The sequence below is a fragment of the Solanum lycopersicum genome, chromosome 3, assembly GCF_036512215.1.
Source record: "Solanum lycopersicum chromosome 3, SLM_r2.1".
Taxonomy (NCBI): domain Eukaryota; kingdom Viridiplantae; phylum Streptophyta; class Magnoliopsida; order Solanales; family Solanaceae; genus Solanum; species Solanum lycopersicum.
Window position 1 is genome coordinate 10,057,959 of NC_090802.1, and position 72,089 is coordinate 10,130,047.

A 72,089-nucleotide genomic window follows, 5' to 3' on the forward strand; every position below is an offset into this window, starting at 1 on the left:
TCATGATTAATTAATTACTATATCAAAGGGTATAATAGGCAAAATATAGTAATTTATGCATAAAGTTTATAAAATGACAAGTATTATGGTCCAATATGTATAGAAAGCGATGACTTATAAAATGGACAGAGGGAGTATATTTTGTATCATATTTACATATATATGTTATGAACCCATTAGGTATTATAACACCCTAAAAATTTTGAACTAGAAATGAGAAAAAGAAGAGGGTAGTCAACAAAGGGGTTCACAAGCTGCGAAGAGATCCACGACGCGTCACCTTGTCTGTGGAAGTTGCACCCAACGTTTATGAAGGACCACGATGCCTAGATGGTCTATAAAACTTCAGACGGACCGTGAAGTCGTCTGTGAAAGAGACTTATCAGGTTTTGAGTTTTGGATCAACTTTAAACGATCATATCATTTAGCACAAAATGAATTAGGTGACCCATAACGTACCAAAACAAAGGTCTTTGAGTACACTTTCCAACGCCACCAAATTTGCCTTATTCTAAACTCGAAGTAAAATTTTATGTCTGTGTTAGTGAAGTCATATCGTTCAGGGCAACATCATGACCATGATCTGTGAAGCTTTGCATGATCCGTGAAACCCTTCTTCTCAGTCGCCTCATTAGTTTTAAGTCAAGGTTATATTGGTCTTTTTCCCTATGCATTCAGTACTTAAACAATGTCGCTCTGAAGCCTAAAATACGTCATTTTGTTTCATCTAAGCCTAATTAATTATTTAATAACTACCTAAAACATTCACTCTCCTAAAATCATTAAACTTAGAAAGAAAAGAAGAGAAAGAGTTTGTAGTTTCTCTTCAGAACAAGAACAGCTCTCCTTTAAGTTCAGCTATGAAATCCACATGATTTCTTTGTAGTTTTCTTCATCAGGTATGTGGGATTTCACTAGTGGGTTCCTTTCACCCATCAGATCCCTAGAATTTAGTTAGTTATTTAGTTTTTCCATGAACTATTCAAACCTATGATTCCTAAATCTTAAGGATTCATAGTAATTTAGTTGTTATAATTTCTATGATACTAATTACATGTTTCTTTAAGAATTAATATAGTCTCATGTATAAAACTCAAAAATCCCTAATTTGTGTTAATTATTTGTAGTTCATGAATGATGACAGATTAGTCAGAAAATCATGCTTCAAAATTCGAATATGATATCCTTCGGTATATGTATGATGCATTCTCAAATAAATATTAGTACTTTGAGCTATTCAGTATTACAACTACATTTTTAGCTTTAGATTTCGTTGGTAGTAAACTTAGCACCAAGTAGATAAAAGGATGAAGGCTCACTTGTTAGTTAGGATGAGACCTTTAGTAGTAAATCCCTGAGTCCTAGAACTATGACGCTAAGTCCTAGAACTATGACGATACCGTAGGTTCTAAAGGTGTTACCCGTCAAATTAGGCTTGACGCAATTGTCCCTTGTGGACATCATTGGATCCACATCACACTTGTTTGTACCCTTGGCAAGGTATGTACACTCTTCCATAGGTTACATGTTATCCATATAGTTAGCTCAGCTTGGGGTATGTTGGTCACTAATATTCCCACAATCAGATTCATGTTGCATTGACTTCTGATCCATACTCAACATCTTCTGTGGTGAGCCCTTATAGTTCAAGCATGATAGACATGCTTTACTTTTCAATCTTTTTTCCAGTTTCAGACTTGTTAGAGTTAGCTGGGGGCATGTCCCAACAACTCAGATAAGTTAAAGGCTTTTAGATATAAATTAGATTCACCTTGAGTTGTAACTGTTGTTTTCAGTCATTACTATACTCTTCATATTTTGTTATATTCATATATTTTTGGCTTTTTCCTATTTATGATATTCAACTGTTTTAGCTTTCGCACAATGCATGTTTTAGTTGAACTTGTCTGAATATGCCATGCCATGTGTTAGTTTGGAGTAATTTGTGACACTAAGCGTTGTGTTGCATCTAGGGGATAACCTCGAAGCGTGACAATATCTTTATTTTTGCTCCTGTTTTCTCATTTAAAGTTATTTTTTGTCTTCCTCTTTTATATTTTGGGTTTTGGCCTGACAAACGGGGTGGGGTAGGGATAATAGTAGATTTTATCATAATTCGATTTTGGGTTTTGAAATTGAGCCCCTCAAACAAGTTCGAAAATATTATAACTTGTACAGAGGCCCAAATTCTAAAGTATGACGTTAAAATTTAAAATTTAAAGTCGGCTTTTAACAAACTTTAATTTGTATAATTCAAAATTTTAAAACTTGTTTGAGGAGACTAAACCTTTAACTACTAGTATTAAATAATTTTAAATCTAAAATCATATATATCGATTTAATATAAGTGAACTCGAGTTTTGTACCAAATAATTTTTTTTTATCAAACCAAACAATTACATAGGAGAAATATCATTGTAATAATTCAATCCATCACTTTGAATATTTGATTTCTAATTTATATTTTGAACAATTATAACATATATATAACTTATATGTATGATTTGGGAGGTGATATGATGGTTATGATATGACGGATTCAAGAAATTATAATATATACAATGAAACTATCAAAGTTTAAAATCTGGTGTGATCGTGGTATACTTGCGCAATGACTTGGTTAAGGAAGATTTTGTTATGCACTATAGGACCATGATATTACGATTTCTCTTCAGGTCATGTAACCTTTGATTGACATTGGAGTGACATCACGCAATCTTCTTACTTAAGAGCTTGTTTAGTGGATAAGTGCAATTGTGGTGAGTGGGGACAATTGTGCGGAAGGAAAATTTTGATATAATATTAATACTGACAATATTTTCATTAGATTTTTGCCTTTTTCTTAAAGAAGAAGAGCTCATGATATTCTCCAATACACTATGAAAAATACATTCAATTTTGATTGAATTTAAATTATGAATCCTTAGAATTTGACTTTCAAAAATTAAATAATTTTGACCTATTTTTCTAAATTATTAAATCAACATTTAGTTCATGAAGTTAGATTCGAAATAAGAAACTAATAATGAAAATGGACCACCTAATTTACTTTTGCGTGTTATTTGATATTTTTCATAAATTGAAGTCGTTGAATGCCACGTGGTTAGAGAATTGGATAGTGCTAATTGAGTTGAGGAATCTCTAGCTTCAAGCTGAGAAATATTTTTTTAAAAAATTTTTCTTGATTTTAAAAGCATTAATTTGAAACTTGGATATCTAATATATTTTGAAAAGAGTCGTGTACTATGTTATTTATGATACTTTAAGCTACCTATCATATTAACCCTCATATGATTACGATATGATATTGTAAAGACTTAATGAAGCATAATTTAAAAGTGATTCTTTTTAGGGAAAATTGTATATAATAGCAAACTAATAACCTAAATTAAATGGAATAGTTAGGGTTTGATTTAATCGTGATCCATAATAAACATTAGCTAAAATTTGCCAGCTTCTCTCTCCCAAAAATCTCGCTCGCAACTCTCCATTCTCGCTCGCCTCTCTCGCTTTATACAAAGAAGTGTATATTCTGTTTCTGTTTTGTATAAAGCGAGAGCAAATTGTATATACACATGTAAAAATGTATATCTTCATGTTATACACTTAATTATACAATTTACAAACATTTTACTTCAAATATTGCAGAGAAAAAGGCCAACGAATTATACAATTGCAGTGAAATGCAATTTTTTCTAGCTTTATACAACAGAAGTGTATATAATCTGTTTCTGTTTTTGTATAAAGTGAGAAAAACATATATCTTCTTGTTATACACTTATAATTATGCAATATACATACATTTTAATTCGATTCAACTGTATGCAAAGCAAATTATACAATTGCAGTGAAATAGGCCAGCGAATTATACAATTTAGGCCAGCGAATTATACAATTGTATATGTATAGCGAATTATACAGTTTTATGTTTGCTATGGAGCGCAATTATGCAAACTTTGCTATAACATACAAATATGAATTTTTTGTTTGCTATATGTGAAAGTTGCCCTTCTTTTTATGAACGGAAAAGGGCCTAAAATACCCTTAATGTATTGGAAATGGTACAAAATTACCCTTCATCCACTTATTGGCTCCAAAATACCCTTCCCACCCACCTATTGGGTCCAAAATACCCTTGTCATCCACCTTTTGGTTCAAAATTGACCATTAATTTAACGATTTTATATTTAAACTATTTAAATATTTTTTAAAATATGTGGCGCTCAACTATTTGTTATAATTTAACTTATTAGTATATTTTATAAATCAATCTACTACCCACCCCATTGCTAATTAAATCCCTCTAAATTAATGAACCCGTCACATTATTAATGCAAGCTACTGCCAATTAAGTGTTTTAAAAAATTATAGAAGTAAATTATCATACATTCAAGTGGCTAAATAAAAATCACCGATAAACTTAAAAGTCTGACTATGTTAATCTTAATTATTTTTACGTCTCAATTATGTGATGTTACTTCATAGGTAACTTTTTTTTTCCAAAATAATATATTAAAGTTTTTAAATAAATCATAAATATTTATAAAATTATATTTGAAAAAAGTGCATGAATTAATTCGGGATGTATTACTTCTTTGCCTTTAATCATAAATATCTAATTCAATTTTGAAAGAAAGTGTCCTCCTAAATAAGCGGCTCAACCTAAATTTAATTGGTGCTTCTATTCGGACTTGAATAATTTTGAATGTCATTTTCAGGAATCTATAATTTCATCATTGTTTAGTAGTGTTAATGACGATTTTGATATTATAATTGGATTATTAATTGGGTGAGGTTTAGTTAGTAATGAGTGGGTAGTGGGTTGATTTATAAATTATAATTATAATAAATAGTTGAACGCCAAGTATTTTAAAAAATATTTAAAGAGTTTAATTTTAAAACAATTAAAAAAGTGGTCAATTTTGAACCCAAAGATGGATGACAAGAGTATTTTGGAGTCAATAGGTGGATGAAAAAGACATTTTGGAGCCAATATATGGATGAATGATAATTTTGTACCATTTTCAATACTTTAAGGGTATTTTAGGCCCTTGACTGTTTTATAAAATTAGCATTTTATCATACTCCATTTGTTCGATTTTACTTGTCTACTTTTGAATTAATACACCTTTTAAGAAAATAATTAATGATGTAGTGAGTTTATTTTTTACCCCTATTAATTATGAAGTGGATGAAAAGTTTTATATTTTTCAAAGTAATTAGTCATTAAATTGTGGGTATAATAAGTAAAAAAATTATCCTTTTTTAATTTATCAAAATAAACAAGTAATTAGTAACATCTATAAAAGACAAAATAAACAAATAATTAGAAAGGGAGATAATATATTTATATATTATATTTTTCAATTCCACATGTTATTTCGGAAAACTTGCTTTGTGGGGGGTAAGACAGAGGAACATGCTGATGATTTCACTGTGCTTAGTGTGACATCCCGCCATCCATTCAAGCCGAACGCCACCCTACGAGGCAGCCAGCAGGCGCAGCAGGCGCAAGGGAGCAGGCTGACTACGCAGGTCAGCAGCCAAGGGGGTCAGCAACAGCTGAAGAGACAACAGTTACAACAGTTTCAGCTGTTACACTTGTTAGTGGGGCGGCTGTTACAAGAGTTACAAGTCTTTGAGAGGCTTGTGGAGATCATGGGGCAGACTAGGAGCATCTAGGAGTCCTTTTTGGAAGACTTAGAAGCTTGTCTTGTAGGCATAGTCTTAGGAACTTGTATAGTTTATTTACTAACTCTTAGGCAGCATTAGAGTAGTATAAATAGTAGATTATTTTACTTGTAAAGCATCCAATCATTTTTCAAGTAATAGAAGTTCCTTCTTCCAAAGTTCTGTCTGACTTCTTATTTTTCTTAGCGATCTGAGTTTTAGGCTTACTAGAGTTTGCAAGAACGTGCAAGAGTCGTGTGTAAATCGTCTAGTGCAGCACGGAACATTGTTCGAATCAAAAAGTCCGTGACAGTTGGTATCAGAGCAAAGGTTCATCGTAAGAAAATGACGAACGGAGGAAACGGTGGCGGCACCCCCAACGTTCAGGGAGGAAAGAAGAACAAAAAGGGAAAGAACAAGAAGGGCAACGAACCCAGTCTGCCCAACCCTCCACCAGGCGACCTGCCATTAGGTAGTGTTCTACCAGGCGGTCTGCCATCAGGCAGTTTACCATCAAGCGATCTGCCACCAAATGACCTTCCACCAGGCGACGGACAAACATCTTTCCAGGAGAATACAGATGAGGAAAGTGAAGACGACGTCAGTGAAGACGTTATAGACGTCACTGTTGGACATGAATGGATTGCCAGCGTTGAGAGGGCAAGACTTGCTGTTGAGATTTTGGGGCAGCGCTTGAATAGTTTGGGCAGCGATGTTAAAAACCTTGAAGAAAATTCCCTTGAGGAAGTTAACACCATCCGGAAGGAGTTGGATCTATGCAAGCGGACTGAATTGGAGTTGAAGGAATCCATTACTTCCTTGGAGTTCAGGTTGTTGGAAGCCACTACGACGATCCAGACACTGAAGAACAAGGTAGTAGCCCTCGAAGAAGAGAGGGAGGTTGGAGTAACAGCATCACTTGGCCAGGAAAGAGAGACCAGGGTCGAGGTTCCCAAGCCACCAACATTCAAGGGTGTCTGAGACGCCCTAGAGGTAGGCAATTTCTTATGGCACTTGGAAAATTATTTCAGGTGTAATCGGGTCAGGAGCGATGCAAGTAAGATCAAAACTGCCGTGTTGTATCTTTCCGACGTAGCCATGTTGTGGTGGAAACACAAAGATGCCGAGATCAAGAGGGGCACACGCACCATTAACACATGGGAACAATTCCTTGAGGAATTCAAGAAAGCTTTCTTCCCCAACAATGCTGTTTATGAGATGAAGCGCAAACTCCGGGAGTTGAAGCAGACGGGAAGCATTAGGGCCTATGTGAAAGAGTTCACAATCTTGACCCTCCAGATTCCCCAACTTACGGAGGATGACATGCTATTCACCTTCATGGACGGGCTGCAGAATTGGGCGAGGACCAAGTTAGAGCGGCGTCAAGTAAAAACCATCGATGAGGCCATCACTCAAGCCGAGACCTTGACAGATTTCAAACATGATCGTTTGGACAAGGCAAATGGCAAGGAAGCAAAGGGCAGTCAAGCTAAAGGCGGGGGAGACCGTGACCGAGGCAGAGAACTGTCGGCACAACCCAAGCAACAAGACACACCCAAGTCCGATGGCAGACGGTTTGAACGCCGAAAATTCTCGGAGAAGCAGACGCAGTCCAGTAGAGGAGACGGGTGCTATATATGTAGCGGACCACACGGTTACGCCAGGTGCCCAGAGATGAAGAGTCTTAGTGCCATCGTCCGTGAGCGGAAGGAAAAGGAGGCACAAGACAAGGCGAAACCGACAGACACCACTCAGTTGGGCATGGTTGGAATCTGTGGTGCCATAGCAAAGCAGGCTGATAACCCGGGGGATTTCAGCACACAATATGTGGATATCTCCATCAATGGGCAAGCAGTTCGGGCCATGGTAGATTCTGGGGCTGAGGCTAACATCATGACCAAGGCGGCGGCAGAGAAATTGGGACTGAAAATTGTTCCAAGCAACAATCGCCTCAAGACGGTCAACGCCCCACCAACTCCCGTGTGTGGAATTGCTCATGGGGTCAGCATCACTTTAGGACGGTGGAAAGGTAAGACAAACTTTACCGTAACTCCTTTGGATATATCCGACGTCATCCTTGGGCAGGAATTCTTTCAACGTTGCCACACGATGATTGATCCCTACCTTCAACAACTCATGGTGATGGAAGGGGAAGGGTCTTGTATGGTGCCTCTTATTAGGGTGCCGAAGAAAGACGGATTTGCCCAACTGTCGGCCATGCAGATTGTGAAGGGCCTGAAGAAAGGAGCGCCAACCTTTTTAGCCACCATCGCAAGTTTAAGTGAAGACCATGGTGCTATGCAGCCACTGCCACCTATCATAGAATCTGTTTTACAGGAAAACAGCGATGTGATGCCGGAGGAGCTACCGAAGACACTACCTCCAAGGCGCGAGGTAGATCATATGATTGAGTTGGAGGCGGGAGCCAAGCCACCTGCGCTTGCACCTTATCGCATGGCTCCGCCTGAATTAGAAGAACTGAGGAAGCAATTAAAAGAGCTCCTCGAAGCAGGTCATATTCGTCCATCCAAGGCACCCTATGAAGCGCCGGTGCTGTTTAAGAAGAAGAAGGACGGGTCGATGCGTCTATGCATTGATTACAGGGCGCTCAACAAGATCACAATCCGGAACAAGTATCCAATCCCGCTGATTGCAGATTTGTTCGATCGTCTTGGAGAGGCCAAATACTTCACCAAGATGGATCTTCGGAAAGGCTACTATCAAGTGCGCATTGCAGAGGGGGATGAGCCAAAGACAGCATGCGTGACCAGGTATGGAGCATTCGAATGGTTGGTGATGCCTTTCGGCTTAACCAACACACCTGCCACATTTTGCACGCTGATGAACAAGATTTTGCATCCCTACTTGGACCAGTTCGTAGTAGTGTACTTAGATGACATTGTTGTCTATAGTAGCACTTTGCAGGAGCATGTAGAGCACTTGAAGAAGGTCTTCAAAGTCTTGCGGGAAAATCAGCTCTATGTCAAGCGGGAGAAGTGCGAGTTCGCCCAACCAAAGATACATTTCTTGGGCCATGTGATCAGCCAAGGTGAGCTTTGTATGGACGAGGCAAAGGTAAAGGCGATCCAAGATTGGGAAGCGCCTACGAAAATGACCGAGCTACGTTCTTTTCTTGGACTTGCTAATTATTATCGCAGGTTCATCAGCGGGTACTCCGCTATTGCTGCACCAATGACCGAGCTGCTGAAGAAGAACAGGCCTTGGTTGTGGAGCGAGGAGTGCGAGGAAGCGTTCGAGGGTCTTAAGGCTGCGGTTACTAAAGAGCCAGTCTTAATGCTGCCTGATTTCACCAAGACCTTCGAAATCCATACGGATGCTTCTGATTTTGCCATTGGGGGAGTCTTGATGCAGAAGAAGCACCCCATAGCATTCGAAAGCCGGAAGCTGAATGAAGCGGAACGACGGTACACTGTACAGGAGAAGGAGATGACAGCCATTGTGCATTGTCTACGCACATGGAGGCATTATCTACTAGGCTCCAAATTTGTAGTAAAAACTGACAATGTTACCACTAGCTATTTTCAGTCGCAGAAGAAGATCACACCAAAGTAGGCTCGTTGGCAGGATTTCTTAGCGGAATTTGACTACAACTTGGAGTACAAACCAGGAAGGGGCAATGTGGTAGCCGATGCATTGAGCAGAAAGACTGAATTAGCAGCCATCTCCTCAGTCCTAGTGAATTCCAAGGCGCAATCAAAGACGGTATGCAACGCGATCCAGAAGCCAAGAAGATTATGGAGCTAACTGCTCAAGGCCAAACCAAACGGTTTTGGGTAGAAGATGGATTCCTGTTTACCACTGGCCGGAGGATTTATGTACCAAAGTTCGGGTTCATCAGGCGGCGTATTATCAAAGAAAGCCACGACACTCCGTGGGTTGGGCATCCGGGACAGAAGAGAACGAGGGCGTTAGTGGAGGCCTTCTATTTCTGGCCACGTATGCGAGAGGAGATTGAGCAATACGTGCAGACTTGTCTAGTGTGCCAGCAAGACAAGGTAGAGCAAAGGCAACCAGGAGGGCTGTTGGAGCCATTACCCATAGCTGATCGTCCATGGGAGAGCATATTTATGGATTTCATCACTTCTTTGCCGAAGTCAAACGGGTTTGGCACTATTATGGTCGTAGTGGATAGATTTTCCAAATATGCTACATTCATGCCTGCCACAGCCGGTTGTACTGCTAAGGAAGCTGCACAATTGTTCTTTAGAAATGTTGTGAAGTATTGGGGGCTGCCGAGGTTCATCATTAGTGATCGGGATCCGAGTTTCACAGGGAACTTTTGGAGTGAACTCTTCGAGATTCTTGGTTCAAAACTTCACTTTTACACCAGTTTCCACCCCCAAACTGATGGCCAAACTGAACGCGTCAACGCCTTGTTGGAATGCTATCTTAGGCACTATGTTAGTGCACATCAGAAAGATTGGGCTAAGCTCCTAGACATGGCGCAATTTTCTTATAATTTGCATAGGAGTGAATCTACAGGGCGCACACCGTTCGAGTTAGCAACGGGCCAGCAACCCCAAACTTCGCACTCATTGCCAACATTGTTCGAGGGGAAGAGTTTGGGCGCTTACAACCTTGCCAAGGGTTGGGAAGAGCAACTCGATCTTGCCAAATCTTATTTGAGCAAGGCGGCAAGGAGGACGAAGAAGTTCGCCGACCGCAAGCGACGTCCCACCAACTACAAAGAAGGTGATATGGTTTTGGTAAAGTTTAATCCGAGGCAGTTTAAGGCGCTTAGAGGTATGCATCACAACCTGGTGCGGAAATATGAGGGTCCGTTCAAAATTGTTGCCAAGGTGGGTAAGATTTCATACAGGTTGGAGTTACCTCCACACTTCAAAATCCACCCGGTCTTTCATGCCAGCGTCCTTAAGCCTTATCATGAGGACAAGGACGATCCCAGCCGAAACAAATCACAACGGGCCCCTATCACCGTTACTGCCTCGCATGATCGTGAAATTGAAGCTATCATAGATTACCAAGCCAAGCGGAAACGAGGCCAGCAGTCCAGCGCCATGTTTCTCGTACATTGGAAGGGACAAACTCCGGAAGAAGCCATATGGGAGAAGTACGAAGACTTGTGGCAGTTCAAAGACAAAATTCAGGAGTTCTTGCAGCAATGCGTCGCGGTCGTCGCATCATGGGGTGGGGGAGATTGTGACGTCCCGCCATCCATTCAGGCCGAACGCCACCCTACGAGGCAGCCAGCAGGCGCAGCAGGCGCAGCAGACGCAAGGGAGCAGGCTGACTACGCAGGTCAGCAGCCAAGGGGGTCAGCAGCAGCTGAAGAGACAACAGTTACAACAGTTTCAGCTGTTACACTTGTTAGTGGGGTGGCTGTTACAAGAGTTACAAGTCTTTGAGAGGCTTGTGGAGATCATGGGGCAGACTAGGAGCATCTAGGAGTCCTTTTTGGAAGACTTAGAAGCTTGTCTTGTAGGCATAGTCTTAGGAACTTGTATAGTTTATTTACTAACTCTTAGGCAGCATTAGAGTAGTATAAATAGTAGATTATTTTACTTGTAAAGCATCCAATCATTTTTCAAGTAATAGAAGTTCCTTCTTCCAAAGTTCTGTCTGACTTCTTATTTTTCTTAGCGATCTGAGTTTTAGGCTTACTAGAGTTTGCAAGAACGTGCAAGAGTCGTGTGTAAATCGTCTAGTGCCGCACGGAACATTGTCCGAATCAAAAAGTCCGTGACATTAGGCCCACAATACCCACACATTACTTTGCGTAAATCTTATAAATACTAATATTATAAATTATCTATAATTTAGTTTGATCGAGATCATATTTTAGTTTTAATTATAACTCAACTATGTATATCATGATGACAACTCACATTATCTTTCATTTATTTTTAATTTTTCTTTAAGGTCGTATTACTCATTTTTCTTGTATTTAGATTTTCATAGATGCTCCTTAATTGTTAAACAAAATTTTAGACTATAATATTTTTTATTTTATTTCTAAAATGTTATGATCCTTTTGAATTTCAAATATATGCTTCCTTTTAAAGAAAAACATTTTGTTTAAAAAATGTGACCATTCACAAAATATGATCAATTATACTTTTTTTTTCTTTTACTTATATTAATCAATTCAAATAGAAATAATTTTCACATTTTATTTGTTCAATATAGAAAAAAGCAAAGAAACATAACGTATGGAGATTCTACATTTGAAAAAATTCAAAATAGAGTAGTTGGGTAGTAAGTAATGGTGACAAAAGAGCAGTCATAAATAGGAAAACATAGAATTAAGAGCCAAACATATTTCTTTATATTTAGCAAAATCTTTCACTTTAAAATAATTTAATAAATGCACCAACTGAAAAAGAAAAGAAAAGAAAAAAAAAAGGAAGAGATATACCCAATATTTCTCTGTCGGCCCCTCCCAAACCTAGGGTTTTAACCCGCACCGTCAAAATCCGATTCCTACTGGAGCTCCGTTGCTGGATCGATCTTGACACCGGCAATGTCGCCGGCGTCGGATAACTCCCTGTCGGATTCTCAAACACAACGTTTAAATGATCTTTCGGTAAGTCCAGTACATTCTGTAGTTTAATGGTTTCTTCAGATACATTTGATTGTTTTCCAATGTTACACTGAATTTACGAAAGATCTATTAATTTATTTTGTATGATTATTGATTTTTGTAACTTTTATGGCGAATTAACACCTACATTGTATTTCTATAGATCCTTTAGCTCCAGGTTTAGTTAACTCGTATTGATGGAACATAGCTGGAATATTTTTTTTAAAAGCACAGATGGGAACATTTAATTTTTTTAGTCTTATTTGTTAATTTTCTCGAAGGAAAAATGGTGAATTTTTGCCAGCTAGGCATGAAATGAAAAAAAATGTATTGCCAGCTATGTTTTTGATCAAGTTGAAAGGTGGATTTGTTTCATATGTTGTATAAAGTTTGATGTTTTAATGGAGATACTGCTGTACTATGGAAGTTAATGGCTAATTCAGAGTTTTGGTTGTGCAGTATAATAGGAAATCTTGTACTGACAATGGCCTTTTTTTTGTTCATAGAGATAATATGAGCTTCTTTCCATGATTTCATAAATTCAATGTACATCTACCTTGTTTTTGAGAAATTAAATGTCGAAGACATCATAAATCAGTTCCAAGTAGGTAATATGAACTGTGGCGGATCCATGATTTTTACTGAGAGGGTTCAAAAAATAAATATGCAGTGTTTGAGAATTGAACTTGAACCTCAAGATTAATTTTGAACTCCTATATATATATGTATATATACATGCATACGTACGTACATATAGAATTAAAAAATTATCTTGTATAGATAGTGTAATTTTTTGCCGAGTGGGTTAGGGTGAATACCCTTGGCCCCCTCTAGACGTGCCCTTTTATTGACTATGTCACGTGTGGGAGGCTCTCACTTCAAATTTTGAGGATGGGAAAACATTTATCTAATCTACATTTGAGTATTTGTTAATTGTTAATTCTTTTTTTATGATCGTGGTGTCCGGGCTAGCTTTCGCGTACCTCGACTAATTCCATAGGATACATGGCATCTCCCTAGCAACAGGTATCATACAACTCTGTCCACCAAGTCTAGTTACATATGAGAAGAATTACTTAGTGTTTGCTGGATAGTGGACCTGAGGCCTCATGGTTCTCAATCACTTCATTGACCACTAGGCCACATCCTTGGGGGTGTCAATTGTCAATCCTCTTGCCACCAATAATTCCATTTTCCATTTTTGTGAGTATAAAATGAAAATGCCTGTGTCCAAATTAAGTGGAATAGCTATTGAGGAGTCATAGCTAGTATGCAAATGAGGCATTGTTGTTGTTGTTGTAAAATTGGAAGACTATTATTCTAAGTATTTTAAGCTGTTATTTTCTTGACAGATTGTTTCTCCTGAAGAAGCAACTGTAGAACCCGATGAAGTATTATCAGTTATTGAATCTTTGAAGAGAAAAATTGCTTCTGAACGTGCTGATTATATTAAGGTGCTCTTTCTGTATTTCAGTTTGTCCTGCATTCTGCCCAACAATTAGTCTGAATTTTGATGAAGGGTATCTTTACTGTATTTTACAACTAATGAGACCTGATTTCTTCTCCTCTCAGAAAAGGGTAGAAGGAAATACACAAAAGTTGGAGAATTTGACAAAGGATCTTTATAATTTGGCAACAGAGAGAAAATGTCTTGAAATCTTTGATGCTGGCGGAAAAATTGATCTACTATCGAAAAGACAAAAGGATGCACTTGATATGCAAAATGGCATTGATACCAGTAATGGAGACGATGATAGTAATAGCTCTGAAGATGATGGATACGCCACTTCTGCAATTCTTTTAGGATCAAGTATTGCAGTCAAGAATGCCGTACGTCCCATTAAACTTCCAGAAGTAAAACGCATCCCTCCATATACTTCATGGATATTTTTGGATAGGTATGTTATGTCTTCACAAAGTACGCATCTGCTGTTTAAGTTCAATATTTGCATCCTTAACAGCTTGTGGTTTCATACACCCCAGCTATATTAATAAAGGTTCCTCTAAAACTGTACATGTATTGAGAATAGCTATTAACCATTATTCCTTGTCTTTGATTAGTTTGTTAGCTGTTAATCTTACCAAGAATAGGGAACTTTTATCCAATGTTTGTATTCTGTAGTAACAGCAATACAGACCCCATATCCTCTTAATTTATAGTCTATAGCAGCTTTGATCTTAATATCTAGTATGATATACTTTAATACCCTATACTTCAGGACTTCTTTATAATTAATTTTACGATAGGCGTATTGATCAACTTCGATGCAGTAGTAGATTTAGTTGATTCTTGTGTTAGATTTGTTTCCTCCCTCTTCACAAAGAACTTCTCTTTTCTTACAAATAGAAGAATCATTAATGAACACTAAGTTTGGTGTCCAAAATTATTTACAAGCTTCGCAACATGCTATTTCTCTTTATTACCAAAAACGCAAGTGAAATAAAAAGGATCTTTTAATGCTTCCTACATCATTATCACAGCTAAGAAGAAATCTCCTATTCAGTTTCTTCCATATACTCCAAAAGGGACAAAGTGGCGTCGACTTCCATGTTGCCTTCCGCACATCAACTTTGTTAATATATCCTTGTTTCACATAGTAGTTTGTATAGTCCCTCTTTTCTTGAAAGTTGCCTCCCAGAAGTCAGAATGGAAAAAATGATTCTTCTCTTTATGTGGATTATTGCAATGGTTTTCGGCTTTAGGGCTGTCACGAATGTCTATATATTTTATTCTTACTTGTTTTTTAGTATGTTGTCCAGAGACAGGAAATTGACCCTAAAATATTAAATTTCCAGTGACATCACATTTTGATTGGTGTAGTGTCGAAGTGTTAATTATAGCTATTTGCAGTTGTATTCTTGTAACATAACATTTTGATTGGTGTAGTGTCGAAGTGTTAATTATAGCTATTTGCGGTTGTATTCTTGTAATTTTAATTTTCTGGTCCTACTATGAGTTTTGCAGAAATCAGAGAATGACAGAGGATCAATCTGTGGTTGGTCGTAGAAGAATTTATTATGACCAGAATGGTGGGGAAACTTTAATTTGTAGTGATAGTGATGAGGAAGTACTTGAAGAAGAAGAAGAAAAGAAGGTGTTTGCAGAGTCTGAAGATTATATGCTGCGGTTGGTATAATTAAGCTACCTGAATTCAATTTCGCCCTGTAGTAGTAGTTTTGTCTTCTGGTATAAAGAGATTTTTTCAGGGAATACTTATTTTATTTATATAGTTTCAAGAAAAACGATGGTGTCATGTTTTTCTCTGAAGGAGTAATCATTCTTTTGCTAGTCCATTGGGGTAGACCATAAAGGGGGGGGGGGGGTTAGTATTAGAGATTTGGATCAATATTTCCTCCCAATGTTGTTCGATATCCCCATAAAACGATGCATCTGTTACGTATGCCTTGGTTATTAATATGTATATGTATATTATACTTACATATACAAAACTTATACATTTGCTGCCTATTTTGTAAACTAGATCATACAAAGGCATATTGTAATTATCTCTACTTTTTTTTCCGATGTGTTGCTCTGTTCTTTAAGATGTACTTAATTCTTAAGCTAAATCTTGTTTTTCTCTGAATGTAAAACTGTTTTTATGTCACAAATACAATGGTTAAGATGATGTATCTTTGTCTGCTTATTCACAGAATGACTATCAAAGAAGTTGGCTTGTCCGATATTGTGTTGGATTTGCTAGGACATTGCTTGTCTAGAAAGCCTAGTGAAGTGAAGGTACATGCGTGGTTTTGATATTTGTTACACTTTACTATAAGTGCCCATTATCTAATAGAAAACTGGTCATAGTGTGAACTCTGGTCCAGCTGTTCCCCATTTTTTGGTTTTTGCTGACTCTACAGAGATAAAACACCACCAAACATTTATACAGGCAAGATATGAAGCTCTTGTTAAGGCAGATGATGTAGGCACTTCGAAGAATGAGTTCACGGAAAGTTCTTTAGATTTATATCTTGCCAAAGATCTTGATGCTGCTCTGGATTCTTTTGATAATCTATTTTGTCGTCGATGTCTTGTGAGTATATCTTTGGTTATTCCTCTTTACTTTTTCGCTACCAGACGACCACATTATATGTTAGATCAAATCTTCTGTCTCGCTGTTGTTTAATTTACTACTACTAACTAATAATATGTTCTCATTTTGCCCAAACTGGCAGGTCTTTGATTGTAGATTACATGGATGTTCACAGGATCTTATATTTCCTGTACGTTATTGGTCTTCCGACAGATGTTTCATTACCTTGGAACTGTGTGTACTCGAAATGGGATGCTTATGATGTCTTTTTACATTAATTAGGCGGAAAAACAATCACCATGGTACTGCTCCAATGCAGATATGGAGCCCTGTGGACCAAATTGCTTCAGCCTGGTATCTGTCTTCTCTTCTATTGTACAATGTCTGTAGATTGAGGATCAATTCAGCGTCCTGCTTTTTTTCTTAATATAAAAAATACTAGCATTTCAAATTAGGTATCTGTTCTGGTTTTTGTACCACATTTTGGACCAACTACCTCCAAATCTTATGTTTTTTTATTCACCTAGGCCAAAAAGTTCGAAAGTAATGCTACAGTGATCTCTCCTCAGTGTGCTAGTCATGGAGAAAAATCCATTCTGCCATCTGATGTTGCTAATAATACTCAGATGCCAGGTAGGAAGCATGTATCAAGAAGATCAAAGTCTTCAAAAGGTGAAGGTGCTCCAAATGCAAAAAACATCTCTGAGAGCAGTGATTCAGATATAAGACCCGTAAATGATATCACTTCTAATGAGCGTTCTTCATCTCCATCAAAAAGCAAATCTGACAATAAAGATGGCAGCAACAAAAGAAACAGCAAGCGAATAGCTGAACATTTTCTAGTTGCCATTAAGAAAAGACAGAAGAAAATGGCAGTATTAGAATCTGATACTGTTGCAAGTGAAAGTCTAGGTTTCAAAGATTTGAATCTTCACTCTATTTCACGGAAGGAAAATGAAGATGCAAGTCCATCTTCACAAAAAGCACAATGTCATAGTACTAAAAGGTCTAGGAGGAAAAACTCTCCGGTTTTGGACAGTAAAAATTCTTTGCAAGGCAAGGCTTTTGGTTGCAAAGTGATGGAAGTTAACAGTGAAAAACCTGTGGCAAATTGTGATGACACATTGGGGAAAAATGAAAAAGTGGGTGAGAATAACTGCAAACAAGAAGTAGATGGTACTAAATCTTGGAGACCCATTGAAAAGGCTCTCTTTGAAAAGGGTCTAGAAATGTTCGGCAGAAGCAGGTTGGTAAACTCCAAAACTTTGATTTACTACATCTCTGCTCTTAATTATGTGGCTTCTGTATATGTTGTGCATTTCATATTAGTTTTTGGTGTTTGGTATTATAAGGTGTGAAGTTTTCACTGGCTCATCTCTTGCCTTCTGACTAAAATGAAAATGATGCACTGCATTTTAGTTACATCCTTGTGCTAGTCTCTTGCTTTAAACAAGTTGGTCTGGATAACACCATTGTCCAATAAAGAAAAAAGACATGCTGGCTTGGATTACTTTTTTGATGCTGTGGATTCATCCCACAATGTAAATGCAGTTAACTGTTATGGATTGGTTTGATCCTGATGGTAGTCAGTAGGAAGACTTCTGCATTACTTATCATACGAGTACACCTGTCCAACTTGGCCTGTTATCAACTCACAACCTTTATAAATTTGGTTGCCACCGATGAAAGTGTGCACCAAGATTTCTATTTCAAAAAGAAAAAAAGTGTGCACCAAGATTTTCGACTGCTCAAAGCATACATAATGTAAGCTTCTTGTCACTAAATTGCAATCCTTTTTTTTTTTTGGATATGTCACTAACTTGCCATCCTTAAATGAGAGAGTATGTAAATTTATCCTAGGGTATTGTAGTTTGTGCAGGGAGTCATAGTTCATGATCTGATGTCACATGCTACTTGTTTTATTTTTAGTTTGGAATATATATCATACCTACCCATAAGGTGGCAGCTATCTTTACTCTCAGACATTAGAAACTTAGGGGCTGTCCTGTTTGATTGTCACAATGTTTGCACAATTACAATCATAAGGTTGTATTAAATTTTAAGAGTACTCTTTGGTTGCACAATTGCAATTATAAGGTTATATTAAATTTTAAGAATAAAAAATAATCATCTAAATTTAAAAATATATATTAGACAAATAAGAGACTTTATAACTGATTTTGAATTAAATATTTAAGATATATATTATCTTTTGAAAATATATTAATCAACAAACATGTTCTTAACTAATATTATAAAAAATAAATAATTTATATATTTCAAATTAGTATATTTTAATTAAATTTATAATAAAAACTAAAAGTAAAAGATTTCTATGAACATCATAAAATATATGTTTGACAAAAATTAATATTGTAAATATAATGTCATAAATTATGAAAACATTTGACAAAAAAATAATCTATCAAGTCCGACTAAAAAATAAATGACTTATCAAGTCAATAAAAATGAAGTTTGAAATAAAACATAAGTTCTAAATTCAATTTTTTATTTTTTTAGCATAACTTCCTAAAAATTGAAGTGTACTTACCACCTGCCAGTTACATCCAATTACTTGCTGACCAAATAACATGGCCCTACCAAACATGTTAGACAATGTAGTTATGCCCAATTACACCAAATTCAATTACTAGGATGACTTTCCAAACAGGCCTTTGGAAATTAGGATTGGTCCAGACGTATTAAGATGAACTAGACAGCCTTAAAGCTTTGTTATAATAAAAGTTCAAATGAGTTGTTCAAACCACTGACTAAGAAAACCTATTGAGGAACTCTTTTGTGTTTCATCGGTCACAAATTCCAAATTTTTTCCTTTGAATGATAAATTTGAGTGCCTTATGAACTTTATTTGTTATACAGCTGTTTGATTGCTCGAAACCTCATGAATGGTTTGAAGACATGCTGGGAGGTTTTCCAGTACATGAACAATTCCGGGAATAAGCTATTCTCAGGCACAGGTGATGGGATGGATGACATTCTTGAAGGTGGTTGCAATGGCGATGGTCAGGAAATCATGGTCAGTGTTTGCTTTAATATTTATATTTTGCCTGATGTTCTCTTGGTAAGGGAAGTTGAATCATAGCCCACTTAGTTAAAAACTATGGTGTTAAGGTTTCTTGATATAATTTTAGGGTGAACCTCGAAGAAGATCCAGATTTTTGCGTAGAAGAGGCAGAGTTCGCCGATTAAAATACACGTGGAAATCCACTGGATACCATGCAATTAGGAAACGGATTTCTGAGAGGAAGGATCAACCCTGTCGGCAGTTTAATCCATGTGGCTGTCAAGGCCCCTGTGGAAAGGAGTGTCCCTGTATTGTAAATGGGACCTGCTGTGAAAAATACTGTGGGTAAGCCATCATTTTTTTCTTGAAATTGTATGAGATTTTCTCATTTAACATTTGCTTTTTACATATCAAAAAAGAGATTGCTATGAGATGCCATGAAGCAAGACTCAGTTTCTTTTGCCATACACGGTGTTAATCATTGATTTAATGCTTTGGTTAGCTAATGATCCTTGAATGCTTTGCTATTCTTGTTTCCTAGATGCCCAAAAGGTTGCAAGAATAGGTTTCGTGGTTGTCATTGTGCCAAAAGTCAGTGTAGGAGCCGTCAATGCCCTTGCTTTGCTGCTGGCAGGGAATGTGATCCTGATGTTTGTCGAAATTGTTGGATCAGGTGCGCTCCATTAGTCATGCTGTTATTTTCTGTTGCTTTCTAGTTCCTGGAAGTTGTTAACTTATTAGTACTTGCTAATCATCTTGTCCTTCTAGTTGATAGTTGTCGTGGCTTTACCCCACCTCAAATCTCACCTTTACCAAAGTGAACGAACTTAATTTTAGTACTCATCTTCTTTTTTTTTTCATGTGCCTGTTATTTGGATTTCCCAGTTGTGGCGATGGTACGCTTGGGGTTCCTCCACAAAGAGGTGATAGTCATGAATGCAGGAATATGAAACTACTTCTCAAACAGCAACAGAAGGTACTTATATTTGTTATTTCTTCTTGAAATTGGTGAAGGTTTACCACATAGACAAGTAATATGTTTGTCTTACTTTCCTTTTTAGTCTGTTTAAAAAGAATGCCTCTTTCCTAATTTGGCAACTCTAGGCTTATGAGGATGCATTATGTTCGTCTACAGGTACTTCTCGGAAGATCTGATGTTTCTGGCTGGGGGGCCTTCTTGAAGGTAAGATCTGACAATTGATGGGATACATATAGCAGAAACATGTTTCTTTGCGCCTAACTTTAAGCATTATTTCAGAATACTGTTGGAAAACATGAATACCTTGGGGAGTACACAGGTGAATTAATTTCACACCGTGAAGCTGACAAGCGTGGCAAAATTTATGATCGTGAAAATTCTTCATTTCTCTTCAATCTTAATGATCAGGTATGAGACATGACTACCTCTATACTCTGCTATTTGTATTTAGTCCCAAAAACTTTCTCATTAACTATGTCATATGAATCACTTGTTTTTTTTTCCTTCTGCAAAAACGTATGATTGTGAAAAATCTACATTTCTCTTCAGTCTTAATTATCAGGCATGAGACATGACACCCTGTATACTCTGCTCTTTGTATTTAGTCCTTCAAATTAACGGTCTCATACACTGTCATATGAATCACATATCTTTTTGTCCGCTGCAGTTTGTGCTTGATGCACACCGGAAAGGTGACAAACTAAAATTTGCGAACCATTCTCCTGTTCCAAATTGCTATGCTAAGGTAGTTGAATTCACATAAAAAAAATTCCAGGTCATGTTAGAATTCCTGTTTATTTATTGTTGAATTAACTCTTTTGATAGGTCATGATGGTGGCTGGAGATCACAGAGTTGGTATCTTTGCTAATGAAAGAATTTGCGCTGGAGAAGAACTCTTTTATGATTATCGTTATGAGCCAGACAGTGCACCTGCCTGGGCGAGGAAGCCCGAGGCATCTGGTACTAGGAAAGAGGATGCTGCTCCTTCAAGTGGTCGTGCTAGGAAGCATACATAATTGAGTGCCCATTTAACTGATTTTTTGATCCGTTAATTCTCATTCTTTTGCGCAACTCATCATTGACGACCACCAGATAGAGCTTCTAATCATTCCATTCCTGGAGAGGCCATTGCAATCTCCATTTAACTGATTATAGACTTTTTTTTGTTTTGGACTAGGCCATTCTCAGATTTGAGTATATTCAAGCGGGAAAATGATTATATGCTTAGTAGCTTCATCAAACATTGTTTTTCATGTAAACAGAGAATGCACATTGATCAATTATTTTCCCAATACCATCTTGGAATATCGTATCTTAGGGGAAATAGGATGTCTATCCATGAAATTGATTGATCGTCTTGTGCTGTTATAGTAATTTTGTTCTATTGCATAACACCTGGATGAGAGCATATGCAATTATGCATTGGTGAAATTTAATACTGGTTTACTTTTACATCCTCATGACTCAATGGTTCCTAAAGGTGAAGATCTCTTTTCGACTAGCAATTTTAGGTACTAGGTTCTTATGCTATGTTTAGACTAGCAATTTTAGGCTAGGTTCTTAGGTATACTTTTACATCCTCATGACTCAGTGATTTTCTTGCTCCATTTTAGTGTTTGTTAGTAATCCCTTGGTCCGTCCCCGTAGCAAGCTTCTTATTGGCTTCTCACCTTGGATTGAGAGTCGGTCTTCTAATCCGAAAGAATAGTTGTCTTGAAGAATAAATTATCCATGAACATTTAGGTACAATTAGATAAATATTACTCCCTCCGTTCCGTTTTATGTGACACAATTTTCTTTTTGGTCAGTCCCAAAAAGAATGTCATATTTCCTTATATGGTAAGTATTTAAAGATACAATTTCTGTTTTACCTTTGTTGGTCCTACTTGATTTTAAATAGTATTCTATTATATTTAAGAGGAGAAAGAAAAGTAAGTCTACTTTTGACGGACAATTTGGTAAACAATTCAAAGTCTTCATTTATTTCTTAAACTCCATATCTGGTCAAATGATGCTATATAAAATCGGACAAAAGGAGTATAACATTGGACCTGGACTAGTATTCCGACCTGAGACCTACTTGACTCCAACATCTAACACGGCCTCATTTTTAGCATTACTTTCAAAATACGGTTGGAAAACATGAATACCTTGGGGATGTATATAAGTGAATTAACTTAACATCGTGAAGCGACAAGCATGACAAGATTTATGATCGTGAATTTTCTTCACCTTTCTCTTCAGTCTTAATTATCAGGCAAGCGACATGACAATTGTTCTTAGATGAATTAATACATATCTATTTTATTCCAAAATAAGCTAGTGCTACAAGTCTTAGTACAAACGAGAAATAAAAGAAATCTATATTATATACACGCATTGTCATGTGCATAAAAAAATTTAAATTTAAAATATTTATACACGTGTCCGTGTGTATGTATCACCGCACTACTTGAAACTGAGTCTTGGCTCCACATCAGCATAAAAGATGCATGAAAATACAAAAAAAATTAATTTGGGGAGGGGAGAGGGGGGGGGGGAGGGAGTAATAGGACCCTAGTAAAATTAATCTGTGTCGCTAAGATTTTAGTTATAATTCAGGGGATACTTATGTCTTATCCCAATTTTTATTTATAGTTATCTAGTTTCTGGAAAGCGCTTTGCACATGTATTACATGTGAAATCTTATAAATTTGTTAGAACATAAAAATTCTATGAGAACACACATGTTATGAGTAATAAAATACTAATTTGAGCCTAAATAAATATACAAATTAAAGAAGTCTACTATGGAAAAAATACAAAAAAAAGAGAAAAAAAATACAACTTACACATTCTTATTAGGACTGTAATCGTAAGAATATTGATGAAAAAAGAAATATAGAATCAATACAGAATTTTTCGAGTTCTTGTCGACTTCTTCTCCCATATAGCCTCTTCATTGATCCAAACAAAAGCATGAATCAAATAAAAAAATAATGATATAAACACTCTACTACTCTAATTATTATGAAAAGCATAACCTTGAATAAGAATCGCGTGGACCAACAAAATTGGATTTATAAATATAAAAATGGAAGAATACTAAAGTATCTTCAAATTTTGAAACTAAATATTTATAGGTTATAAATATAATAAGTATGAAAGTTATAAATTCCTAGATGTCGCCGACACTCGAAAATCATTGACGGCCCCCAAGCAAACCCTTGACCTGAATGATTGTTTAGTAGAAGACCAACTCAAGCATTATTAAGTTTAAAATATGAAGAAGAGCATATCAAAACATATATAAAATCTAAAACTGTATGAGAATACTAAAATATAAAAATTCAAAGTTTTAGCAAAACATCCAAATAAATAAATAAATATTGAAAGACTCTCTAACTTTGTGTGTCCATGAATCCTTTATTGTCTAAAAAATATGGTGTCGGGCAAGACCCACGACACCTCAAAATCTTAGGACTACTTAATCAATAAAATTAGAGTCCTTCGAGAACAAGGATACCTCACCAAAAGCTAATAAGTGTAGGGTGTGATCTCAATAAAATGCCTGTTGATAATTCTAAATACCTATATCATCATCAAGAAACGATACAGGTCAAATGAAATTTGTACATTGAATGTACAATATGTAATAAGGCTGAATGAAACCATATCACTGAACTGGAAGACTGAAAGTAGACTTAAATGAAGTATAACATAAAACATGAGAAGTGATAATAGTGCATATTGAAATATAGAAACAACTATTTTACTTCATTAGAGAGTTTCTCTAACCGATAAACATCACTATGAACCTCGTAATGATACAATATCTTACCCATGTTTCCAGAGCCACCCTATACCTTATCGAAGTATAGAATATAGTTGTACTAATGGATCCATCTAATAGGATATCTCAGTGGCAATGAGGAGTAACCTGAGTGTCGGACTAATCCTATTCTACGCTGACTACGTAGTTTATGCGGATATGAGTTACCCGAACTCTTATCCAAATTCATATTCAATACTAATACCAAAAATATAATTATATGATCATATAAAGTACTTATTGGGCTAAGTTAATTACTCAAAAAACCCTCTTCAAATCAGTTTGAAATAGTTCTGAAAACTCTTTATGCTTTTATGAAAATAGTGCTTTCTTTTCAATGTAAAGTAATACATTTGAGGATCATTATAGCCCCCTCGAACTCCTCTTAAAAGATTTACATTTAAAATTAGTCTTGGACTCACTTTAATTTCTAAAATCCATATAAGGAATGATTGTCGTGACAAAAAGAGTGACAACATGGAAGTGATGATGTTAGTCTCGAGATCTGATCTGGTAGACTTGACATAGAGTAGGTGAAGAACTAAGAGGTTAGTTACAATGAATGTGAGTGGTACAAGTATGATATTCTAACTTTTAGATAACAGCACTGAAGTGTGTCTAAGTCATAAGAGCAACAAGAGCATTAAGAGGTATACCCGATATTGTATGTAATCATACAAGGTTCCTCAAAAGGTTTCCAGAAGACCTTATCCCTCAAACCTCATGTGGAAAGAGAGATTCCTTAGGTTGCTGTTTGAGAGAAGAGATATCCATTAAGTTTATTATTTACATGTGTGCCTAGATATCATATTTGAGTTTTCAATGTGGAGTCGGTTGATTTAAGTATTAATCATTACCCTTAAGAGTTTGTCTAACAATCGAGTTTCGTCGTTATAGAAAAGCCAAGGGGAAAATTTTTTGAGTCGAAGAACATTTTTGTAGTAATTTAAAATTTCTCAACCTAGTCCATATTTGGACGAAATTGGAGTTATTTCGGTGTAGGTAAATATGGTATCAATTGGGTGAATTATAATTTTGATTACATTACAGGATAAACAACTCGTTAAGGAATCCGTTACGATATTACGGAATTGAATACGGGTGAGTAAACTCTTGGAATCGATCTTAGCGTGAAGGGTATTTTCTGAGTGTCATGGGTCAGAGTTTTGTTGTGAAATGAGAATATTGGATTTCATTAATTAGCTCATTGCCCCGCGTAACCCGCCTTGGCGGAGATTTTTGCCGCTCTAGTGGAGCCACTACAGTGGGGTAAGGGCCGCTGTGGCGGGCTCAATGTGACTTAAGGTCGTTAATAAACCCCTAATCAAACATATTATGCACTTTTAGACTCTTTGATCTAAGAAACGAAATTCATATGACTCCTCCTTGTTTTTCACCATTCTTGAGGGTAAAGATAATCTTTTCACTCACTGAATCAGTTTTTCGATCCGTATGACATAATAGAATGAATTAATATTGATGGGGGAGGGTTTTGATGTAAATTTCATGGTGTAAACAACCCTAAATTATATACTTTGGTTCATGAAATGATCTAGGGTTTATAAACTCAATATAGTTTCGGTTATTAGCAATTGTTTGTTGATTTCGTGTTATTATGATAGTTTGTAGAGCAAGAACAAGAAGAATGAATCCAAAAAGGGAAGGAACAAGTGTCTTTGAGTTTCAAACTTGTTTTGTGGTAAGTTTTGATTATGATTCTATGATTGTGCGATATACGTATGTATTGCTTCATTGTGATACTTGTGTGCATATGACTGTTGCATTATTGATAATACTTATTGTCACATCCGAGTTTACCCCTAGACGTAATCGGCATTGTCGTCCTTTTCAAGGACTAAGACTAGCCTCTTAGTTCATGTCGTTACATTCATAGGTTGAAAAATGCGGAAAAATTTAAATCTTTTACTTTGTCTACTTGGAGGTTTACATAGGCCTCTACATACACACAATATATATTCATATCGAGAATATATAGACCCTTCATATAGGAAGGTCACATAGCCTTCTACTTTTATTGCACATATACATATAAAAATATAGAAATAGTCTCAATGATTGTCTCGTCTCATATTATCTAAACGAATGTCACAATATGGGCACAACCCTTAGATCAATTCAACAATACCATGTATAGGTCATACAAAAATACAATATTCAAATAACAAGGAAAGGAATGATAGAGTCAATAAGCCTATAACAAAGACCAAAGCTAGAAGATTCCATTGCCCTCAAAAGTTGAGAACCTACCTTACTTGGATGAAAGGAAGAATCCAAACCTTCAACGATAACGCCTTCCAAACTCTTCAATGATCGGAACCTAAAATGTTTGGGACAAGGGAAGAAAATGAGGTTAGCACTCCACATATACTTAGTATGAGATCTTATGCACATACGCAAACAAAACATACTACAAGGGACTTTTTATCAAAACATGCTATTTTACCCCTTTTTGGGGATAAATGCAAAGTCAAGTAAGTCATATTAATCAACCAAACATACTTACTATCTCAACAAGTAACACTTATACCAACACACTTAGAATTATGATTTACTACAACCCTAACATCAAGGAATAATATCACAAGAATGAATAAGAGTTGAAAAATAACATAATAAGCAAGACAACTACTCATAAGTCCTTATCAAGTCACCAAGTGCAATGACCAAGCAAATCCCCATAACCTTACTCAATCAAGTATCCTCAACAAGAGAACATGACTAGTGTTCAACTTTACATATCAAAGCATTTTGGCTTGCATTTCATTTTATACCATTATAACCCAAGACATATCCATAAATGCACTAAACAACATATAGTATCAACAATATGACATGGTAATCATATATATACATCATATATTTTCATAACATAAACATATAAGAATCTCCTCCTAAGACTCCCCTCAAGACTAACTAGTGCAATGTCTAGGTAGAGTCCCATACCCCTACCTAGACTAAGCTAGACCCCTTAAGTTATCCAAGGTAGAGTTCAAGTCCTTTAATTTGTTTTAACTTTTGGGAACATCTTGCCCTAACTGACATAGACCATATGAGCTAGTGTGAAATCCGGTATCATAAAACCCTACACCAAAAGAAAGCGGACTACTTGCCAAGGTAGTACCAAATGTAAAACATAGCAACTACGTGGATCCACTAGCTAGTATTCCTACGGGGGCAACATAGTTCAAGAATTAGGAGATTTAGTTGGGACCCTCTTTATGGGCCATGCATTATAGTCTCCAATCTCAAGAGTAATGTAGTGCTCCTACCTTCACTATGTGGAAGGGACACTTCTCTATCGAGTTCACTCGGTGCTAAGCTAGAGTCCCTTTTTGAAATATCTTTAAGTCTTTAATTATCAATAGTAACACAATTTAGGCCATAGGGTCTACCCCTTTTATAATCATCATCATCAATAGCTCAATAAGAATTGTATGAGGTTACCACCTTAGCATTTCATAATATTTTAAGGCACATTGATAGTTTTCACCATCCTTATAGCACATACACCTTAATCAACTTCAAAACATAGTCAAGACATTTCAATTCAACATCATACCACCTTATAATCCTAATATAAGGCATACTCCAATGTAATATCATGGCTTAACAACAATTAATCACAATTCCAAGTAAAGATAGAGATTCTAAGACTTATCAAGTCTTCCTCATAGTCTATCATCAAGGTCTTACCATCAACCCATAACTCAACCCAACTTGGGGAGTAACATCATAGAACAATGATAAACAATGGAATAACAAGTCCAATTGCATCTCTATAATACAATTCATCTTTAGATCACAACTTGAGACAAGATACATAGGCTAATTTCACATTATAATTCATAACCTAAATTAAATCTCAAGAACTAGAACGATAGGCCTATAATTCATTTTAAATTAATCATATAACGCCATAGCATAGTGATCTAATCAACAACCAACTCAATTGAATGATTACAATACAATATAGGTCAAGATCACTACCTAGGGTTAAGGATAGATGATCATCTTCTTCAATTTGAACAAACCATCAACAATTATATAAAAAAGTTGAATTACATGTAAATATAATCAATATAAACCTAAGAATTCACTAATAACTCAATCCATAACTTCAATTTCGTAATTGAATGAAACCCATAAGAAAACTCAACTTTTTGAAATTCATTTTTAATGAACCCTTTGAGGAAAGGATCTCAAAGGTGAATATAAACCATACCTTAATGTTTATCAACAATATGATGAAGAATCCACTATTTTCCATCCCCCAAACCCTACTTCTTGCTAGCCTTCAATGGTGAGTTCTAGTAGAGAGAGAAATAAGAGAGAAGGAAGAGAGTTTATTTTGAGAGTTATCTTTAGGTTAATGAGGGTTAAGGGTATTTATAGAGGGGCTTAATTAACTTAATTAGTTTCCCTTTAATCACTAACTAAACCCTAAACCACTTAATTAATTAAATCAAATCAATAAAAACTCATCAGTGAAATTCGACCCTCACCGACGAGACCCCGTTGACGGTTCATCGCCGGGTCGACGGAAAGCCCCCCTCTGTCCTACACTTTCGTTGTCTCTATTAGAGACTTTGCAGTCAAGGGCTTCCTCCAATTTTTTTAAGTATGGGATGACGTTAACCTCGACGCCCTGTCAAGCCCATGATGCCCCGTCACCCCCTTCCGTCGAGTGTAATAGTAGCTAGGTAAACAAAGGGATTCATGAATCTTTCTAAGTGTGGGACGACGGTGGCCTTCGACGCCTCATCGAGCCACTTACGAACCGTCGTCTCCCCCATCGACGCACACTGCCATGCAGTGCTGCATCAAACTGCAGGGGTCTTCCTCGAGGGCCCTTGGTTGGTCCTTGGGGAGTCCTACCCATACGTTTCAATCATGAAACAACTCAAACACCCATTTGCTACCTTTCCACCCATTTTTGTACATTTCCAATTCCTAAAATTTAGTTAAATGTCTAAGGCATACTAACATCTCTTTGAACAAACTTCTTGGATGTCTTTGGACATTTTGGTTCTTAAACCTTCTAAATGACCTATATTCATTAAAAATAGACTTAGAAACAATGTTTAGACTTTATGAAACCTATGTTAGGCTTTACCATGAGTCTTGGATTTTCAAGCTGTAACACTTATTGTAAATGAGATAGACGAACGATTATATGCCATGAAGCACACTTGATTGTATTACGTGAAAGTATACTTGCGCTTGTAATTATGGTGCGTTGATGAATCAGATTGCCAAGTTCCATCATAACCATCTAGGATTGAATTTTCACGTTCCGATATAAAATAGGATCAAATTGCCACGTTATGACATAACTATGAGATTGGGTACCACATTTTGGTATGTAACAATTTGGGTTAGGGTTCCATGAGAGGACCGACAATTTGACATAGTTGTGTATATTGAGAATTATGAACTTGATCGTTGTTCGTAAATGTTGATGATATTGTATATGTTTATGTATATATATGCATGTAATCATAATGTTATTTGACTTTCTTATATTACACTTAGTGGGATAAAACATGATCCTACTAGTACACTGTGGTTGTGTACAGATTCTGCACTTCCTCTTACTTTTGTTGAGTACATGGTATCTTCAAATGGATATTGACAGATCCGCTTAGAAGATTAGTGATCGTTGCTTCGAATTCAAGGATGATCCGATTCTTACGGGCCGCCATGTAATTTTGTTTCGTCTATGTCCACTATTTTTATACTTAGACATTTTTTTGTTAGTTGATTAGTTCATTAGATTGGGGTTGCATCCTTTCTTGTTTAGACTTATTGAAATTTAGATGTTTTGGCACATTGACTTTCAGGTTCTTGGTGTTATTTTATTCTACATTATGTAGTTTAGTTCTTTAGAACTCTGGTTGAAGTTTATGGGAATTTCATTTTATTTTAGTAAATGCCGTAGTTTTTGTTTTAGTTGCTTGGTTTGGATTGTAGTAGTGGTTCCCCCACCGAAGAGTTAGTGTGGGTGCCAGTCACGATAGTGGGGATCATGACAAAGTTAGTACCAAAGCCTATGTTCATTGATCTCGATTACTAAAATGAGTCTTGTAGATTATCGTGGAACAGTACAAAGACATCCTTACTTTTCTTTGAAAGGCTATAGTTTAAGAAATCTCTTTATTTCTCTTGCCTCCTTTCGTGCTATAACTTGATTCCAATTGGTATCTTTCAGTTCAAATTGGTATCTAACCTCCTTCACTTTGCTTTCTGCAGATGGTTAACACTATATTCAATGGTGTTCGTCCTGTTGCTCCTGTCCAGTTGAGGAACTTGGAATGAGAGGTCGCGGTTGAGGTAGGGGTAGAAAAAGATCTAGGGGTAGAGGTCGTGGAAGAGTAGCACTGGTTGGGAATGAGGTCCAGTTGAAAATATTCCCCAAGATGAGGCGCTTCTCGTACATTATGAGGAGATAGAAAAGGATATTGAGGTTGGGGATGTTGAGGAAGTTGGACAAGAGAAAGAGGTGCAAGCGGAGACTATGGTTGTCCCTCCCATCGATCCGGTGGTAGCTCAAATGATTATGTCGTTATTGAAGGGCTTGGTTTGTCCTTGAATGTTTCCATATGTTCAACAACTCAGGCTCTCGCTAATCCCCCGGTTGCTAGCATTGCGCCCAAGACGGGTGGAACGATAGGTAACAATGTTTTCTTACCTCCTTTATTGGGTAAAGTTATGGTTGGTAATGAGCATGACATGCTGAATAAGTTTTTGAAGCTTAAGCCTCTTGTGTTTCTTGGTTTTGAGAGTGAGGTTGCGTATGAGTTTATCTTTGATTATTATGAGAGGCTTTATAAATTGGGTGTTGTTCATCATCATGTGGTTGAGTTTGTGTCTTTCCAACTTCAAAGTAAGGCCAAACAGTGGTGGAAAACTTACATGGAATGCAAATATTCAACTTTACCTCCCCTTACTTGGACCCAGTTTCTTGCTCTATTATTGGAGAAATATGTGCCTATAATTCTGAGAGATCATAAGAAAGATGAATTTATGGCTTTATAACAAGGTGGTGACTACTGAGGAGAAGAGGATCCGCTTACTTGGACCATAAAAAATATGTGCACGTTCCATGCTTTGTCTAGATATGCTGCTTAATTGGTGACTACTGAGGAGAAGCGGATCCACTTATTTATAGGAGACTAAATTCTGAGTTGCAAATGTTATTTGTCCATAAGACTTCTTCAGGAGGAGTTTAATGAGGTGAAAAACTATGTTCACAAAGTGGAGGGGGTGAAGTGAGACGGTCAGGTTAAGGCATTGGCAAAAAGGGCCAAAAATTCGGGCAAATTTCAAGATTTTATTCTAGAAGTTCGGGGAGGCCAACACTTGCAAACAAGCCAATTTAGTCCGTCATACCCGCTTCTGTAAGTAGCTACTCGATAACTCCATCTCATAAATTTTAGGAGATCTAGGAAGTCGCGCCTTTGATGGGTAACAAACCATTTTTTGATTGTTTGTTACAGTTATGGAGAACCTGGGCATACGAGGAGGGATTTCCCCTACCCGCGTGTGTTTAATACCGTGCAATCATCTAGAGCAGTGGTACCCACGAGAAATGGTAGTAATGGTAGAGGATTTCCACAAGGTGGGTGAGGAGGTAACAACGAGGTTGTGGAGGTATAGGAAATGGTAACGGAGGTAGGGGTAATGCGTAACCACGCAGGGAAGTAGCTCATCAATATGAGTAGGGCACAATGCTATGCTTTTCTAGGCAAGTATTAGGCAGAGGCATCCGAAACGGTGATCATAAGTGCTATTCTCGTTTGTGACCGGATGGCTAATGTATTATTTGATCCAGGTTCTACTTATTCTTATGTATTTATGAGATTCGCATCAGATCTTGATATGAGTTGTGATGTACTTGATGCCCCTATCCATGTTTCTACCCAGTGGGAGAGTCAGTCATAGTTACCCATGTCTATCGTGTTTGTCCTATTTTATTTATGATTTTTCAAACATGGGTTGATTTGGTGATTTTGGATATGACTGACTTTGACATAATCTTAGGCATGAGTTGGCTGTCCCCCCTATTATGTTGTGCTTAATTGTAATTCTAAGTTTGTAACTCTAGAAATTTTGGAAAGGGAAAAATTAGAATGGTAAGATGTGTAGAATCCTAAGAAAGCTAAGATTATATCCTACATTCGGGAGAGTAGATTAGTAGAGCAAGTTGTTTTGCTTATTTCGCTCATGTTAGGGATGTTGAGATTAAGGTTCCATGTATTGATACTAATCCTGTGGTGTCTGAATTTATTGAAGTGTTTCCTAATGACTTGCTTGGTATGCCTCTGGATAAAGATATAGATTTTTTCATTGACTTAGAACATGGTATACACCCCATTTCCATCCCTCTATATTTCATGACTTCAACAGAATTGAGAGAACTTAAGGCTCAAATACAAGAACTTCTTGATAAAAGATTTATTCTTTCTAGTGCTTCCCCATGGGGTGCTCCATTTTTCAAGAAGAAATATGATAGTATGAGAATGTATAGAATACCGACAATTGAACAGGACCGCTATTTGAAACAAGTTTCTTTGCCTTGAATAGATGGTCTTTTTGACCAATTGAAATATGCAACAATTTTTCTTAAGATTGATCTAAGATTGGTTTACCATCAACTGAAAATTAGGCCTGAGGTGTGCCCAAGATGACATTTAGAACACTATGGGCCTTGCTAGTTTTTGGTTTGACCAATGCGCATACCGTTTTCATGAGTTTGACAAATGGGGTGTTCAAACCATTCCTTGGTTCTTTTGTCATTATATTTATTGATGACATTTTGGTTTATTCAAAAAATGAGGAAGAGCATGCCGACCATCTTCGTATTGTTTTGGGTATTCCTGAGAAACAAAGGATGTATGCAACATTTTCTAAGTGTGAGTTTTGGTTGACTTCGGTAACATTTTTGGGACATGTTGTTTCAAAAGAAGGAAAAATGGTAAATCTTTAAAAGATTAAGGAGGTTAAGAATTGGGTTCGGCCTAGCTCTGTGACGAAAGTTATGAATTTTTTGTGGCTCGCTAGCTACTATTGTCGATTTGTGAAAAAGTTTGCTTTTATTGGCACTCACTTGACTAATTTGAATAAAAAATAGATACCATTTGAATGGAATGAGAAGTGCATGGATAACTTCAAAAAGCTCAAGACTATCTTGACCACCGCACCTATCTCAACATTACCGTGGAAGGTAAAGATTTTATTGTTTATTGTGATGCTTCACATTCTGGTTTGAGTGTTGTGTTGATACAAAATAAGAATGTTATAGCTTATGACTCACATCAATTGAAGGTGCATGAAAGGAATTACCCAACGCATGATTAGAGTTGGCAGCGGTAGTATTTGCTCTTATGATCTGGCATCATTACCTCTGTGTTGTAAAATGTGTGTTTACTTATCATCGTAGTCTACAACATTCATTTACTCAAAAGGATCTGAATTTGAGATAATGTAGGTGGATGGAGTTACTTAATGATTATGATGTGACCATTCAATACAATCCGAGTAAGGCTAATGTAGTGACAGACGCTTTAAGACGAAAATAATCTTGCTTACGTTTAACCAAACTACATTTGGCTAAATAAATTCATATTTTGGAGTCTAACTTCATGCAATTAGGCATCTCATAAAGAGTTGGGGTGTTAGCAAGCATTGAAGTAAGGACCACATTCATGGAAGAGATCAAGGCCAAACAATTTGAAGATGAGAATTTAGAGGAACTTAGAAAGAAGACTGTGCTTGGTAAGGCACAAGAGACCAATATTGATGCAGATGGTGTATTCAATTTTAAACGGAGAATATGTGTTCCTAGAGTAGATGACTTGATTGAGAAATTATTGGTAGAGTCTCATGGTTCACAATACTCTATTCATCTGGGAGTGACCAAGATGTATGGAGATCTGATATGAATTTCTTGGTGGCCGGGCATGAAGAAAGACATAGCAGAGTTTTTGTCGAAGTGCCAAAACTACCAACAAGTGAAATATGCAAAAAGCCTACAGGTTTGCTTTGAAGAATGCCAATTATGGAATGGAAGTGGGAAAGGATAGCCATGAACTTTTTCGTTGGTCTTCCCAAGACTTTGGGTAAGTTTTATTCTATTTGGATAATGGTTGATAGATTGACTGATTCAACCTATTTTATTTCTTTAAGAATAGAGTATAATGATGAACAATTGGCTAAAGTTTATGTGAAAGAGATAGTGGGGTTGCATGGGGTGCCCCTTTCTATCATCTCAGATCGTGGTACCCAATTTACTTCCAAGTTTTGGAGGAAGTTACATGATGAACTGGGCACACAACTCACTTTTAGTACAACCTCTCATCCACAGATAGATGGACAGTCAAAAAGGACTATAAAGTGTTAGAAGACATGTTCAGGGCATGAAACTATCTGATGTCCTTTCATCTCAAACTGAATGTAATAAGAGTGCTAAATTTGGAAATTTCTTATTGATTTTGGAGGGCATTAGGATAAGTTCGTACCTTTGTAAGAGTTCTCCTATAATAATAATTATCACTCCAGCATAGATATGACACCATTTGAGTCACTCTATAGGAGGGGATGTAGATCACCCATAGGGTGGTTTGACGCTGTAGATGTGAAACCTTTGGGGGTTGATTTAGTGAATGATTCAAGATAAGCTTATAGTAACCAAGAGTAGATAGAAAAAGTATGTAGACCATAAGATCAAAACCTGTTCCTACTAGGAGGCTCGGCTGCTGCTTCACCCTGTGGATTAGGCCTAGGTTGAGCATTACCTCCAGTCTGACCTATGTTCTATGGGCAGTCTCTAACCATATGCCAACTCTTACCGTAATCGTAAATGGCATTAGTGCCTTGTATGCACTCTCCACTGTGAGCACGGCCACAGTTAGCACAGTTCTTTTTGGGACGCTGCATCTCACCTCCATTGCCCTTCTTGGGCTTAGGTCTGCCTCCTTTAGGTGTTGTACTCCTCTGGGAATTAGAATTCCCAGAACTCTGCTGCCCCTTCTTGAACCTGGGCTGCTCACGGACGCCAAAATTATTTCTATGTCCTCCATGGCTGGGAGCTGCCTGATCTGAAGGCTTCGGCTTCCTAGCATCACGAATGCTTCTATTTTTGCGGCTGTCCTCAACCTGCTGGACATGCACCATCAACTTGGAGAGGTCCATGTTATCATGGAGCATCGCAGACCGACACTCCTCCCCTAGATATCCGTTGATTCTTGTGAGGAACCTACTCATCTCATCCCTGGTGTTAGATACAAGGGAAATAACATACCTGTATAATTTAACAAACTTCAGTACTCATCACATCCTTGTTGTTAGAGACTAAGGAAAATAATATACCTGGATAGTTTGACAAACTTCAGGGAATACTTCTTTACTGTCATTGATCCGTGCTTAAGGTTGTTAAACTTCTCAACCTTTGCCTCCCTCATCTTCCTGGGAAATAATCTCTTTAGGAAGGCTGTCCTAAATAGCTCCCAAGTGATCGAAACACCGCCCAAAGCTCGGCTATCCTGCCACATCTTGTACCAAGTTTGTGCAACATCCTTGAGCTGATCGGAAGCCAGCTATGCTTTCTCAGTATCTGTGGCCCCCATAGCCACCAAAATCTTATGCACCTCATCCACAAACTCCTGAGGGTCCTATGAAGTCTTAGACCCTATGAAAATAGGAGGGTTCATTCTCGTTCTCTCATCTTGTCCGCCATGCTACGCACTGGTGGGTTATCCCTCTCAACATTCTGCCAGTTGACCTGGGCAGTCATGGCCTGGGCCTACATAGTGATGTCCTGGGCCTACATAGTGATGGCCTGTGCCATCTGGGCCAGAGATGCCCGCACCTCCGCATCAGTCAACCCAGCTGGGTTAAATGGCATAACCACTCCTTTAGCTGGAATCTCGGGTGGAACCTGATTGTCCCAGTAGCTGCTACTCCTCTCCTCTGACCAATAGCTCTCCTAGTGTTTGTTCTCTATAAACAACAAGGATTTGATGTTAGACACGCTCATAACACCAAGAAGTCAAACATTAGGAAAGTCATGATAAGATCAGAAGAAGGGAAGTTTTCCTATGCACCATGCTGTCTCTAATTAGGGATAGTGGTGCACTTTACTACCATGACTTAGAAACTACTCAATGTGGTTGATGTGAACTTATTATTCTCAGAATTTAACCTAGTGCTCTAATACCAACTTTGTCACAACTAGAACCTAGACCCCAGACGATACCGGCGTCGTTGACCTCTCAAAGGTCGCAGACAAGCCTACATACGTCATTCTCACTTCATCTAGGTTAATTTTAGCTGAAAATTTGAACTTTTGAATTCTTATTTCATGATAAACATTTGGAACTTAACATCATAGGCTTCATAAATCAGCCATCTAATATAGAGATAATCAAATGAAAGAAACAATTCATAATTGCATTAAAAGTATTTTTTCCAAAACGGCACCAATTCAAAGTCTAAAATAAAAGTGGAAAGAAACACTAGAGTGATATGCTCTACTAGCTAAATCCTATATCTAAGCTATATAAACACAGTAAACATCCTTGAAAGCATGAGGACCTACCAAGTCCGGATGAAAGCGCCACATCTTGATAGCTGCACGACAACTTGTAAGCTCTAGCGTCTGCCTGCACCTGCACCTAAAAATATAGAGTTGTATGTGATTAGTACACACTTGTACTAAGTATGGGTATATAAAAGAACACACCAAGGACATGAATGAGTAATAAAAGCTCTTTCCTAACAACATGATTATGGAAAGTCAAGTAAGTGGACTTGCCAAATTTGGATTAGGAAAGTTAGTGAACTTTCTAAATTTATTTTAGGTTTGTCGGTGAGCTTTCCAAATTTGGATTAGGAAAGTCAGTGAGTTTTTCAAATTTGGACTAGGAAATTCATGCCATTAGAGTAACATGCATCATCATTCTCATCATATTGCACACAACTCATAACATCACACACATAGCACATATCATATTGCATATAGCACATAACATCTTACACATAGCACATATCATATTGCATATAGCACATAACATCTTTTATAACATTCATTCATATGCCATGAAACTTTGGAATAATGGACCTAACATTAAGACTTTACAAAATGAGGGCTCAACATATGGGACCTCAACTAGGGAGTCTTTATTAACAAACATAGAGTCTGCTTCATTCATTTATACGTACTTCATTTCATTTCGTTCACAGGATAGTGTGAATACCAGATATACCTAGGATGTAGTTTAAGACTTTCATCGGGTTTTATGTGCAATGATCAAGAATAACCTAGTGTCATTACTTCAATCTAGCTTACCTCTTGATTATCCTATCCTAACACCTTTGGTATAGTTCATTTCATTATGTGCATCATTTGGGGCTGGCCTCATTCATTCATCGGGAAATTTAACTTTAACCGACATAGATCATGTGAGCATAATGAAATCCAGTGTCTCCCCCACACTGAAAAGAGATGGAATGACCGGCCAAGTGACCCAAAACATGCTAGCGTACATAGGAATTTAACCCCGCCAGATCCCTATATTGGCAGTATAGGTTCGAAGACTAGGAGATATAAGGAGGCCCATACCCGGCATGCCTAATAGTCTCATCTCATGAGAGTTACGTGAACCTCCCCCCTTCGCAAAAAAGGCATCACAGCTCATAGCTAGTCTATTGCTGTTCAATAAAAAGTTCCATTACATTCAATTCATACGTAATGGAAGTTGGCTTCTAGTATGAGGACATCATTTCTCAATAGATTATTTTTCATGTCATCATTGGTATTAAGTGTGTTAATCTCAATACTTTCATTAGAGTGTTTAGAGACTGGTATCTTCATTAACTTTACACTCTCATAGGTGAGTACGTTTTGGTTACATTTACTTAGACTCATTTGAGATTTCTCTCATCTGTTACATTAGCATATTATCATGTTGTCACCACATTCATTAAAATTAGAACATTTTCTATTCATAATTACTCACCCCTTTTTACGTGCATGTTCATTTCATCATATGTCAATGCACTTGGCCATTTATGTGTTTCACACTCTTATTTAACCCTTCCAGGGTTTAATCATTTCATCGTATGCCAATTAACTTGGCCATTTAGTGTGTTTTACACTTGTACTTAACCCTTCTAGGGTTACATCAGTGTGTTTTACACTTGTACTTAACCCTTCTAGGGTTACATCATTTCATTACATACATCTTACGTTCACTTATTTTTAAAGTTATGCTAGACTTATGGTACTATATATACAAGCCATGAGGATTCATTCATAGTTCGTTAAATGACTCATATCTTTCTAAGATTATGTAGTACAATACTTATGTATCTTGTATGTATGCCAAGATCTCGATTTTGATCTAAGTAGGTGGCATTATTCTTGAACATTTAATTCACGTATGACTTATGTATAAATACAAAAATTTGGGCAAGGGAACCGAAGTTCGAATTCCTTTGACAACAGTTACATTTTTTCTTGATTTTATTTTTAGTTCTTATGACCTTAAAATCCTAGATCGAGACCCAACATTAACATTTCTTTTTAGTTCCTTTTCTTTAGGAAGTCTCTCCCTTGACCGGAGGGTTGTGGGTTCGAACCTCACTGCCGCTTTTATTTTCCTATTTATTTTTCTTGTTCATTTCGCATCAAGCAGGAGGTTGTGGGATCAAACCCCCACAACCTCTCTTTATCTTTCTTTATTTCTCTAGGGGCTGAGAGGTTGTGGGTTTGAATCCCCACAGCCTCCTTATTTTATTTTCATTTAAATATTGACTCATCTAAGCGTTGGCATTGAGGTTGTGGGATTGAACCCCCATATGCTCACTTTATTTTCTTTTATTTTCCCTTTTTCCTTCGCAGCCTTGAGGTCCTGGGTTCAATCACACTTCTTTTTTTTTATTTTTCTTTCACTTCATTCGCTGCCTGGAGGTCATGGATTCGATTCCTACGCCTCCCATTTTATTTATTTAATTTTTTGCATTCTCCTTTCTCAGCCAGTATACCCCATTTCGAATCCCCTGTAACCAAATTTTTTTTGCGAGTTTAAGGTATCACAAGGGTGAGGTCACAGGTTCGAATCTTGGTGGCCTCATCCCTCTAAGATCAATTAAATTTCAATATTTACTCCTCTAAACTCTAGCCTAAACTAAACTTATAATTTTTGCTGGAAACTTAATCATTTTCTTAGCTTATTTTCACCAATAGTTCCACTTGAAAACTTAGGAAATTTCATGGATCATGTAACACTTTTTAGGGTGTATTTCATGGATTCGTTTAGACAAAATATTGATATTCAAATCATCCCCACTTCCATTTTAATGAACATCGCGATTTACATAGGTTTATGCACGTAAAATGACAACCAAAACAATATGAATCTTAAAGCCTTAACGTGAAACCTGATTAACGGTAACATTTTGCACATGCACATACTTGCACAAACTTTCGAATAGATGGTTGTCTTTCATAAAATTTCAAGTACACAAACATAATCATATTCATCACGAAAACATAACATACACCTAAATAGAACATTCATATTGCCTTGCCCTCTGAAAAAATCGAACTTTAAACAAAATTTTTCAGAAATCATACCCAACCTTTACAAGCTAAACTAACTCCCCAAGTTAGTTGGCTTGGCTGTAGCAAGTGTTCTGAGGTCTGGTTCTACGCGCATCAATCCGTGTGAACCCGGTCTTATTGTAGGCATTCTAGACACATTATAGGAGAACTCACATAGGGTAGGAACTTATCCCAATGTCCTCCAAAGTCTATTACACAAGCTTTTGAATTGTTCTCTAACACTTGTATAGTCCTCTATGATTGTCCATACGTCTAGGGATGTAAGGTTGTACTTAAAGTGAGTTGCATGACCAATTCATTATGCAACTTATTCCAAAACTTGGAAGTGAAAAGGGTTCCATGATCTGAGATGATGGTAAGGGGCACATAATGCAGCCTCACTATCTCCTTCAGATAAATCCTAGCCAAATGTTTAGCGTTGTAATCCACACTTACCAGAATGAAACGGTATGACTTGGTCAACCTATCAACTACAAACCAACTAGAATCAAATTTCCCCAAAGTCTTGGGAAGGCCAACCACAAAATCCACGCTATCCTTTATCACTTTCATTCTGTAATTGGCATCTTTTGAACTAGGCCCGCAGGCCTTTGATGTTCATACTTCACTTCATGACAATTCTGACACTTTTCCACAAACTTCTCAATATCTTATATCATTCCCGACCACCAATAAAATCATTTCAGATCACTATACATCTTGGCCACACCTGGGTGAATAGAATAGCGCTAGCCATGAGCCTCTGCTAATAACATTGGGATCAAATCATCAGCTCTTGAAACACACATTCTACCCTTACAGTTGAGCACACCATTAACATGTAGAGTGGTTCCTTAAGACTTACCTATTGCAATCTTTGTCCTAAGCTCATCTTAATCTCCCTCCATCTTCAAATTTTCTGGCCTTGATTTCCTCTATGAACATGGACTTAGCTTCGATGCTAGATAACAACCCACCTCTTTCATAAATGTGCAATTTGCACGAAATTAGACTCTAAGGTCTGAATCTCCTTGGGCAACAGTCGCTTGATTACATTCAAGTGAGCTAAACTACCCATACTTATAACTTTATGGCTCAAAGCGTCTGCCAAATCATTTGCCTTACCCGGATGGTACTGGATAGTCATGTCATAATCCTTGAGTAATTCCATCCATCTTTGTTATCTGTAACGACCCTTTTGGTCGTTTTGAGTAATAGAGATTTTGTTTTAAGATAAAATACTTCCGATAGATTTAAATGGGTGATTTGGACTATTCATAATTATAATTATAAAATTAGTGAAGTAATCTTAATAATTTATTTAGTTGGTGGTTAAAGAAGTTATCATTAAAATTTATACTGGGTCACTTTATCATTTATTATAATTAGTCCTAATAATAATAATAATAATTAGGAATTCCTATCTGGAGTTAGAAACCTAAGAGGAACGGGGACACAATCATTAAGGAGGCGAACGAGTGCTTCATGTAAGTTTAGTATGCATATAGGAATTTGATGAATTATGTAGATGTGAAAACTATTATTATTATAATTATATTTTGATTTGGAGAAATCGGATTTGCATATAATTGTAGTGAATATAGAACTATTTCTTTATGTGAGTGTGCAAAAAGATAACAGAATTGAAAAAATACAAAGTTGTAGGCATGATGATTGGTGAGATTACAAGTGAAACAATTAAAGCTTAAAAGTTAATGTTGCAACGATGGTTATTATATATTATATTTTTGTTCGATTGAACAGTAATGGTTATTTATGGAATAGGGTGTTAATGTTATGGGTAAATAACAATTTGAAGGATTCAATTTGTTATTTTTGTTTATGTCTGGGTTTTCAATTATTTTTTTATACAAATTGAAATAGTCAAGCATTAGTTAATATTTGCAATTATTAGGTGATAGGCATAGAGGCTTACATTAAGAGTATAGTTGCTACTGGTTTCCGTAACCAGCGGCTTAATTTTGAAGTTTACTACTTACCATCATCTTATAATAGAGTTTAGTATATTAAGATAGATAATTAAATATTAGGTGTATCAAATTATTTTAAATTCATTAAAATTATTTTAATTAGGGAAATTAAGACCTACCCTTAGGTTTGAACTTTAGGAAATTAATTATATAATTAGGTAGATTTTTGGGTCTAGGCTAAACAAAGAATAATTTACACCTTATGTATGTATATATATATATATATATATATATATATATATATATATATATATATATATATATATATATATATATATATATACACTTGATAGATTGGAAGGATTCAGAGGCAAAAAGAAAGGAAAAGCGTTGGAGAAGTAGTTGCTTGACTTCGGCTCTCCGGTGGAGGTAGGTTATGGTTTATTTCTTGTGATAGATAAACTCTAAATAGCGATTGATATGTATTGAGTGATATTGTAAAGTCTCCTATGTACTTGATTGTGTGTTTGTATGTTTTGATTGTGTGGTTTGTGGTTGGCCTAAAATGATGAGACAGTTGAATTTCCAATCTTGAACCCTCTCTATTAAAATAATGTCTTGAATAATGAAGGCTTGATGAAATAAAATAATGAGATAATTGGATCGGAGTGTCACATTCCGACACGATATTATGGGATCGAAGTGTCACATTCCGACACGGTATATGGGATTGGAGTGTCACGTTCCGACATGATAACATTAAAGGAAATGAATCTTGAATTAAATTAATATACTCAAACTCAAAGAACCTATTTCCCAAATGAGTATGGTGTGGAGGCGTGAGTCCTCATAGGTGTGCTTGATGTTGTGATTGATGGTGTACCTATTATGGTGTTGTTGTCAATGGTTCATGTGTTTGTTGTTGCCACCTGTTAAGTATTGTAGTTGATTTTGTATTATTATTCAATGTATTTTGGTTTCTATTTTGAGTTGGCCGATGATACCTACTCAGTACGTGTTCCTTGTACTGACCCCTACTTGTATTTTCTTCTTTGTTCTTTTGTGGAGTGCAACAAGTGTACCATCGACTTCGACTCGACCTTAGCTCTAGTCAGTCTCCAGCACATCAGAGTTCAGGGTGAGCTAATATTTCTAGCTCGTTCTTGATTCTCTCATTCACGTCTTGATGTCTTTGAATTTCAAACATGGACAATCTTTTTACTTATTTTGGTTTCTTAAATACACTTAGACTTTGAAATTTGAGGATAGATATTCTTGATGTGATGACTTCCAGATTTTGGGGATAATAAGTGTTAAACTTTAGAAGCTTATTTAATTGGTTACATTAATAAGTTTTGGATCTTCCGGATTATTTTTGGTTATTCATAGTTGGACTATTGGTAAAGGTTGGGGTTTAAATTTGTTGGTTCGCTCACCTAGTAGGTTAAGTGTGGGTGCTACTCACGACTCATTTTGGGTCGTAACAAAACTTGGTATCAGAGCGTTAGGTTCGTTGGTCTCATCACACAAGGACAAGTCTAGTAGAGTCTTGAGGAATGTTATGGGGACGCTTTTACTTTTCTTCGAGAGGCTATAGAACTTTAGGAAAACTCCATTCTTTCTTTCTTTCGTGCTATTACTTGGATCCAATTGGTATCTAGGTGATACAAATTGGTATCTGACATCCTCACTCTATTTCGCAGATGGTTAGAACTAGAGCAAAAACTCTGACAACACCAACACCGGCAAGACAAGGTGCGTCTGAGCCAACCATTGGGGCTGTAACTTGAGGAGGAGAAGTGACAAGAGGTCGTGGTAGAGGTCGTAGGAGGACGCCCACTAGAGGTAGAGGACAAACACCTGGTCCAGCTAGGAATAAAGCAATGACTCCTCCACCGACTGATGAAGTAGTGAGAGAGGGTGAGGAAGGGGAAAATGAGCAGGTTCAGGATAAGGAAATACCACCCCTGCCTACCCCAGAGATGATTAATCAGGTTCTTACTTATCTTAGCAGGTTATCTGATCAGGACCAGACACCTCCAGTGTTTTCTGCACCAGCACCTTAGGTTTAGGGAGTACGACATGCAGCTGTTGTGGCTCCCCGGATGGATGCATCATTGGAAGTAGGCACGTTTCCTCGATTGACTACAGGGTCTATAATGACAGGTGATCAGTATGAACTTTTCATTAAGTTCTTAAAGTTGAAACCTCCAGTCTTCAAGGGTGCTAAATCTGAAGATGCCTATGATTTTCTGGTTGATTGTCATGAGCTGCTACATAAGATTGACATAGTAGAACGATTCAGTGTTGAATTTGTGACCTACCAGTTTCAGGGGGATGCCAAAATGTGGTGGCGGTCGTATGTTAAGTGTCAACCAGCAAGGGCACCACCTATGACTTAGGCATCATTTTCTAGCTTATTTATGGAGAAGTATATACCCCGGATTTTGAGGGATAGGAGGAGAGATGAGTTCCTGAGCCTACAGCAAGGAAGGATGTCTGCTACTGCTTATGAGGCCAAATTTCGTGTACTATCCAGGTATGCCACTCAGCTTTGCTTCAGTCCACAAGAGTGGATTCGCAGCTTTGTGAAAGGATTGAGGTAAGGTTTGCAGATTCCAGCGTTACAGGTAGCTGCTGCAGCAAAATCCTTTCAGGAAGTGGTTGATTTTGTGATAGAGGTAGAGGGGGTGAAGACAAACGACTTCACCGCAACATTGACATTTAAGAAGTTTCGTAATGAAGGTGAGTTTAGTGGTTCTTACTCCAGAGGGAAAATTTCAGGAGGTTATCCAGCCCGTCCTATTAAGTCTTCATTGCAGGCTTCAGCTGGGTGTCCGTCGCAGACCAGTCGGCCTTTTTCTGAGTTTGGAGGTTATCTCCAGACTTTGTCATTTTCACAGAGACCTGTACTTGACTCCAGAAATTGTTATGGATGTGGAGAGGCTGGACATATTAGGAAATATTGTCCAAAACAGAGTTACAAACCCCTAGTAGTTAGAGGTAGAGGTGGTCATGGTAGAGGCTGCTATTCTGGAGGACGTGGTGGCCAAGATAATGGTTGTCACCAATTCAGTCGGGGGTGGCAGGCAAGTTGGAACTACTGCAGCGCAGCTTGGTAGGGGCAATGGACAGACAGGTGATAGGGCCCATTGCTATGCTTTCCCCGGGAGGTCTGTAGCAGAGACATCTGATGCTGTTACCACAGGTACTCTTTTGGTCTGTGACTGTATGGATTCTGTATTGTTTGCTCCTGGATCCACATTTTCATATGTATCTTCCTCATTTGCTACTGGTCTTGATTTATATTATGATTTGCTTGACATGCCTTTTCGTGTCTCTACTCCTATGGGTGAGTCTGTGATAGTTGAGAAGGTGTATAGGTCTTGCCTTGTGACTTTTGTGGGGAGCAATACTTATGTAGATTTGATTATTCTAGAAATGGTTGATTTTGATGTAATTCTGGGTATGACTTGGCTTTCTTCAAATTTTGCGATCTTAGATTGTAATGCTAAAACTCTGACATTGGCCAAGCCTGGGACAAATCCGCTAGTGTGGGAGGGTGACTATATTTCCACCCCAGTTCGTATCATCTCTTTTGTTCGTGCTAAGAGGATGGTTAGTAAGGGTTGTTTAGATTTCTTGGCACATCTCAGGAATGATATTTCCAAAGCATATTCGATTGAGTCTGTTTCGATAGTCCGTGAGTTTCTAGATGTGTTTCCTACAGACCTTCCTGGTATGCCACCGGATAGGGATATTGATATTTGTATTGATCTGGAGCCAGGTACTCGCCCCATTTTCATTCCCCCTTATAGAATGGATCCAGCTGAGTTAAGGGAGTTAAAGGCCCAACTTCAGGAGTTGTTAGGTAAAGGTTTTATTAGACCGAGTGCATCCCCTTGGGGTGCTCCTATTTTATTTGTGAAGAAGAAAGATAGAAGTTTTCGGATGTGCATAGACTACAGACAGCTGAATAAGGTAACTATTAAGAACAAGTATCCCATTCCTTGTATTGATGATTTGTTCGATCAGTTACAAGGTGCTTGTGTCTTCTCTAAAATTGATTTGAGATCTGGTTATCATCAATTGAAAATACGGGCAACAGATGTGCCAAAGATTGCTTTTCAAACAAGGTATGTGCATTATGAATTCTTAGTAATGTCTTTTGGGCTTACGAATGCCCCTGCTGCTTTCATGAGCCTGATGAATGAGATTTTTAAGCCATATCTGGACCTCTTTGTTATTGTATTCATTAATTATATACTGATATACTCAAAGAGCAGGAAAGAACATGAGGAGCATTTGAGAATTGTATTGGAGTTGTTAAGGGAGATAAGGCTTTATGCCAAATTCTCCAAGTGTGAGTTTTGGCTCGATTTAGTGTTCTTCTTGGGGCACGTGATTTCTAAGGATGGAGTGATGGTGGATCCTTCTAAGATTAAAGTAGTGAAGAGTTGGGTAAGACCTACTAATGTTGCAGAGGTAAGGAGCTTTGTTGGTTTAGCTAGCTACTACCGTCGATTTGTCAAGGAATTTTCTTCTATTGCTTCCCAGCTTACAAATTTGAGTAAGCAGAATGTTCCATTTGTATGGTCGGACGAATGTGAAGAAAGCTTCCAGAAACTCAAGACCTTGTTGACTACTACACCAATCTTACCTTGCCAGTGGAAGGTAAGAATTTTATTGTTTATTGTGATGCATCTTATTCTGGTTTGGTTGCAGTGCTAATGCAGGAGAGGAATGTAATTTCTTATGCTTCGAGGCAATTGAAAGTGCATGAACGTAACTATTCGACCCATAATTTGGAGTTGGCTGCAGTTGTATTTGCATTAAAGCAATGGAGACATTATCTATATGGGGTCAAGTGTGAAGTTTATACAGATCATCGTAGTTTACATTATGTCTTTACTCAGAAAGATTTGAATTTGAGGCAGAGGAGGTGGATGGAACTATTGAAAGACTATGATATTACTATTTTGTATCACCCAAGAAAAGCTAATGTTGTGGCAGATGCTTTAAGTAGAAAAGCATAGAGCCTGGGTAGTTTAGCCCACTTACAGGTTTCTAGACGCCCATTGGCTAGAGAGGTTCAGACTTTGGCTAATGACTTTATGAGGCTGGAAGTACTAGAGAAAGGAGGATTTTAGGCCTGTATGGAGGCAAGATCTTCTTTTCTTGACAAGATTAAGGGAAATCAGTTTGCTGATGAGAAGCTGAGCCGAATTCGAGATATGGTATTGCGAGGAGAGGCTAAAGAGGCGGCAATTGATGAAGAAGGCGTCTTGAGGATTAAGGTAAGGGTATGTGTGCCCCGTGTGGATGATTTGATTCTCACTATTCTTACAGAGGCTCATAGTTCAAGGTATTCTATACATCCTGGTGCAACCAAGATGTATCGTGATCTAAAGAAACATTTTTGGTGGAGTAGAATGAAGCGTGACATTGTTGATTTTGTTGCCTAATGCCCGAATTGGCAACAGGTAAGGTATGAACACCAGAGGCCTGGAGGGACACTTTAGAGAATCCTAATTCCTGAATGGAAGTGAGAGAGAATTGCAATGGATTTCATAGTTGGTCTTCCATAGACACTGGGTACGTATGATTCCATTTGGGTAATTGTTGACAGGTTAACTAAGTCTACTCACTTCATTCCCGTCAAGATGACTTACAATGCAGAGAAGTTAGCCAAACTCTATATCTCGAAAATTGTTCGATTGCATGGAGTTCCACTTTCCATCATATCAGATAGTGGTACGCAAGGAGGAACCTACATGTTGAATTAGGTACTAGATTGGATCTTAGTACTGCATTTCACCCTCAGACCGATGGGCTCAGAGACCGATGGGCAGTCTGAGCGAACAATTCAAGTGATGGAGGATATGCTTCGTACGTGTGTGATTGATTTTGGTGGTCATTGGGATAAATTCTTACCTTTAGCAGAGTTTTCGTACAACAATAGCTATCACTCAAGTATTGATATGGCCCCATTTGAGGCACTGTACGGGAGGAGATGTAGGTCTCCTATTGGTTGGTTTGATGCATTTGAGGTTAGACCTTGGGGTACTGATCTTCTAAGGGAATCATTAGAGAAAAGTGAAATTTTTTTAAGAAAAGCTTTTAGCCGCTCAGAGTAGGCAGAAGGAATAAGCAGATCGAAACGTTAGAGACTTGGATTTTATGGAGGGTGAACAAGTCTTGCTGAAGGTTTCACCTATGAAGGGTGTGATGCGGTTTGGTAAGAGAGGTAAGCTAAGTCCGAGGTATATTGGACCATTTGAAGTACTTAAGCGCGTGGGGGAGGTGACCTATGAATAAGCCTTGCCTCCAGGACTGTCAGGAGTGCACCCGGTGTTTCATGTGTCTATGCAGAAAAAATAGCATGGTGATGGAAACTACATTATTCGTTGGGATACAGTTCTTCTTGATTAGAATCTATCTTATGAGGAGGAGCCTGTTGCTATTCTAGATAGGGAGGTCCGCAAGTTGAGATAAAAAAAATTGCATCTATCAAGGTTCAGTGGAAGAATCGGCCAGTTGAAGAGTCCACTTAATAGAGTAAGGTTGATATGCAAGAAAGATATCCACATTTTTTTACAGATACAAGTACTCTTTCTCGCCCTCGCCTTTCTTTTGATCGTTCGAGGACGAACGATGGGTAAATTGGTATCTATTGTAACGACCCTTTTGGTCGTTTTAAATAATAGGGATTTTTTTTACTTGATAAAATACTTCCGATAGATTTAAATGGGTGTTTTGGACTATTCATAATTATAATTATAAAATTAGTGGGGTAATCTTAATAATTTTTTTAGTTGGTGGTTAAAGAAGTTATCGTTAAAATTTATAGTGGGTCACTTTATCATTTATTATAATTAGTCCTAATAATAATGATAATTAGGAATTCCTATCTGGAGTTAGAAACCTTAGAGGAACGGCGACACAATCATTAAGGAGGCGAACGAGTGCTTTAGGTAAGTTTAGTATGCTTATATGAATTTGATGAACTATGTAGGTGTGAAAACTATTATTATAATAATTATATTTTGATTTGGAGAAATCGTATTTGCATATAATTGTAGTGAATATAGAATTATTTCTTTATGTTAGTGTGCAAAAGATAACAGAATTGGAAAAATACAAAGTTGTAGGCATGATGATTGGTGAGATTGCAAGTGAAACAATTAATGCTTAAAAGTTAATATTGCAGGGAAGGTTATTATACATTATATTTTTGTGCAATTGAAAAGTAATGATTATTTATGGAGTAGAGTGTTAATGTTATGGGTAAATAACAATTTGAATGATTCAATTTGTTATTTTTGTTTATGTCTGGGTTTTCAATTATTTTTTTTATACAAATTGAAATAGTCAAGCATTAGTTAATATTTGCAATTATTAGGTGATAGTCATAGAGGCTTACATTCAGTATATAGTTGCTACTGGTTTTCGTAACCAATGGCTTAATTTTGAAGTTTACTACTTACCATCATATTATAAACAGAGTTTAGTATATTAAGATAGATAATTACATATTAGGTGTATCGAATTATTTTAAACTCATTAAAATTATTTTAATTAGGGAAATTAAGACCTACCCTTAGGTTTGAACTTTAGGAAATTAATTATATAATTAGGTGGATTTTAGGGTCTAGGCTAAACATAGAATAATCTGAGTGTTATGGGATTGTCAACTTACACCTTATATATATACACACTTGATAGATTGGAAAGATTCAGAGGCAATAAGTAAAGGAAAAGCGTTGGAGAAGTAGTTGCTTGACTTCGGCTCTCCGGTGGATGTAGGTTATGGTTTATTTCTATGTGTTAGATAAACTCTAAATAGCGATTGATATGTATTGAGTGATATTGTAAAGTCTCCTATGTACTTGATTGTGTGTTTGTATGTTTTGATTGTGTGGTTTGTGGTTGGCCTAAAATTATGATATGGTTGAATTTCCAATCTTGAACCCTCTCTATTAAAATGACGTCTTGAATGAAGAAGGCTTTATGAAATAAAATAATGTGATAATTGGATCGGAGTGTCACGTTCCGATACAATATTATGGGATCAAAGTGTCACGTTCTGACACGGTATATGGGATCGGAGTGTCACGTTCTGACACGATAACATTAAAGGAAAGGAATATTGAATTAAATTAATATAATCAAACTCAAAGAACCTATTTCCCAAGAGTATGGTGTGGAGGCATGAATCCTCATAGGTGTGCTTGATGTTGTGATTGATGGTGTACCTATTATGGTGTTTTTGTCAATGGTTCATGTGTTTGTTGTTGCCACCTGTTAAGTATTGTAGTTGTTTTATATTATTATTTAATGTATATTGGTTACTATTTAGAGTTGGCCGATGATACCTACTCAGTACGTGTTCCTTGTACTGACCCTTACTTGTATTTTTTTCTTTGTTCTTTTGTGGAGTGCAGCAAGTGTACCATCGACTTCGACTCGCCCTCAGCTCTAGTCAGTCTCCAGCACATCAGAGTTCAGGGTGAGCTATTATTTCTAGCTCGTGCTGCATTGTCTTTGAATTTCAAACATGGACCATCTTTTTACTTATTTTAGTTTCTTAAATACTCTTAGACTTGGAAATTTGAGGATAGATGTTCTTGATGTGATGACTTCCAGATTTTGGGGATAATAAGTGTTAATCTTTAGAAGCTTATTTAATTGGTTACACTAATAAGTTTTGGATCTTTCGCATTATTTTTAGTTATTCATAGTTGGACTATTGGTAAAGGTTGGGGTTTAAATTTGTTGGTTCGCTCACCTAGTAGGTTAAGTGTGGTGCTACTCACGACTCGTTTTGGGTCGTGACATTATAAAAAATTCAAACCCTTTTGGGTGAATACATGTTGTACTACATTTTATTTACTGTCTCTATATGAAGTTTCAACATAATAAGTTAAAAAAAATTGCACTTTATTTGACTAATGATTGATTATAAACCTTTTCGTATTTTGTTTAAATTTTATGACATCGAGTTTCACTAAATCGACTATTAATTTATGAAACTATTGCTTCGTACTGTTAACACTCAACTTTAACAAAAATTGGTTAATTGAGTTCAAAACAACCCAATATTTTTATTTTTTGTAATTCATTTCTTTCGGAAATATTAGCTACAATTGAATATAAGTATCACAATGTTTGTTTCTGATGGATTTTATTTTTTAAATTCATAAAATCTTATAAATTTAAAATGGATATTAACGTCAATAATTACACTTTTTTTTTGGTTAAGAATCAGACTGACCTGATTTATTTATTATATAAACGAAGTTATATACAATATACTTAGCCCAAAGTTCCTAAGCCCCTAAAAATTAGGAAAGATCAAAACAAAAAATAAAAGAAAGAAGAAGAAACCAAGTGGCAAACATAATAGAAAAAGAAGAATAAAAGTTATAAAAACGAAGCTCCTTCTAGCTTCTGGTAACATCTTCTCCTTCCCTATTTCCACAGTGGGCGTGAAGCTTCTCCTAAGATCGACGCTAGTCACTCATCATCAGTGTAGATAAGTGGTATTTCCAAGATTGATTTGATGTGTGCCTCTGATTTAATCTATTATTTTTTACAAGATTGATACTGATTTTTCTCCCTTTGTATGTTTCTAGGTGAACGAACACTCAGATGGATGAATATTCTCTCAACAAGTGTAAGTTATACCTTTTTTCTTAGATTTATTCTGGTGTGTTAAATTTACAAAGAGATTGATACCACCACCTGAGTTTGGATCTGTAAAATTAGATATAGACTTATTAAGCTTTTTAATGATTTGACACAAGATACATTCATGTAATCAACTTAGCATCTACCTCGAAAATGATACTAATTGAGTATACAAAACTTTGAGATATTTATTTACCTTGAATTGTTGAAGATATAACTCACTAAAACATGACACTAATTGTGTAACCTCAGGCTCTCATCAACTACATGATATCTAATCAAATGAATCTAGTTTAAACAGAAGTGGTAGAAAACCTACATATGTTCTAATGTTATAAATATTTTAGAAGTTATAGAGCAAATTAAACACTGTAATAACAAAGCATGTTAGACTACCTTATTCTCAAATGAGGGTTAGTCTTACCTTGAGTTCGTTGTTTTATGAAATTTATTTATTTATTTATTTTTATTAGTCAACTTTATTTAGTGTCCCCTTGTGGAGTTTTTGCATAATCATTAAAAATTCTTTTGAACTTTATTTGAAAAATGATTTTCTTGCAAATTTATTCAAATTGTGTTTTAATATTATGATATCTTGTTTGCCTTGTTATTTTTCCGTTTTTGTTTTCCTTGGAATTAATATTGTTTCTTGCCTTTATTCTGTTTTCTTATAAAGAATTGAGATTTAATAGAGACAAGTATTTCTTATCTTTATTCTTGTAGCAGACCAATAACATTGATAAAGCCATTTGATTCTCATTATCTTCAACAATGAAGGCGTTTAATGATTTGTAGGGTAAAATCTTCAACAATAGTTTTCCAATCTCTTAATTTTTTTATTTGTTGTGGTCAATATTTTTCACTATCACTATATAGAATTTTTAACACAATTATTTAAAAAATCATTTTCATTTCATTTGGCAAATAGTTTTCTCGTGAACCTTTTCATGAATTTATTTTACCATTTTCATAAAATATTTTAAGTTTAAAGTGGATGTTAATGTCTTAAATGATTAGTCTTACCTTAATATATTTTTTCAAATATTTATTTGTAGCATTCAACTTTGTTTAGTTTCCCGATATGGATTTTTTGGCATAATTATTAAAATTCTCTTGCACTTTATAAGATACATTATCATTACAACTAAATACACATTTAGTCAAAATAGATTTTTCTATTCCCGCAATGACACTGAGTGGAAATTGTGTTAATGACATTGCATTTAGAGTCAATAAAGCCTTTAGAGGCATTGATATAGAGTGTCACTTATAAATGTCATATTTATTATTGTTGCTAAATATGACATAGGGGAAATTATATTTTTCCGTTAAATAATTGCTAAGTATTTAATGTCTTGTAGAGTATTAAAATTTAAAAGGATTCCTACGTGATACTTTGTTTGTGTCACATTTCAATTTATAACATCTTATATTTACTCTAGATCCTTTTCTACTCCTACTTTTATTATGCTTATTACATCCTTGTGTACGACTTATGTAGAAGCATAAGGTTACTCATAGATATCACTTGTTTCAAACCTTCCTTTTTCGTCTCCTTTTTAGCACGCACCTTACGTATTCTTGAATCTCTGATATGAAGAAGATGTGATCAAATTAATTTATAAGGTCATGTTTGAGTGAGTTTTATAAACACTAACACAACATTTCATTGTTCATTTCTCAGAGTAGACACTTTCTTAGGAGCTTCATATATGACACTTCAAGAAAATAGTACACATGTAATGTTCATTGAGCAACATAGAGGTTTTCATGGAGCTAGTTCATCTGCTTCAACAAATCAATCTAGTACTTTTGTCCACCCTTCTAGAGATCCAACTTGATATTTTGGAGAAAATGGATTATGGGACAGAGGCAACGATGTTAATTTCTTGATAAATATTATTGATCCTCGACTACTTTCTATTGGAATTGGGGAAAGTGTCGCGGTTAGTTTTTCTTTCATAATATTAAATTGTTATTTGTTGATAGTATGTTATTTAGTATTTTCCTTTGGAATATCTTAATCATAATTTTTTTTTACTTTTTTTTGGGTGTTTTACCAATTCACTTGGACATGTAGGGTGACAGCTCCAGGGACCCAGGTCATAAGGATAATCCTATTATTGTCAAGGTATGCAATTCTCATACTTTATCTATTCTGATTTCAGTTGTCATTTTGACCTCTTCTAATTTTACCATCGACTTCTTTAAAAGTAATATAATATGAAGATGATGTAACCTATGATTTTCAGTACTTACTAAATGATTTCCCTGATCCATAGTACGCTTACATGCGTAGCTCAAATTTCCCTGTCTAAGTATGTCAAGATATGTCTATTCTCTTAAGTTCCATTTATTATTGTTGCCAAAGGTAACCTTCATATGTTATATATGTTATTTCTTGTCATACATACCTGTCACATAATTTTTTGTTATGATGGTAAGAAAAATGAGTCTTGCTACTGAGAGTTTCTACTCACAGGATGATGAAGAAGATGATCAGGACGAGAGGCACAATGCATGAATATGTGATACGATTAGAGTAGTCAATCCAATATTTTCTCAAATAACGGGTAATTTGTATTTTAGACGTTTTTGGCACTCCAAAAGTATATAGGTGGCGTTGAAATTGCATTGAACAAGAGCGTTATTTCAAAACTTCTGAATCATATTAGGCATCAAACAATCAAGATGAAAAATTATAGCAACTCTTGCTGCATTTGCTTGGTAAGGCACACAACTTTTTGTTTTTTCCCAAATCACTTAAGTTTTTTTGCAACCTCTTCCAATTTTGTTCTTTCCTGTTTTGACATGTATAGAAAACTTATGAAGATGGGGAAGTACTAGGAAAAACTGATTGTGGACATGAATTTCATTATCAATGCATCGGGGAGTGGCTGGAGATCAAGAATTCATGTCCGGTTTGTAGAAGGATTGCTTTGACTTCAGCTAGTAATCTTTCGTTCTCACTTTGACCAACCAATTTACCAAGCCTTTTTTAATTGACAATGTATAAGATGGTGGAGTAGAATTTCTTAGTGATAAATTATGATGAATTTCAGTTTTTACCAAAGTCTAGTACTTTTATCAGCTTATGGGACTTCCAACTGCTTTAATTTCTCTACCAATCTTGTTGGTACATCAAACAAGTACTAACATTATTAGTTTTGACAGTTGATTGAATTGTAAAACTATATTTGATCATTTTCCTGATTGTTGAAGATGACAGTGTGTCATGAATGAATATTGTGAGTTCTTTTTCTGTATTTGGGTGAAGATGCTGATAATCAACCCTAGAGATTTTTAACTATTTATGTATCTCAAATGCCTTACCTAGTAGTGCAACAACAACTTATTCATCATTGAAGATATTTGAAAAAGGAATAATGTCCGAGTCTAGTGTCATTGGCAGGAGACATGTTGTCCCAGAATGCATTAAATCCAACACTCCCCCTTATTGCATTTGTTTGAAAACATCAATGTCTTCTCGAAGATGAGAAAAATTTTCACTTGGATGTGTTGTGGTGAAGATGTTTGTAAGTTGTTCTCATGTCTGACAATAATTGCAACTGAATTTCCCCTTTCTCTTTTTATTTTGAATAACTTCTTTTTGATTGAGTTTGGTTTTGCAAATCCACTTTAGACTTCCAACATTTCTTTTTTTTTGGTATCCTCACACACCCCAAGAATTATTTTTCTCAATCTTCCAAAAATTTTCTACCAATATTTTCTTCCAAACATCATGTTTTATTGTCTCCTCATAATTTTCTTTGTTAACACATGCAAAGTTGCATCTTTGTTAAATGTCATTCAATATTTTTGTTCCTTTTGGAAGTAGTTCTTCATTATTTGAATCCGTGATTTCTCCTCATTGACAGACATCTTCTTCCTCCTCATCCTCTTCTTTATTTGACACATCTAAAGATATGCTAAAAATATTATCTACCTTATACTCAGTATGTATCTCAAAAAGGTTTTGCACCATGTAATTTTGCTTGAGAAGTTTCAAACCATGAAAATTCAAGTGACAAAAATTTTCATGCCAAAGTCATGAATTATCTACAACTTCATTTTTGACTGCATTGTAAAGAAAATTTTCTTTTTATCATCTTGATACGCTCAAACTTACTTCTCAAATAAAAAGTAAAGCGGTCGTGTCAAGTAAATAACCCAACTAGTGAGGTTGAGATCGTTCCCACGAGGAAAATAGTCTAGACTTAACATCAACCTGTTATTACTATTGTTTGGTCAATGAATTCCTTGGAAAGTAAAAAACAATAAAGGGGGGGGGGGGTTTCTAATTCTAAATGAATGAAAATAACTAATACAATTGAAAGAGACACTTAACAACTTTGAATGTTGAATTTTAATCAATTAGTCAAAGTAACTAGGATTTACGTGTTCCCCACAGGTTCATAACTTGATAATTCGAACTATAACAATTCTTTCCTAGTATCTTGCATGCAAAGTGATAAGTTATGTATTTCTAAATCCTTGGTCCGGCATCTAGAAAATCTCACTCCGCACCTTGGTCCGGCTACGTGTGTTGCTTTCCTAACCCTTATCTTTACCTCATATTAAGCATCGTATTCGATATTTGACTAAGTTATTACCTCGTACCAATCAATACTAGCCTATTAGATAGTATACACTAAATCTATGTTAATATCCTATTATCTACTGCCTTGGTCTGGCAAGTAGCATTAAGGCGAGTTCTAACGTTGGCCATCCGTTAAAAAGACTTCTAAGCGAAAGAATTATTAATGCATGCAAGACACCATTGTAGAATTGTTATTTTAGTTAGGTTTTATCTCATTATTTGCCTATGGTTCCCATAACCCTAGTTATGGAGTTTAGTTACCCATAGTCATAATCACAATATTCAAATATATCAAATAAGAATTCATTTACTTACTTCAATGAGAAAGAGTAAAATCCAAAAGTTTGCTTGATTAATCACCAACAATCACCAACAATCAATGATAATAAAAAAATCTAATAATTATCAAGAATCTCACACTAATACCCAAAGTCTAATTGTATGATGTCTAACAATCTAGAGTCTAACAATCCAGAATCTAACAATCCAGAGTCTAACCTTAAAAATGAGGTTTTTTGAACTATTTATAAAAAATAAAAACCTAATTAAACAAGGACTCTATTTGTTGGAAATCAGCCAAAATGCGGCTGGGTCGACGGACCTCGCGACGGATCGTCATGGTCAGGACGGACCGTCATGGACTCTGTCGTCCCATACTTATGCAATTTCTTCAGCTGCTCTTCTTCATTACCCTCGACGACAAGTATGACAGACCTTCATAGGTACAACATTCCGTCGAGTGCCTTCATTTCAAAACACTTTAACTCTTGAAATATGGGTAATGGGATCACTTCTCTGAACTTCATGACGAACCTGCAGGATGGGCCGTCATAGACACGATGGACTGTCACAAGCTTCGTAACCCCACACTTGGTCAGACTTCCCCATCTTCCTTCAGCAGCTGCACTACGCTGCCACCTACGGACCGTCACAAGCACGACGGACCGTCATAAGCTCCGTAGGTGGTCTCTTCTGCATTTTTTCGCTCAAAATCTCCGCATTCAGCTTTGGACAGATTTCCTGCAAAATAAAAAGAAACTTACATAAAAATTAGCACAAAAAGGCTTTTGGACATACTAAACTTAAGGAAAAAGTATTAATAATACCGTGAAACACGGTATATAAACACCCTCAACTTAAACCGCACTCCCTCCTTGGCTTTTAACTCAACTTCTCCATGAGGGAATACTTGGGTAATCAAGTAAGGGCCAGTCCATTTGGACTTAAGCTTGCTCGGAAGACAAGGTACCCCAGAGCTAACTAAAAGCACCAAATCCCCAATCATAAACTCTTGTTTTGCAATTTTTTGTTCATTCTCCTTCTTCATCTTTTCTTTGTGGGATATGGCAGATACCGATTGGAGCTCACCACTCTGCCTCATGGTCCTACAAATGTTGAAGGTCGCTTCTTCATTATTCAACTGAAATGTCATCTGTCCCTTCTCTATATCAACTAAGGCTCTACCTGTATCAAGGAATGTCCTCCAAAGAATAATAGGCACTTTAAAATCGACCTCACAATCAAGAATAACAAAATCAGCCAGAAAGATGAATGACTCCACTTTTACTAGCACATCATGAAGTATCCCTATCGGCAGTTTCATTGTCCGATCAGCCATCAGTAGCCGCATCACAGTGGGTTTTGGATCCCCCAAACCCAACTTCTTGTAAATCGAGAGGGTCATGAGATTTATGCTTGCCCCCAGATCACATAATGCTTTCACAAAATATAATGACCCAACTGTACAGGGAATAGTGAACGCACTCGGATCTTCTTTCTTTTGTACGAGGGATCTTGTTGTAATAGCACTACAATGCTGCAGTCTATCATCATCCTCGAAAGTGACTGATCTTTTCGTGGTGACCAGATCTTTCATAAATTTGGCATAACCGGACATTTGTTCTAGAGCTTCTACCAAAGGGACATTGATAGAAAGCTGCTTCAACATTGTTATGAAACGGCGATATTTACCATCCTCGGTATTTTTCACTAATCTCTGAGGGAAGGGTGGTGGTGGCCTAGGCATGGGAATTACCTTTATAGGTTTTTCTGCATCTTTTCCATTATTTTCTTCTACTTCACCACTACCCTTTACCACATTGTCATCATCATTTCTCATATTTTCCTCAGTAGACGGCATAGGTGAGTCAGTGATTTGCTTACCACCCTGAGTAGTGATTGCCATACAGTGCACATCATTCTTTGGATTTTGGACAGTGTTGCTAGGAAGAGTGCCCGGTTGCCGTATGTTCACTGTCGCAGATAATTGGTCCATTTGCAACTCGATCTGCTTAATCGAAATTACATGTGTATCAACTTTTTGCCCAATACTAGCTAAATCACACCTCAACTCTTTAATGTGCTCATCACTAGCATTGAACCTCCTCATCATTTTGTGCAACATATCCTCAACTCGCGCCATACTATCTCCACCATCCCTAGGAGTAACTTCACGATTTTGAGGAGGGACATAGGGCCCATTCCTGTCATTTCTATTAGCATAGTTACCTCTGTTAAAGTTGTTGTCGCGGTTGTAGTTTCCATCTCGGACATAATGATCCTCACGGTTGTAGTTACCATAGTTCCGACCTTGGTTCCCTTGACCTTGGCGCCAGTTATCTTGATTTGAGCCTTGGGCGCTTTGTCGGAAACCCCCCGTCTGCTAATTTACTGCATAAGTGTCCTCCGCATAATAGCATTCATCATTAGGAGGTGGTTTAGCCAAGTAGTTGACTGCATTTATCTTTTTCTGCACCCCAGTGACATATTTGAGTACCAACCCAAGCTTAGTTCTCATCTGAGCCATTTCTTCATGAATCTCATCTGTGGCTAGGTTGTGAGTGGACTGCACTGCGAAGGTGTTTCTCCCAGTATCAGACTTCCTAGTACTCCAAGCTTTATTGTTCTGGGAGATTTTCTCTAATTTTTCAGCGATCTCAGCATAAGGACACTCCCCATAAGATCCACATGCAATAGTGTCCAACACCACTTTATTGTTATCGTCCTGTCCCCGATAGAAGTATTTCTTCAGTGACTCATTATCTATACGGTGATTTCGAACACTTCTCAAGAATGAGGTGAATCTATCCCAAAAACTACTAACTGACTCTCCTGGTAGTGCCACAAAGTTATTCACTCTGTCTTTGTGGTTAAGTTTCTTGGAGACCGGATAGTAGCGTGTTAAGAAGACATCCCTTAGTTTGTTCCAAGTGAAGATTGAGTAGTATGGGAGCTCAGTGAACCACATAGCGGCCTCTCTCGTCAGTGAGAGAGGAAACACTCCGAGACCTATTACATCTAAATCCAAATCAGGCCTCCCTACACAACTTTTACACACTGCCCTTACGTTAGCTAAATGGGCATGTAGATCCTCAGAAGGTAGCCCTTAAAACAAACCTCTGGCAGTGAGAATTTACATCAGGCTACTAGTTACCACAAAAGTGTGGCCTGTGGGTAGAGGAGTCAAAACCAGTGGCCCATCGGAGTCTGCTATGTCATCATAGCCTCTGTAGTATGCTTGGGGTCGTGGTACGGGATTTTGTCCCCTCTGTTGGTGTTCACCCGAAGCATCGGGTAACATCTGACCATGAACATCAACCGGAGCTGGGATGTTCTGGTTCGGATCATCATCATTTATTCCCAAGTTTCGATTCATATTGCGCGGTGTACGCTCTAACTCGTGATCATAGGGAAACAAGAGTTCTCTTCCTCTCCGTGTATTTGGCATACAAGGAGGATAGTTCAAAAAAAAATCAAAAACAATAAAACAAAGTAAAATCAAGAAAATATCAACTAAACTATAGTAATAAGTTCAAGTTAATCTAAAAGCTTTAATCCCCGGTAGCGGCGCCAAAACTTGATACGCTCAAACTTACTTCTCAAATAAGAAGTAAAGCAGTCGTGTCAAGTAAATAACCAAACAAGTGAGGTTGGGATCGTTCCCACAAGGAAAATAGTCTAGACTTAACTTCAACCTGTTATTACTATTGTTTGGTCAATGACTTCCTTGGAAAGTAAAAAACAATTAAGGGGGGGGGGGGGTTCTAATTCTAAATGAATAAAAATAACTAACACAATTGAAAGAGACACTTAACAGCTTTGAATGTTGAATTTTAATCAATTAGTCAAAGTAACTAGGGTTTACGTGTTCCCCACAGGTTCATAACTTGATAATTCTAACTATAACAATTCTTTCCTAGTATCTTGCATGCGAAGTGATAAGTTATGTATTTCTAAATCCTTAGTCCGGTATCTAGAAAATCTCACTCCGCACCTTGGTCCGGCTACGTGTGTTGCTTTTCTAACCCTTATCTTTACCTCATATTAAGCATCGTATTCGATATTTGACTAAGTTATTACCTCGTACCAATCAATACTAGCCTATTAGATAGTATACACTAAATCTATGTTAATAATTCTTTTCCTATTATCTATCTCCTTGGTCCAGCAAGTAGCATTAAGGCGAGTTCTTACGTTGGCCATCCGTTAAAAAGACTTCTAAGCAAAAGAATTATTAATACATGCAAGACACCATTCTAGAATTGTTATTTTATTTAGTTTTTAGCTCATTATTTGCCTATGGTTCCCACAACCCTAGTTATGGAGTTTAGTTACCCATAGTCATAATCACAATATTCAAATATATCAAATAAGAATTCATGTACTTACTTCAATGAGAAAGTGTAAAATCCGAAAGTTTGCTTGATTAATCACTAACAATCACCAACAATCAATGATAATAAAAAATCTAATAATTATCAAGAATGTCACACTAATACCCAAAGTCTAATAGTATGATGTCTAACAATCTAGAGTCTAACAATCCAGAATCTAACAATCCAGAGTTTAACCTCAAAAATGAGGTTTTTCGAACTATTTATAAAAAATAAAAACCTAATTAAACAAGGACTCTATTTGCTGGAAATCTGCCAAAACGCGGCTGGGTCGATGGACCTCGCGACGGATCGTCATGGTTACGACGGACCGTCATGGACTCCGTCGTCCCATACTTATGCAATTTCTTCAGCTGCTTTTCTTCATTACCCTCGATGACAAGTATGAAGGAACGTCATAGGCATAACGGTCCGTCGAGGGCCTTCGTTTCAATACACTTCAACTCTTGAAATATGGGTACTGGGATCACTTCTCTGAGCTTCATGACGAACCTGCAGGACGGGCCATCATAGACACGACGGACCGTCACAATTTTTGTAACCCCACACTTGGTCAGACTTCCCCATCTTCCTTCAGTAGCTGCACTACGTTGCCACCTATGAACCGTCACAAGCACAATGGACCGTCATAAGCTCCGTAAATGGTCTCTTCTGCATTTTTCGCTCAAAATCTACGCATTCAGCTTTGGACAGATTTCCTGCAAAATAAAAAGAAACTTATATAAAAATTAGCACAAAAAGGCTTTTGGACACACTAAACTTAAGGAAAAAGTATTAATAATACCGTGAAACCACGGTATATCACATCTCTACTTCAACAATGAGTTGATTTGACTCATTTTATCAGATATCTTACATTAATTATCTTTAAACACAAGAGAATAACCATTTTCCATGAATTTACCAAGACTAAGCAAACTTTTTTCCAATTGAGTAATATGAAATACATCATGAATTTTCTTACCGCTCTCTTTAATGTTGATTGAAATGGTACCTTGAACTTTTTCATCAACTAAGGTTCCATTCCCCAATATCACTTTAGTAGTGATGCTACTATTAATCGAGAGAAAACCTTTTCATTTCCAATCATGTGATTGCTGAAACATCACATTGAGAAGCAAGAAAAGATGCTCTTTCATTTCTTCCTCATATTTTTCACAAAAAATTGTTTGCTCTTGATGCTTGTCCCAACATCACTCTCACTGTGGCTAAATTTTTTCCAAAAATTACATTAGGGTTTCCTTCGTGCCATCATTTTTCTGCATTGTGATTAGTCCTTTTGCAAATTTTATAAAAAGACTAGTACTTTCCTCACCATTTTCTTCAACCTTGTTAAAAGAATCATTATGATCCTGCTTCATTTTTGGATTGTAATTCTTTTTTAGTCGATTTTTTGAGAAATTTTTGGAATTCTCATTTGTTCTAGACAGGAAAGTCGTCTCTTTGGGTTGATCTTCACGAAAAAAACCTTTGTTTCTCGCGTGCACGAAATGATCCAACTAGATCTTTGATAGAAAGCTTAAAAAGATCTTTCATCTCCTCTATGACATCAACAATGTACTCGTATGTTTCTGTGCCACTAGTTAGAATCTTTTCCACAACTTGTTGGTCAGAAATTGTATCACCATGATTTCTCATTTCATTAACAATATTCATGATTCTTGTGTAATATTCGTCTTGTTTTTTCAAATTCTATCATCTTCAAGTTTTGTAACTCTATTCAAAGAGTTTGAAGATTAATAGTGCATGCCTTTTTATCACCATACACTTTGATTTCGAAAGACTCCCAATCTTGATCAGCAGTCTCAGAAGTAGCAAATTTTGCAAAATATGCTCTTGAGAATCCATTTGGATTTTGCTCAAGGCTTTTGCATCTTGACTATACTTAACCTCAAGATTTTTCATCTCTGCTGTTGTAAGTTCACCATCGTTGTTTCTCTCTTCAAAGCCATTTGCAACAATAATCCACAAACCTTTAGATTTCAAATGTGTTCTCATTCTTATCTTCTACTATTCAAGATCATATCAATCAAAAAATGGAGTAAGAATAACTGAAGAATCATTACCTTCCTTTGTTTTGGACGCCATATTTTTTCACCTAACCCAGATTAAGAATAAAACCTGCTCTTGATACCAATTTGTAGGAAATATAGATAGAGAATACTATCTTTAGAGAATGCTCAAATTTTATATAGGCTACTTAAGACCACTTGATATAATTACAATCATTAACTCCTTCACTATTTATACTACTCAAAATAGAAAATAAAAAGTCCTGCACAATTAACTAGATACATGTATCACAAATTATTAGATACATGTATTACAAATTCCTAAAAGACATTGAGAAATTAAGAAACAATATTGAAATACTAAACATCAAGGTATGAGTGCATTAATTCCAATATATATGAGGGTCCCCACCATTCGGTGAGTAGTAAATTTGAGATGGATTGCTAGGCTGATTACAACTGACGTTGAGGAAGCATCAACGGTAGCCAACCTACAAGTACACATCCCCAAGGCATCTTTCACATTTCCAGCTAAAGTCTGGTGGGCAGTAATCCCTGCACAGTTGTGGCCAATAGGGAATGACAAGTCTCTCTCGCCTTCACAAGCTACCTCAATATCCTCAATTATGGATGGTTATGTATTATAATTTGGGAGGCCTATTACTACATAGATGAGAGATCATGCCCTGAATAAAAGACCAAGTCCGCCATTTCCTTTTTTGATTAGTTGTAGATTGTGTACTTATTCCTATATACCACCAGACAAGTTGGTGGACTTATACATTGAGGCTACCAGGATCACTCTGATAGCTACGATTAAATATGTGGCCAACCCATTGTATGACTTGAGGGCAGGACCTGCAACACCATTGGAGGTGTCACCACATTTATCGGTAGAGCCTATGCAAGTTGAGGGACCTGGTGAGAATACCAAGCGAATAGCACATGCAGCTTTGGGAGTGCAACTACATTTGTCTCTTTACCGGTCATGTTAATTGAGAGAATTCTGGCAAAACAAAGGCAGACCAGGCTAATACTAGATCAGGTAGTTGAAAAATTACAATAGGTGGTCTATAGTAAAGTATAGAGCGTAGAGCAGTGACTACGTAATGAACTCTGTCATGAGATTTCTTTGCTGAAGAACAAGATGGATGTACTCAATGTTTAGCGGAATATGAGGTATCACTATTCCATTGAAGTAAATCGCTCTATCCTAAGAGGGTATATTCCATAACCTTGAGTACTTGAGGAAAACAATTTTGATGATAAATTTCTTTTTTTGCTTAATATATAATTTAGTATGAAATGTTCTAATATATGAAGTTAACATGATGTAGTCTAATTTCATTTTTTTGTTAATAATTTTTCTTGTGAGGTAGATATATTTTTATGAATATATTTTCCTAAGATCTAGAGAATTGTCATGGTTTATATTTTGATGCTCAGGACAAAAGAATGACTTTACTTATCAGTGATACTTATGTGATTTAGATTGTCAGGAAGTTTGCTTCAAAATAGGTATTATTATATAAACATTGCCCTTTTGTTTACTTATTTACTATTTCTTAATATTTGAGTATTTTAGGCGAAGAAAAAGTTCATATGACTCGTAATGACGCCACTTGATGTTTGTAGTAGTTCAATTTTTATTAATTATTGAATATAGCTAACTTTTATGAGAAAAATAATTTCATTAATGCAAATATTTATTTAAATTAATGTATTATATATGTCATCAATGTATTCTCAAGTTAACAAGATTTTCTAATTTCAACAAGATCTTCTGAAAAAAATCATAATATATATGTGAATATATATGAATCATTTAGAATATATCATTTACAAAATAAATTTTATACTCAGTAATATGGAATAAACATTTACATTTTGTCCTTACACTTAATTGAAATCTAATAACTAAAAAAAATAGTAACATTAGTTAAAAGTCATATTTATTTATATAAGTATAAAATTTATTAGAAATAAAATATAGCACATTAATTCTTTATTTATAACATTATAAATTCTTTTTGTTATTTCTAATTGTCGCAAACGTTATTCACGCTATTTTTCACATTATTATACTACCATAAATGTGATAATACAGTGTTATTTTTGCTTTGAAAGAATCATGCTTGGTTGAATGAATGAAAAATCATTTACAACCATATGAATTATATCTTTGTTTGGTGTAAAATGTACAAGTGGTGATATATATGATTTCAGAGATAGAATATATTCCTAAATTTCAATTTTTAGTTTTTTCGGTAAAAATAAAAAGAAAACCTTTCCAAGTTAATTATGAAAAGTAAATAAGTATATTTTATTTATGTAAATAGTCAATTGAAAAGTCAAATAGGAGAGTCAACAACAAGAACATCATCTGTTATTTTATTCTTATAAAATAAAAAATTAGTATACAAAAGATAATCCGGAAAGATAAAAATTAGTTGTTCTCTTTACATGTTCATTTGACATCTAAACAGTTTAACGTGAAATACACGTGCAAAGCACATCTGGTTAGATGATAAGAAAATTATACAACAAATATTGACTATATGGAAATATTAGTGAGATATGACTAACTACATGATTGAACCTCATTATATTTAACTAATAAAAATTTTCATTGACCATCTCAATTGGTTCGTGTGAATAGAAGATATATATATGATGATCCACATTGAATATTTACAAAAAAATTTGCAATATTATTTTTTGCAAAACTTATTATTCAAATATCTGATTAAATTTTCTGAATTAATAATCACGTGCAACACACGTGTCGAAAATCTAGTATCAATAAAAGCATGAAAAAAAAGTTAAAAGTTGAACTACGGTTTACCCTTTCTATAAATTAAATTGTTATAAAATATTTAAATATTTGATAGTATAAGTTTAATTAAAATGTTAATGACTTTGACTTTTATACTTCCTAAGACTAATTCTAATTAAATATCTAATTTATTAATATTTATCATCTATAATCTATATATACATAGTAATTATAATATTTTTTAATAAAAGAGTCTCTACTTAAATTGCTATAATTTTTGTCTTTTCATAACTTTTTCCATTACCCCTTTCATAAATAATATAATTTATGTTGATAAAGTCTTATCCTTTATAATAAATAACAAAATTTAATAATTTAAAGGGTGCAAATCTGCAAAATAGAGACACATATTGATAATGTCCTCTTGATTATTATTAAAGAATGCCCCTACCTTCTCAAATTTAAATTTATTGATGCTTAATTACGTGATAAGAACTTTACTTGTTCTTTCTAAATTGGTTTGCTAACTTTAATTTTCTTTTCATATTTATCATTTATTTATTATATTTTCTAATTACTTATCCAACTTTTATACTCTTTACATCCATAACTCTCATCTTTTCATATTCATAACCTCCAAATATTAAAACTAAAACTTTAAGATATATTTTGATATTCCTTCTATTGTATCTGTATAAATTCAAGTTATTTATCTCAAGAAACCCGTACTAAGATTATTAGACTATTATCTTTATTCTTTAGTTACAGTAGATGAAGAAGACTCTTAAGTTTTGATAGGATATGTAAGGTTTTGATATGAACTCAGAGAGTTATGCACTAATTTTTTACTTATTTTTTAATCTATATACATTAGTCTTATAAGAATAATGTCTACATTGTATTTTTCTTAAATCTATTTTTTTTCTCTATTAGACTTCTAATTTAATTTTTTATGAATATGTTATTGCCATAAGTTTTTGTTCTTATTTTGTAATTAATTATATTTTATTATTCATCACAATGTACATATATATATTTTCATTAAAATTTTGTCATTTTAACATATCTATAAAAATTCACATCGAACACACATGCGAAGCACATACTCAAAAACTAGTTTATCATATAAATGAAGTTAAATATAATATACTTAGCCAAAAGTTCTAAGCCCATAAAAATTAAAATAGAGCCCAGAAAAAATAAGTGGCAAACATTGATCGCAAAAAGAAGTATAAAAGTAATAAAAACGATGCTCCTTCTAGCTTCTGGTAACATCTTCGACTTTCCTTTTTTCACAGTGGGCCTAAATCTTCCCCTACGATCGATACAAGTAACTCATCATCATTGGAGAGAAGGGGTCTTTTTTAGCTCGATTTGATGTGTACCTCTGAGTTGATCTATTCTTTATTGACAATATTGATGCTGATCTTTTTCCCTTTGTATGTTTCTAGGTGAACGAACACTCAGATGAAGGATTCTTCTGTCAACAAGGGTAAGTTATACCATTTCTCTTAGATCTATTCCAGTGAACTAAATTTACAAAGAGATTGATATGACCAGCTGAGCTTGGATCTTTATAATTCGGTATTGACTTATTAAATTTTTTGAAGATTTGACACAAGATACATTCATGTAATCAACTTGGCATCTACCTTGGACATGAAACTAATTGATCCAATTCAGACTAGCTAAACAAATTTTATGATATTTATTTTCCTTGAATTGTTGAAGATATAACTCATTAATGTTTCGTTGCTGAAGATATATGTTCTAAAGCTAGAAATATTTTAGATATTATAAAGAAAATTAAACACGGTTATAACAAATCATATTAGACCGCCTTATTCTCAAATGAGGATAAATGATTAGTCTTACCTTGAGTTTACTATTTTATGAAATTTATTTCTTTGTTTATTTATTTGTTGTAGTCAACTTTATTTGGTGTCCCTATGTGGAGTTTTTGCCTTACTATTAAAAATTCTTTTGCACTTTATTTGAAAAACAATTTTCTTACAACTTATTTAAATTGTGTTTTTATTTTATGATATCCGGTTTGCCTTGTTCTTCGTCCACTTTTTTTCTTCAGAACTGATATTGTTTCTTGCCTTTATTTTGTTCTCTTATAAAGAATTGAGATTCAAACATATAAAATATTGAATAGAGGCTAATGTTTCTTATCTTTCTTGCTGCAGATCAACAACATTGGTAAAACTATTTGATTCTCATTATCTTCAGAAACGAAGGCGTTCAATTATTTGAAGGGTAAAGTGTTCAACTATAGTTTTCTATTCTCTTAAATATTTGGTTTAGTTGTTGTGGTCAATATTATTCACTGTACCAATATAGGATTTTTAACACAACTAGTTAAAAATTTATTTTCACTTTATTTGGTAAATAGTTTTCTTGTGAATCTTTTCATCAATTTATTTTACCATTGTCATAAATATTTTATATTTAAAGTGGATGTTAATGTTTTAAAGGATTAATCTCACCTTAATATATTTGTTCAACTATTTATTTTGTAGTAGTCAACTTTATTTAGTGATCCGATATGGAATTTTGGCATAATTATTAAAATTCTCTTGCACATTATATGTCAAATGATTTTCTTGTAAATTTTTTCAAATTTTGATTAATCATTTTCAGTTTTTCAATGTTTAAAGTGGATATTAATATCTTAAATAATTCTTTCTCAAGTTGGTAGCTAATAACAGTATAGACATGCTATTTTAACTTTATTCTTTTTTAATTTAGTACTTTTTCCTTTGTGGTGTCTACGTTTGTGGTGAGGTGGGGATGGGGCCGAGGGGATTTGACTTTGATGGAAAAATAAATAAGTGTTTATTTTGAATGCACGGAAAAAAACTGTGTCGTTGAACTTTTAAATTAAATGATATATTATGAAAGGTTCTACCCTTTAAAAAATATGCGGTCATACTTGTAAAACTTAAATCTTTTCCTAGATTTATATTTTCAAGAAGATCTATGTTAAAGATGTCTTTGTTTATGTTCCTTCAAGTGGTATTTAAAATTTAGATTTTAACAAGGAGTAAATAATATCGAAAGGGTTTTCTTTTTCCATATATTGATCAAGTTAGAATTTTATTGATTTGTATGACCTTGATTTAATTATCGAATTGACCTATATAACAAAACTAACTATAAACACTCTAGATTTTGAGGTTTGCTTATCGTTTTCATGCGAAATAAGATTATGTTGTACTGAGTTTCCATGACTATATTATTTTTTTAAAGTCAATTTCATGTTATGATTCTTCAAAAGTTCGAAGGCTATGCCCTACTTGCAACTTTTTACTATAAAGAGTCTTAATTGTTATCTTTTTAAAAAGTATACCGATCTTGTCTCCTACTCTAAAGGAAATGTATCATTAGAACTAAAGAGACATTTAGTGGCAATAGATTTTCCTATTCCTGCAATGAAATTTGGTGGAAATTGAGTTAATGACATTGCATTTAGAGTCACTAAAGCCTATAGAGGTATTTATATAGAGTATCACTTATAAATGTCATATCTATTATTGATGCTAAATATGATGTAGTGGATATTATATTTTTCTGTTAAATAATTGTCGCTAAGTCTTTTATACAAATTTAAATGGATTACTACTTGATACTTTGTTTGTGTCACATTTTAATTTATAACATCTTATGCTTAATCTAGATCGTTGTTTACTCTTACTTTATATTATTACATCCTTGTGTACGACTTATGTAGAAGCATAAGGTTACTCATATATTTCATTTTTTTAGACCTTCCCTTATTGTCTCCCTTTAAAAATGCACCTTACATATTCTTGAATCTATGATATGAAGAAAATGCGAATAATTTAATTCGTTAGGTTGTGTTTGAGTGAGTTTTATAAACACTTACAAAGGATTTCATGGTTCATTTTCAGGTTCGTTGAGAAATTTTCTAAAATTTAATGGTGATTGAATTTTTTAAATCTTTATGAATTATAGGATGGATAGAAACAATTTTAATAATGCAAACTTCAACCAAACTGAGAATGGTAAGAACTTACCTCCAACTAGTATACCTTCAAATGTTCCCGATGGCAGTGAGGGAAATAGAATTTATTTAGCAATGAAAGAAGAAGAGGTATTTCAATGTCTGTAACTTCGCGTACTTTAAGTGATATTGTTAGAGGTGTGGGAAATAGAGTCATTAAAATATCAGAAAGTCTTCCGAATAATACTAGAAGCTCTCTTCAAATGCTAAACTCATGGCATATTCCAACAACTTCATTTTCTGACAGTACAAACTTCCTTGGAGATTCTCGTACTGTGAGTGATTTTGTATGTAGTGTCACAAATCCTAGTCTTATACCATCCAATAGTTTTCCAAATAATGCTGGAAGCTATCTTCAAATGCATAATTTATGGCATGAACCAATGACTTCATTTTCTTAGAGTAGACAATTTCAAGGAGCTTCAAATATGGCACTTCTGGAAAATAGTACACATATAACATTTATTGAGAAACATAGAGGTTTTCATGACGGTACTTCATCTGATTCAACAAATCAATCTAATGCTTTTATCCACCCTTTTTGGTGGTCCAGCTGGATATTTTGGAGAAAATGGATTACGGAACAGAGGAAACGATGCTAATTTCTTGAGAAATATTATTGATCCTCCACCACTTTCTCTTGTAATTGGGAGAGTGTCTGATACGCTCAAACTATACTTTCCTAAAGAAGTATAAGGGGTCGTATCAAGTAAATAACCCAAATATTAGGTTGGGGTCGCTCCCACGAGGAAAATGATTTGACTTAACTTTAATCTACGATTACTTCTATTTAGCCAATTCTTTTCCAGACACAAATAATTAAAGGGGAGATTTTTTGTAACAAAAGTAATTAATTAAGTCTAAGTAAACAAGTATCTAGTTCAAATATTTAATGTTTATAAAGTGAAAAGAGAAACTAGGGTGTAAGTGTTCCCCATAGGTTAATAAAGCAGTAACCCTAGCTATAAAACTCTTTCCTAGTATCTTGCATGCAATGGTAAGTTGTGTATCCCTGATTCCTTGGTCCGACAACTAGTGAATTTCACTTGGTACCTTGGTCTGGCTATGTGTGTGTACTTTACTAAACCTTACCATTTACCTCATATAAGCATCATAATCGATGTATGACTTAGTTATTACTTGAATTAATAAAGATATTGTAAGAATCGATTCCGGAAAAGTAAAGTATAAACCCAAAGTTCAACAACAAACAATACAAATCTGAAAATTAACAAAGAGTCTAACCCCAAAATGGAGGTTTTTTGTCCTATTTATAATAAAAGAGTCCTAAAAATAAAGAAAAACCTAAATAAGGAAAACTTTTGTCCAAAACGCGTCTCGGGTCAACGACCTCACTGACGGACCGTTAAGGGAACGACATACCGTTAAGGGAACAACGGACCGTCGATGCCTTCATTGGTCCATTTGTTGCAATATACTTAAAATCTTTTAGAAATCAATTAATGGGGCTACATTCTACGAACACCAACGGTATGCCTTGATGATCCGTCGATGAGACGACGGACCATCATCTCTTCCATAGTCCCACACTTAGTCAGAATTCCCCGATCATTCTTTAGCAGCATAAATATTCAAATGAACGTTTCCACCTACGGACCTTCGATGTCTCTGTAGGTTATCACTTTCTCTAGTTTCAACACAGTCTTCAGCATTTTTGTTCTGGACAGTTTTCCTTCAAACACAGAGAAAAATACATTAAAACTACTTCAAAGAAGACTTAGACACACACTAAACTCAAGGAAAAACATTGAAAGTACCGGGAAACAATGGTACATCAACACCCTCAACTTGAATTCATTGTTTGTCCTCAAGCGACGCACTATGACTCTGGTGGATTTTCTTCTTCACTACCTCTTGCATAGGTTGATTTAAACATCTCTTGTGCTCAATACTGGGCTTATGATTGGGCATGAGTTGGATTTTATGTGAAAAAATACCGGGAGGGATCCTAATAATATCCACAATAGTCCACCCAATAGCTCTCTTGAACCTCTTCAACACTTCAACCAAACAATCTACTTGTTGCATATTCAAATCTGATGCAATAATTACCGGCAATGTGTCACCTTTCCCCAAGAATACATACCTCATATGAGGTGGTATAGCCTTAAGCTCCAATTTTGGAGGCTCCTCAATAAATGGTTTCTCGGGTGGAGACTCGTGATACTTCATATCTAAATCTAATTTTTTTAGTTTGTACCGAACATCACCTCGATCATGTGCTGCACCTAATGACCCATACTCTTTGATTACAATCACTCTCAAAATTCATGATCACTGCCGCTAGTGCCTCAACACCAAAACGCTCTTTAATTTGTACCTCGGACGAACTCTCAACCTTGTAGGATATCACAGATACTGATTGAAGCTCACCATTCTGCCTCATGGACCTACAAATGTTGAAAGGCGCTTCTTCATTGTTCAACTGAAACTTCGTACGCCCTTTCTCCATATCAACTAAGGCACGACTGGTATCAAGGAAATAGCCTCCCAAGAGTAATACGCACCTCAAAGTCCACCTCGCGATAAAGAATCACAAAATCAGCTGGAAAAATAAATGAGTCCACTTTCACTAGCACATCATGGAGTATCCCAATAGGACTCTTCACCGTTCAATCAGCCATCACTAGCTGCATCGCAGAGGGATTT

General features: G+C 35.8%; 1 protein-coding gene across 2 annotated transcripts; it reads left to right on the forward strand.

Moving 5' to 3' along the window:
• The first annotated feature begins 11,940 nt into the window (after window positions 1-11,940).
• EZ2 (histone-lysine N-methyltransferase EZ2) lies at window positions 11,941-21,618 on the forward strand. Of its 2 annotated transcripts, none has more exons than XM_010319455.4 (17): window positions 11,941-12,235; window positions 13,585-13,686; window positions 13,805-14,130; window positions 15,198-15,359; window positions 15,887-15,971; window positions 16,126-16,269; window positions 16,412-16,459; window positions 16,552-16,623; window positions 16,896-17,515; window positions 19,150-19,306; window positions 19,422-19,639; window positions 19,836-19,967; window positions 20,180-20,270; window positions 20,430-20,477; window positions 20,553-20,681; window positions 20,941-21,018; window positions 21,099-21,618. In XM_010319455.4, exons 1-17 carry the CDS (start codon window positions 12,173-12,175, stop codon window positions 21,288-21,290), a joined length of 2,667 nt encoding a protein of 888 aa, XP_010317757.2. In that variant the 5' UTR covers window positions 11,941-12,172; the 3' UTR covers window positions 21,291-21,618.
• Window positions 21,619-72,089: the final 50,471 nt, after the last annotated feature.

Coding starts and splice junctions, on each gene's coding strand:
- EZ2 (XM_010319455.4), top strand. CDS start 12,173: ATGTCGCCGGCGTCGGATAACTCCCTGTCGGATTCTCAAACACAACGT. Junction 16,270..16,411: donor TATTTTGTCGTCGATGTCTT/GTGAGTATATCT, acceptor CCAAACTGGCAG/GTCTTTGATTGTAGATTACA. Junction 16,460..16,551: donor CACAGGATCTTATATTTCCT/GTACGTTATTGG, acceptor TACATTAATTAG/GCGGAAAAACAATCACCATG.